Source organism: Lissotriton vulgaris, chromosome 2_2 (genome assembly GCF_964263255.1).
Source record: "Lissotriton vulgaris chromosome 2_2, aLisVul1.2, whole genome shotgun sequence".
In the NCBI taxonomy this organism is placed as follows: Eukaryota; Metazoa; Chordata; class Amphibia; order Caudata; family Salamandridae; genus Lissotriton; species Lissotriton vulgaris.
In genome coordinates this window covers 14,611,354-14,683,442 of record NC_141688.1, presented here as the reverse complement: position 1 = coordinate 14,683,442, position 72,089 = coordinate 14,611,354, and positions in this window count along the sequence as shown.

Below are 72,089 nucleotides of genomic sequence, written 5' to 3'. Positions count from 1 at the left end.
AAGGCGAGTCACACTATAAATACTAGAGGCACATGGGGTCGAGATGGAGAAGAGCTAGGGGCACTTACTTCCGGAAATTTTCCGGTTGGTGAGTACAGGGTTTTCCCAGGGTAGGGAGAGGGGGAGGGGGCATGGGGGGGTTGGGGGGCACAACCACACTTCTAAGAATAAGCTCCAATCTTTTTGTGTAAATAAGTTTTTGAATACTATGTTCCTCACTTATCTTAAGTCAAACAGCAATAATCTACATAAACTGTCACATAATTTTTTCTTTTTATTGCCAGTCCTACCAAATAACCTATACTTACAACACAATGAGTAAACTCAAAATATTATCCTGGAATGTCAATGGTCTCCGCACCAAGCCGCGTGCCAATAAAATCATGCAATACCTTTGAGATGCTGATGCTGGAATCATTATCCTCCAGGAGACACACTTAATTGAAAGTGAGATGCTCGAGTTCGTTCGAAGTAATAGATGGATAGAATCCTCGATTTCAACAACACAAGGTTCTAATACACGGGGGGTCTCGATTCTTTTCAAAAAATCCGTTACCTTTAATATAAAACATCATAAAGTAGACTCTGGAGGGAGATGGGCTATAGTAGCAATAGAATTAGGAGACATCAAGTTAACACTTGTGGGATATTATGGTCCAAATATCGATGATCCCTCAGCACTGAAAACCCTATTCAACCACTTGCTTAGTTTCCCAGACCCGGTGATTATTGCAGGGGACTTTAATATCACTTTGAACCCACTTCTGGACAAATCCCCCAATAGTAGACAAAAAACCGTTTCTAAATCCAGAAATTGTCTTCTGGGTTTAATGAACCAATATGATTACATTGACATCTGGCGGTTTAGAGAGGGTCAAAGGCAAGTTTTTTCATTCAGGAATTCGAAATATAGACACAGATCTAGAATTGACTTTATTCTCACTAGTAGAGCTCTAGCTGAGGACACTACCTCAATTCACTACACTCCAATGCATCTCTCTGACCATTCTGGAGTTCAGCTAGAACTAAAATTGGCTACGACACCTCTTAAAAGAATTTGGTCCTTTGACAGGTCTCCACTCTCATTAATAGAGGATATTGAATTCTTACAATCAGAAACACGCCACTTTTTTAATACTAATAAAGGTACAGCCTCAATAGGAATTATATGGGATGCATTTAAGTGTACACTAAGAGGTCTCATTAAAAATAAAACAGCCTATCGAAGAAGACAGTATACAGAAGAAGTAACTTCCATTGAAAGTAATATTTTGGCAGTTCAGAATGATATTGACAACACCGCTCTAACAGGCAATCACAACCTTGCCGCAAAATACGCTGAGTTAGACAGATTAAAGCTTTCATTATCTGCAACTCTAGAGAAACGTGTTATGCAGAGATGGGAGGCAAGTAAACTCTCGCATTTCCAATATGGGGAGGGGGCAGGGAAATTACTTGCCTGGAAAACAAAATCTGACCGGGTCCGTAATAATATATCTTCTGTTACATCAGCGGGGGCACCTTTTCTAGGGACGATGACATCAGAGTAGCTTTCAGAAATTTTTTTCAATCCATATATCAGGACGACCTTAATCTTACTCAGAAGGACATAATTAGTTGGCTCGAAGGTATCTCTCTTCCTTCTTTAACAACGGAACAGTCCTGCTCTTTGGATGGGGAAATAACTATTGCAGAGGTAGAGGAGGCCATAAGGAAAGCAAAGAGTGGAAAGGCTGCAGGCACAGATGGTTTGCCATGTGAAATTTACAAAAAACTCATCACAGTGGTCTCTCCAATCCTGGTTACTCTTTTTAACCAAATTCTAAGAGAAGGCGAGTTGCCACCCGAATCATGGAATAATGCCTCCATAACCCTCATCTTGAAGTCTGGTAAACCCTCATCAGAGTGTGGTTCATACCGGCCTATCTCTATATTAAACGCCGACTACAAAATCTTTACAACTATATTGGCTAATCGATTGGGCCGGGTAGCTCCTGATATTATAGCTCCAAACCAAAAAGGGTTTATAAAAGGGAGACAGCTTTGTGAGCTTACATATTAATTACTAGGCTCGATAGATATTGCTATAAAGGAGGCAATCCCTCTGGTTGTCCTCACGTTGGATGCCACCAAGGCTTTCGACAGGGTGAATTGGCTGTACCTGTCGGAGGCCTTGAGGAAGTTCAACGTGGGGGACAGATTTCGGAGAACGATAAATCTTCTATATCGAAGCCCATCCGCTTCACTGTTGATAAATGGAGGCTTGACGGAGCCCTTTATGGTCACGAGAGGAACTAGACAGGGTTGTCCCCTGTCCCCCCTCCTCTTTGATGTATATATCGAACCCTTCGCTCAAACCCTAAGAGACAGTATACTCATTAAACCTTTTATTTACGGGGGCTGGGATAAAAAAGTGGCACTTTATGCAGACGATATTATGATTTTTTCTACGAGTTATGACGAAGCATACCCAGAGATAATTGAACAGGCCCTCAAATTTGGCAAAGTGTCAGGGTATGAAATTAACACCCTAAAGACAGAGTCAATGTCCTGGAATATTAATACAACTGATAATGACGGGACATCCAAAACCCAAATTCATTATCTGGGGGTGAACATAGTTAAGGATATCAACTCGATTGCTTCTCTCAACTTCAACAAAGTAGCTGCAGAGTGTCGGAAACTTATGAGAGATTGGTCTCATCTTCCGCTCTCTGTTTTGGGAAAGGTTAATTTGGTGAAGATGAGTATCCTTCCGAAAGTTTCTTTTTTATTTAACTCAATTCCACTTTTTTTTTATCCAAAATTAATCTCTAAACTACAGAGCGCGATTACTAGCTTTATTTGGAACAGTAAAAGTCCTAGAATCTCGTGGAAAAAAATTAGGCGTCGCAGGGAGAAGGGAGGGCTGGCTGGACCAGACCTGCAAATATACGCATGGGCGTTTCAGCTATCGCACACGCGTATGTTGCTTAAAATCCCTACATCAACAGGGATGGGCCTTCTTTTTTCCACATTATTGGAATGCGAAGGAATAAATCAAGCTGGTTTTTTGTTTAAATTTGGTGACCCCAAATTCTTTAAGAAGATAAAATTTGAAGTATTACAAGGGATTGTATCTACTTGGTACAAAGTTAGGCAAGCAATAAAGGTTGGCTACTACTCTGCGAAGGCTCCTATATGGAACCTACCCGCTCCTCCCTTATGGACAACAGATGCCCTTAATAATCCGCTAAAAGAAGCTGGTATTAATTGTTGGGATGACTTGTTTATGGATGGGTCTTTACTTCCTTGGGAATATCTAATTAATAAAGTAGGCCCAAGTCTGTCGAGATTTAAATATATCCAGATCTCCAGCTGGTCACAGTCATACAAAGAGCAGCCAACTCGAGGTAACAAGCAGCCTATAGGTGGTCATAGCGATTTAGTAACTTGCCTTTTAGACAGCCCAGTGGCAAAGAAAGAAATTTCGCGTTATTATAATAAAATAATAGATGAAATAGATGTCAATTTTCAGCTACCGACAACACTGTGGGCCGAGCTAATGCCAGGCTTGGATGTGGAAGAGCTCTGGACTGCTTCTTGTTCAATGCTTTGGGACCTAGTTAAACCCTCGTGGCTTCGTAGGAACCACCTCTTCACCATACATAGGGCATACTATTCCCCCCGTAGGTTAACTAAGTTCTCATTAACAGGCCCAGTCTTATGCCCTAGATGCGGGGAAATCGCAGCCTCGGATACACACATGTTCTTAGAATGTCCAAACCTATCGGATTATTGGGAAGCCATCAGGAATAAACTATCACAATCTTTGGGTGAACTTGTCTCTATAGATCTAGCTCTTGTTATTTTTGGTCTTAAAGGTAAAACCCGTAACGCAGCAACCAACTTGATATTTTATTCAATCTTAGCGGCACGTAGGGAGATATGCAGACACTGGAAAGATGCTCAACCGCCTACAGTACATGAATGGCGAACGTCACTCCTTCAAATCTCTAAACTAGATCTAGCCAGAGTAGGAAATCCCAATAGGAGAGCTTTTTGGGCTATGCTTGGATAACGGTGACAATACCTGGGTTTTTTTTTTTGTTTTTTTTTTCCCCAGGTCCTATGATTATTGTGTGCATTGCCTATCCTAGTTAATGAGGTGGGTCGCAATTTGCAACCACCTAGGAATCGCAAATATCACAGAGATGGTGGTCCGCTGATGTCAGTAGACCACCATGTCAGCGATTGCTTTTAAAAAAAGTTATTATTTGTGTGAAATGCAGCCCGTTTTCCTTAAAGGAAAATGGTCTGCGTTTTAAATAGAAAAATGAAAAGTTTTCTTTGCATGTTTTAAGAGTAGGCAGTGGTCCACTACCTGATCCTAAAAAATGCTGCAACAAACATTCACAAAGGGGAAGGGGTCCCTTGGGAACCCCTTCCTATTTGCGAAGAGGTTACCACCTACTTAAAGTAGGTGGTAAAATGTGACTGTTTTACGACCAAATTTCGGTCACAAAAAATTCCCACATACCAATGCGATTCGGTATTAGGAAGGGACGCCTTAAACATGCCCCTTCTTAATAGCGAACCCCATTTGGTGATTTGGTATCAAGTTACCGAATTGCAAAATAGGGTTTGCTGCATCTGAAAAGCATTTTTTGTGTTCACAATCGGGCTGATTCTGTGAATCTGCCCGTTTGCAAAGACAAAAATGCTTGATGTATGTGCCCTATTGAATCTAGAGGAACATGCAGCCAGATTCATGAAAACCGAATTCTGCAAAATTCTAAATTGCGATTAATACCAAATCGCAATTTAGAATTTGCAGAATGGGATTCATCAAAATCTGCAACAAAATTAAGCGAATCGCAACCTGCCGCAAAACGCGATAGCGATTTTCAAAAATCGCAGAAAATTCGCTAAATCTGTCCAATTCCGTGTAGGAATAGCGATCTCGCAATTTTCGAGATCGCAAAGTGCGATCTCGCTAATTGCGAGATCGCAAAAACGGGAAGTCAAATTTCGAGCACAGTGATGACATCACAACCAGGAAGCAGGCAGTTCCCTCCCCCATTGAGAACAGTGAGGCAGAGATCGAAGCAGCACCAGTCAGAGCTCCTCTCAGAACACCTCCAGACTAGCAAATCTTTTGAAATTGGAGACTGCAGCAATGGCAGAGGATGCAGCAGCAGGGCCCAGTGACACCGGGCGCAAGCGCAAGCTAAAATTCTCGGAGCAGGAGCTGGAGCAACTAAAAGATGGAGTCTGCCAAGACCATACCAAACTTTTCGGCTAGGACTCCAGGAGGGTGCCTGAGGCCGAGAAACGGCGACTGTGGCTGCGGATCCGCGCCAGAGTCAACGCTGTTGGAGTGACACAGAGGTCCATAGACGACCTCAAGAAGAGGTGGTACGACCTCCGAGGTTGTGCCAAGGAGAGGGTGGCAGAGAGGCTGGGTGAGAGCCTAGCAACTGGAGGTGGAGATCCAACAGTCCCTTCAAACACCCCCCTGGAGGATTGTGTGGAGGACACACTGCAGCGAGAGGCATGTGTTGGGGTCATCCCTCTGGACTCATCACGACTCACCCAAGACAGTCAAGGTAAGTGGCATGCGACTGCGTCCCTGTCCCGTAACAATGGCCATGACCCTATAGCCTCCCACAATGTACCACAGTCATGCAACCCATGCACATCAGGACATGCCCAATTGCATTGTGGGACATGTAGTCTGCCCACAATGTACAAAAAAAAAAATGCAGCCAGACATGTCCCAATGTACGCAATGCAACAGGCAGTCAGGGAATGTTAGCCAGCATGCATGTAGCAACTGCACATGTGATAGATACATGCAATTAATGTACGTCCACTTTCCATCACAGGTGGGGCAGACAACAACAGCAGCGACAGCGAGAGGCTGCTGATAGATGAAGCATCAGAGGAGCCTGAGGGTGAGGAGGAGCTAACTACCACACCGCCAGCTCCATCAGGCAGTGCACTATTGCCCGCTGTTAGACCACCAGCAGCAGCGCCAGCACCATCAGGCAGTGCACCATTGCCCGCTGTTAGACCACCAGCAGCAGCGCCAGCTCCATCAGGCAGTGCACCATTGCCCGCTGCTAGACCACCAGCAGCAGCGCCAGCTCCATCAGGCAGTGCACCATTGCCCGCTGCTAGACCACCAGCAGCAGCGCCAGCACCATCAGGCAGTGCACCATTGCCCGCTGTTAGACCACTAGCAGCAGCGCCATCAACATCCGGTGCTGCTAGACCTGCCACACAGCGCACACCCACTGTGGCCAGCCAGCACAGCAGGCATGTCAGGGAGCCGCAGCACAGCACAGCACGCACTGGCAGGAGGGCAACGGCAGTGCGTGTGCCTGGGCTCAGCATTGAGCACCGCATGCTGCGCGTGCACCAGTTGCAGGCACGATGCCAAGGTGCAATTCAACTGCAGCTGAACAACATAGGCAGAAATGTAGCCAATGTGTCCGATCGAATTGATCGGATGACAACTGCCATGGAGGCGAGCACAGCGGCCATCATCAGCCAGCGCAACATCGCCCGCCGCCGCCACCGGCAGCTACTCACGGCCCTCTCTGCCTACACACGTTCCAACTACCTGATAGGGAATGCCACCTCCCACCTGTCACGTCGGTCTATGGCAATGCAGCTGCAGATGGTGCAATGCTGCGAGGACGTGGCGCGTGTCCTTGAGCAGGTGACCAGTGCTGTACTGGCACTTCAACCACCTGTCCCAGCAAATGGTGGTGGGGATGACACCAGTGAGGGGACCTCGAGTGTCATCAGCTTGTCTGCCACACAGGTCGAAGTCCTACGCCGCAGCACCAGGCCCAGTGCTGGTTCACGTGCCCTGCCTGAGGAGGAGCCTGAGAGGCGACTGGGTGCCGCGCGCCGGAGGCGCACATGACTTTTCAACCCATGTCCAGGGACATGCTGAAGACAGAAGCATGTCGTGTTAGTGACATTGAGCAGTATGGCGCAATACCACTCTTATTTGAAGCATTACATTTTTTCCTTATTATTGTGCATTGAACAATAATATTTATTGAAGCATTGAACATCTGCCTCCTGTCATTATTTCCATTGTCATGCATTTGGGAATAGTTGGATGAGGGGAGTGGGTGCACTAGAAACAGTTCATTGTGATGTGGTTGCGCCGTCTGTGTCCTTCAGCAGGATGTTCCCCGCGAGCATGACGCGCATGTGCAGGTGGCCGGTCATCCCCTTCCGACTCACTGCCAGAGATGTCTACAGGTATCCGGCGCTTGGTAGCAATGTTGTGTATTATTGCACACACAGCCACAATGCGGCAGCAGACATCAGGACTGTAGTACATGGCCCCACCAGTCTTGTGCAGTATGCGGAATCTGCTCTTCAGTAGCCCAAATGTCCTCTCAATGCAATTGTAACACCTTTGCTGTGGTGTAGCAGGGTTGAGGTATGGGGCGTGGAGGTATTCACGGAGAGCGTAGCCACTGTCACCTGAATGAGAGGAGCAGAGGGTGAGTGCCTGTGCAGCGCAGCTACTTCATCACAGTGTAACATTGTGGGGCAAGTGTACTTACCAAGTAGGTGTCCTTCACCAAAGTCTCCCCTACCAGTCGTGTGTGGAGGCCACAGTGCCGGAATATGAATGAGTAATGTGTGCTCCCCGGGTACTGTGCCACTATGTCCGTGATGTAATTCTTTGCGTTGCACACCATCTGGATGTTGAGGGAGTAGTAGGACTTGCGGTTGCGGTACATGTATTCCGTTTCTGCTGGTGGGCAGATGTGGATGTGTGTACAGTCAATGCATCCTATCACATGTGGAAATTGGGCCACATTGTAGAATTGATGCTTGGTCTCATCCAAGTCCTGTTGGCTGGTGGGAAATTTTATGTGGTGGTGTAGCTGGGTCAGCATTGCATCTAGGAAACTCCTTAAGCAGCGGGACATGGTGGGCTGGCATATCCCCCCAGCAGCGGCAACTATCCCCTGGAAGCTTCCGGAGGCCAGAAGGTGCAGGCTGCACAATACCTGGACACAGCGACGGCTCGTGGAGGGAGTTACGGTGGGGCAGGAGGGCGGGGAGGGGGAGGGGCAGGGTGGAGGTTGCTAAAAACCGGCATATGGATAATTGCAGGTAAGTAAACAATTTAATTAATAAAACGAATTTCGTAGCTCGCACTGCATTGCATTTTGCGATGCAAGGCGCACTACGAAATTCGTTTTATTAATTAAATTGTTTACTTACCTGCAATTATCCATATGCCGGTTTTTAGCAACCTCCACCCTGCCCCTCCCCCTCCCCACCCTCCTGCCCCACCGTAACTCCCTCCACGAGCCGTCGCTGCCTGGACATGTGTGGGCACGGCATTAGTCCGCTTTGTTGGGTGCTGCATCAGGGGGTCAAAGTCCTGAATTAGCTTGATGATCATTGGCCCATTCAGCCGGTACTTTGCGCATATTTACTCTCTGGTTTGGCCTAGCAGGGTGACCCACTGGCGGAATATCCTCTCCTGGATCCTACGTCTGTTCCGTGCAGCTCGCTGTAGCCTTCGCCGCCTGACCACCATGTATAGTCCTGGCATTGTGAGACTCCTACTGCTGCAGCTGCATCTCCTTAAATGTGTTTGGTCAGGCCAGCACCTGTTTCTGATTGGGAAACGGTTTTTCAAATATATATTTTTTTTACTTTGATGGTTACCACCTGCTTTGGGTTGTCCTTAAATTGCGCCTCGCAAAAAACGATTTTCGGGTTTTTCGCTATTAGCGATTTTTCTTGAATAGCGATTGCGATTGTATTGCGAAATCGCTATTATTTTCGCAGAATCCGTGCTTTCTCGCAATCTCCGATTCGCTATTGGGCTACTACCGGGATTCTGCGAAATCTTTTGCGATTTCGCTAATCTGTCTTTGCGAATTTGCTATCATATTGGGACACATTGGAGCATATTTACTAGAAAATAGTGCAGCATGGCACTGCAAGCCATCTTGCTGCACCAAGCTGCATTATTAGGAAAGTGCAGTGTTGCGTCGGATTTGCAGCAATACGAGGCATCTCTGTACTTTCCTCTGCACCAGCGCACAATTGGATTCCTAGGGCCAATGCAGGCACCCTTGCACCGTGCTGCAAGGGTGCCTGCGTTGTAGGGTTGATTGTATTTGTGCAAGAAGGTGTTCAACCATTGATGGCATTTTCCTCTTTTTTTAGAATGCAGCAACCATAAAAAGAGCAAAAAACGAGGAGAAATAAAGGTATTTCTTCTCATTGCAACACTTTACACCTCCCCTGAGGTATAACGTTAGAATCTGACACATATGAAACCTTGTAAATCTTGGAATACATAAATGGGTGTTGCGTGGGAACACCGACATCAACACACATGGCATGCCCCTTTCACGCAGAGTAATGAGTGACAGGGGGCATATCTACAAGGCTATAAAAACCATGCAGGCTGGCTTTGCATGACCTTGTAAATATGGCTCAGCATTGTGCACCACTGGAGCGTCAAAAAAAGAGACGCTCTGGTGGCGGAGTGGCCTTGTACATATGCCCCATTTTTTTACAAAGAGCTTTCAAGTATTTTCTCAGAGCAGGGAGGGGGTTTAACCTGATCCATCTTTTGGCTGTTGTTGTGGCGCCATCCACAAAGTTATATTGGACTGTCACCACATTTGGGATCTTATAGATTTGTGGAGGTTTAACACTAATGTTGAATGTTTGTATAGCTGTAACCGCCTTATTGTAACCTCATGGTCATTCTGGATGTTGGCATCTTTTTAAATTGAAAGTGGTGGTCAAAGAGCTCATAACAATAACAGGAATCCTCACCAAATAAGTGAACTGAAATTAAATTCTCCTGTGGATAACAGTGTTTGTTAGACATCACTATTCCTAAGTACTGGGTCTTGCTCAGGACATATGTTGAGAACTTGGCGCTCCTTGACATCAGTGTGACAACCGACTTTATATATATATATATATTTTTTTATTTATTTTTTTATTTTATTTTAAATGTTTTGTGAAAATAATTGTTATACCAAGTGTTACAGCACACTGTATATCTAAGCACGATACAACCCAATAATCTTTAACATGTTACACAATAAAGATAGAGAAAACAAAGGAGCCTGAAAGGGAAACTTGGCGAAAGAAAAGAAGTATACATTCACAATTTTAGTTATAAAGTACAACCGTTTGTATTGTCTATCCAAATGTGCTGGACAATCCCCTTTTCCATTGTGCGATGGGACTCTAGATTTTGCTCCCCAGTGCTCTGGCCCTGCAGTGTTTCCTGGCATAGAGTTCTTTTTCGAGGTTGTAAGTGGGATGCTTGTCACGAATGTTGCCTCGGAAGTACCAGGGAGGTGATGCTCTTTCCACTGACTCCCCTCACCGGTTCACCATATGCCAGAGTAGTGTAACTGGACAATAATAGTGATGCCCGTCAGGGGAAACCAGGGAGACAAAACAAGGTAAGTGGGGGGAAAACACTTCATACACAGGAGGAGTAACTGTTGATCCTGGGGAACCACTGAACCTCTGGAAAACTGATTCCTATATGTGAATACAAAGAACAAGGGTTAGTGCAGTTCTTGATGATCTGTAGTAAGGGAGGTAGGAAGTGTGAGAAATCTACGCACTGTTCTGAGTGTAGAGAGCTGTCAACATGTACATAGGGAGTACTGGTCTGGTGATCAGGAATGGGAGTTCTCCATGTACCCTGCAATAGGTTCAGAATGAGTATCCTTACTATTTGTACTACACTGAATGATGAGGAGAATGTAGTATGCAGCCTACCTGTGTATTTAATAATGGAAAACCTAAAGACTGGAACTAGAATCAACACTCCTCTAGTTCCAGGAAAACCATAACATAACGCCGGGACTAGTATCAATGCTCCACTAGTCCCAACAAGCATCAAAGGAAGAACCTCTGTCTTCCGATACAAATATAAGTAGAGCACGCACCGCATGGTAAGTAAGAAGGTAGACACAGGACAAAAATAAACTAACAGCCAATCCCTTGATAAATCAGGGAACGGCTACTGATGCTCAAACGAGAACACAAATCTACGTGTTAGCGTTATATAACATAACCGCACCACACGCTCTAACGAAAGCATCTAATACGATAATAATTCTTCACTGGTTGGTACCTGACTGGTGACAACCCGACGACCGATGTAGACCCGTCGGAACCCGCTAAACGCCACCACCGTGACCCGGACATGAACAACACAGGACCCCGGAACCGGAAAGGAACGCGAAGCCTTCTTGGTAGGGAAGGGAGTGGTTAAATGCCGGGAAAGGTGCTTCAGCGCATGCTCGACTCTTCGCGCAGGCGCCGTGTACTATGCCAACCAACTGGATGCGGATCTTGCCAACCACGACCTCGGATACAAGCACGACAGTAAGTAGCCAACAACCTGGCTAGCCAAGTTTGAAATATTGGGGGGGCCTTGTAAAGCCATGCCTTTGCAATCCATATGCGAATCACTGCTGCAGCCATGAAGAGGAACTCTGTAGCCCGGCCTCCTGTCTCTCCCTCAACCCCTAAAATGATTAATTCTGGTGACAGTATAGTCTTGACCCTCAGTGACGTGTCCAAAATGTCTCAGTTGCCCTGAGAAGGGTATATAATTGTGGGCAGGTGGCAAAGATATGAATTATATCTGCGTCTGTTGAGTCGCATCGTGGACAGGTTGTTCCTGACGTGCCCCCCCACTGTGCTATTCTAGCGGGGTGTAATACAGGGAATACAGGGTTTTGTAGTGTTGTGCTTGTAGGGTGGCTGAGCAAAGTATAGTACGTCCCAGGTCCAGGATCCCTCCTGAGTGGTACCTAGTTTCTCTACCCATTTAGCAGCATATTTATCACAATCATCCGGTTTGAGTATATTCAGCTCTGCATAAAACTGACGGATTGAGCAATCCCCCCTGCCCCCTCCATGATGTCTAGTATGCGATTTTGGCCGAATCCTGAATGCCCCCCCTGCTTAACAGCAAAAAAAATCTCACCTGTACTTAAAAAAAATCCTACTATTTATGGCGAACTTAGACTGTAATTCCTGGAACTGGAGCATTCCACCAGGGCCCAAGAGGTCTCCTACTTTCTGTATGCCACTACTCTTCCAATCCAGCATAACTGAATCTCTAAAGATTTCCCCTGGTAGAGAAGCATTTGTTGTCATGCGGGTGTATCTATTATAGCTGCCAAGCCCAACTTTTTTAGAAAAGGCCATCCAGATTTTGTACGCTGCTTGTAATGTCTTTAACTTAGTGTGTTTATAGTAGCTGAAGTCGATAGTGTTTAAGAAACAATTATCTGCGTCCCCAACCAACAAAGTGAAATATAAATTTGTGCAACTAGGTCTGATTCCGGGTTGCCCCTCCCTCCACCTCCACCACCTATTAACCCCTGGATATATTGCACCACTGCTGCCCAGTAATATAGCCTCAAAATCTGGAGCCCCCCCAGCCGCCTCTTTCTCTTGGTCGGGAGATGTAGCGATATGCCCTCCTTGTTTTCCCTTGTGCCCAGATAAATCTATTCAATATGTGTTCTAATTTATTAAACCAGACGTGTTCAAAAACAGAGGGATCTCCCTAAACATATACAAATGTTTCGGCAGGATAAGTATTTTAATAACATTAGTACGTCCAACGAGGGTTAGATGCAAGTTGTGTATCCTTTCGAGATCCCTTTTAACTTTTGTTATTAATGGGTCCATGTTTAACTCTACTAAGTTATTCAGGTCTGAGGTTATCCTAATCCCTAAATATGTAGCTTCTGGAACCACCCTCTCTTCCTTGCGCACTGCGAATACGTTTTTAATAATTTGTGTTTTGCCTCTGTTAATCGCGTACCCTGAAATTGCTCCAAATCTCCTTGCCTCCGATTCGATTTCTTTAATAACCTTGATTGGGGCTGGGGTAATAATGGCCACATCATCTGCGTAAGCAAATGGCTTGTACGTTATGCCATGCATACTAACGGGGTGAATTTCAATATTAAATTCCAACCTCCGAAGTAACGGGTCCAGATACAAATCAAATAACAGAGGTGAAGAGGGACATCCCTGCAACATGCCTATAAATCCTTTATTAATTTTCACTCTAGCCGAGGGATCCTTGTGTAAGGCCTGCATTGCCCTTATGAATCCTTCCCCAATACCGGACTATTCCATAGCCTTCCAAAGATAGTCCCAGGAGACCCTGTCGAAGGCCTTCTCTGTATCTAAGAATACAGCCCGGGCAGGGTACCCTGAGACTTCATTTGCATCCAATAATGTAATCATCTGCCTTGTGTGCTGTGTAGTGTCTTTCCCGGGAATGAACCCATGTTGCGTGGGACTGACCAGACTCTCAATCACCCTACCTAATCTAGTTGCCAGAATTTTGAAGAAGATTTTGGCATCTGCGTTCATCAATGTCTGTAAGAACCAGGCTCCAGGGGAGGTTTGCCATTTTTTAAAATAACTATTATGTCTGCCCCCCAATGAACGGGGAATTGAATTCCCTTGCTGTGCTTGTATAGGGTCGTGTGTGGATCTCTACTGAGTGATCCCCTGAAAATTATATAAAATTCAGCAGGAATTTGGTCTGGGCCTGCTGCTTTCCCCGAGGGGAGATTCTCCAAGGCTTCAGCTATTTCCTGTAATGTCATTCGGAGATCCAGAGCCTCTTTTTCCTCCTCGGCGAGTGCCGAATGTGGAATACCTTCGAGGTACTCAATAATACAGTTTGTGGGTATTGACTGTTGTTGATCATATAGGGATGCATAGAATCTTCTAAAAACCTCCCTAATATCCTCGGGGTGGTTTACCACCCCCCCCTTGCCATCTGAGATTTCCTTAATTTCCCCCACTGCCAGTTTCTGCCTTGTTCGGATTGCCAGTATATGACCAATACATTCGCTGAACTCATAGCATCTTTCCTTCTTAGTTAAGAAGTCAATGGCTGCCTTACTAGAGATACTTTCACTTGCCTCTGCTTTGTTGAGATCAATTCTTAGGAGAATATCCTCCAACAAATCCTATCTTTCTATGGCCCTAGACAACTGCTCTTTTAATTCTGCTAGGTCTTTTGTAATTTTAACTATTCTAGCCTTCTCCTGCCTATTTCTATGTAGTGTATAACTTAGTGTTTCCACTTTGATACCGGCTTTAAATGCATCCCGGGCAACCTTTGGGGGGGGGGGGAAAGAACTCTCTCTATTAATTTACCAGAATAATACTATCCAATCCTGAATGTGTTTGACGTATTTCTCATCTTTCAAGAGAGCCCTCTCAAATGTACAGCTGGTTTCTTTAATTGGGGTATTTCCTAATCTAAGCATTAGTACTAAAGGGTTGTGGTCGGATATAATTCTGGGTAGCTTATCTAGCTGGGTTCTGCTTACCAGAGAACTGGAGATCAAGAAGTAATTCAGCATAATGATAACCCTATGGGGGGCATAGTAGAACGTGCTTCCGTAGCCGACTGGGTTACAGCGGGCCCACAGATCCACGAGGGCATTATGGTGCCCCTGTTTAAGTATTGCATGGCATGTCTGTTTTTTCCGACCAGAATATACCTGACCGGTCTCCGTGCCCAAACCATCCAGCCCATTGATATTAAAATCCCCACAGCAAATAACTGGTTCTGGCCACAGGGAGAGTTCGGAATCCAAGATTTCAAATATGTCTGGGTCGTCCTCGGAAGACCCATAGACAGAAACTAAAGTAAAAAGTCCCCCCCCAAAATTACCAACCTACAACATTGATCTACTTTTTTCCTTCAACTGTGAAGTCCCCCCTTTTGGAAAGTATGGCTACCCCTCTAGTTTTGGTCCCCTGTTTTGTGAGTGCTAGTACTTCAAAACCTAGTTGTTCCAGCAGGTAGCCTTTGGTTTCCCTCAATATGGGTCTCTTGGAGACAGATTATGTCTAATCGCAATGTTCTCAAAAGTGCTGCCACCCGATGCCTTTTATTCCCATCATCGAGACCACAGACATTGATTGAGGCTATTCTTATACTCATCTATGCTTGATGGAGTTTTCCTCCTCCTCTGCCAATCCTGTGTCGTTTTTGCTCACCCAGTACTTGAGAGTGTAAATCGAGCCTATGTGGTGCTGTGCTGTGCTACAATCTGCTGTACAAACCGACCCTCCAACAACTTTCCCCCCCGCACCCCTCCGCCCTGCCCTCCCCAGCCAGAACCTACCCCCCGAGACCCCCTCTGCCCCCTATAGGTCAGACATGACCTATGTGTGGCTGCTTTTGGATCTCAACTGTCACAACACTCTCCCTCCTAAACCTACACATCACTACTGTGTTGACCCCTTCCATGTTTGAACCCCTCCTGCCCCTGCTAACCACGAGATGGCTTTTCCTACCCGCCCTTCTGCCCTTTTAATTCCTCCAAGAATTGCTTTGCTTTAATCTCCGAGAAGAACATCCTGACATTCGACCTGGTGATAATCTTAAGCCTGGCTGGAAACAAAAGATATGCCTCTGAGCCTAGTGCCTGAAAGGGCGCAATTAGCAGCCTAAGTTTCCATCTCTTTTCCACTGTTACATGGCAGAAATCCGGTCTCGCAAAAAAGGTGGTGCCATTGAATGAACGTTTGGAGTCAGGTCTAGCCTTGTCAATAAGTTCCTGTCTCAGCAGGTAGTTACCTACATACACCAGCATAGCCCTGGGCAAACTTTCTTGACCGCCTCCCCTACTTTTCTTCAATGTAAGGTGAAACCTGTGTGCCCTTTGCACCTCGTTCTCCCATTGCCAATGCGCTTCTGGAAAGGCCCCCTTCAGGAGGTTGATTACAAATCACCTGGCGTCCCGCCCCTCTGCCGCTTCTGCAACACCAAGTAGTCTAACATTGTTCCGCCATTGGCGGTTTTCGAAGTCTTCCATCTTCCACTGCATGTTTTCCGACAATTTTTCCTGGGTTGATTTAAAAGTCTGCCAGCCTGCCATGTCGTCTTCCAATCTTCCTGCTCTTTCCTCAATCTGTGTAACTCTGTCCGCCACCTCCTCATATAGTTTATTCACCTTCCTGAGTGAGTTCTGGATTTTTTTAGTGGCCTGCCTTGCCCTCCGGCTCTCCGTTCTTGCTTCCCCCTGCATTTGTTTTAGGGTGTTGAACACCAGATCCATTGAAGCATGCTGGGGTGGGGTCTTGGCGGGGGCCTCCCCTGATGCTGGTGGCACGGGGTTGCCTTTCTGGTATACTTGGGAAGTGGCTGAATAATCCCAGAGGAGTTTTTTGTTCGTACTTGAGGGGGACTCTGAATCGTGCATCCTTGCCTTAGACCTCCTTTTTTTCTGTGTGCTTTTATTGCCTGAGGTGGTGGAGCCTGTGTCCGAGCTGCCCCTTGAACTTACTTTACTGAAGAGTAGGGACTCAGAGTCCTCATTCAATGAGTAAAAACAGTCCCCCTCAGGTGAGCCTCCCCTCTCTCCAGCCTCCCCTGTATTATGTCCTCTGTCCTTTTGCCAGAAAAAGGAACATAATTAAAAATGGCATTGGTATGTGTTCCTAGCATGGATCATTGAATGCAATTAATTGCAACTGGCGACCAACTGGATTCTGGGCCCAAAGAGAGTTGGTACTTGATTTAGAGGAGAGGGTAGTAAATTAAATATACATAATAACGGGCAGATCAGGTAATTGCACCGGGTGTGCCATTGTTTCCTTTGATAAGAAGTGATGGTAAAACCGGTGTTGTTAAATCCGGTATATTAAATGTGGGAAATGTGCGACCATACTGGTGTATTTCCCTCTTAAATTCTTGCTAGTGACATTTTTTGGCAATGGCAAAAAATAGTAAAAAACATAACTGTGCTTGAAGTAAATTATGCCTCTGACATCGGCCAGTGCCAATCAATCAATGCATTTATATATATAGCGCACTACTCACCCGGAGGGTCTCAAGGCACTAGGGGAGGGGGGGGGGGTCCGCTACTGCTCGAACAGCCAGGTCTTGAGCTGTTTCCAGAAGGCAAGGTGGTCCTGGGTCAGGCGGAGGTGGGTTGGCAGGGAGTTCCAAGTCTTGGCGGCCAGGTAGGAGAAGGACCTTCCTTCTGTGGTGGTTCTTCGGATCCGGGAGACGGCGGCGAGGGCGTGGCTGGACGATCGAAGCTGGCGTGTGGGAGCTTAGAAGTTGAGGCGGCTGTTGAGGTATGCTGGTCCTTGGTTGTGCAGGGCTTTGTCTGCGTGGGTGAGGAGACGGAATGTGATTCTCTTGTTGACCGGGAGCCAGTGCAGATCTCTCAGGTGTCCGGAGATGTGGCTGGGATGGGGGATGTCCAGGATGAGTCGTGCTGAGGCGTTCTGGATCCGCTGGAGTCTCTTCTTGAGTTTGGTGGTGGTTCCGGCGTAGAGGGAGTTGCCGTAGTCCAGACGGCTGGTGACGAGGGCCTGGGTGACCGTCTTCCTGGTCTCGGTGGGGATCCACCGGAAGATCTTACGTAGCATGCGCAGGATGTTGAAGCACGATGAGGAGACAGCGTTGACTTGTCTGGACGTGGAGAGGGAGGAGTCCAGGATGAATCCCAGGTTGCGTGCGTGGTCTGTTGGTTTGGGTGCGCTACCCAGGGCGGGGGGCCACCAGGAGTCGTCCCCGGTGGAGGGTGAGGATCCCAGGATGAGGACTTCTGTCTTGTCCGAGTTCAGTTTCAGGCGGCTGTTCATCATCCACTTGGCTACTTCTGTCATCCCTTCGCGCAGGTTGGCTCTGGCAGTTGCGGGGTCGTGGGTGAGGGAGAGGATCAGCTGGGTGTCGTCGGCGTAGGAGATGATGTTGAGGTTGTGTTGGCGTGCGATGGCCGCAAGGGGGCTCATGTAGACGTTGAAGAGGGATGGGCTGAGCGAGGAGCCTTGAGGAACGCCGCAGATGACTTCGGTGGCTTCTGATCTGAACGGGAGGAGGCGGACTCTCTGTGTCCTTCCGGCGAGGAACGAGATGATCCATTCCAGTGCCTTCTCCTGGATTCCGACGTTGCTGAGGCGCTGCACTAGGGTGCGGTGGCAGACAGTGTCGAAGGCCGCGGAGAGGTCTAGGAGGATGAGGGCCGCTGTTTCTCCGTTGTCGAGCAGGGCTCGGATGTCATCGGTGGCTGCGATCAGGGCGGTCTCGGTGCTGTGGTTGGCCCAGAAGCCAGACTGCAAGAGGTCGAGGGATCCGTTTGTCTCAAGGAAGGCGGCCAGCTGCTTGTTGACGGTCTTCTCGATGACTTTTGCAGGAAACGGGAGCAGCGAGATGGGGCGGTAGTTCTTGAGGTTGGTGGGGTCGGCTGATGGCTTCTTTAGTAGAGCGCTGAGTTCGGCGTGCTTCCAGCTCTCCGGGAAGGTAGCGTTGTCGAAGGAGGTGTTGATTATGTCCCGCCGGTGGGGTGCGATGACAGCGTCGGCTTTGTTGAAGACGTGGTGAGGGCAGGGGTCGGTCGGAGATCCGGAGTGGATGGAGTTCATCGTGCGGATGGTGTCTTCGGTGCTGATCGGGGTCCAGGCGCGGAGGGTGGTGGTGGGGGGCGGTGGTTCAGTCGTGGCGTGCGTTGGTTGGGTGCCGAAGCTGTTGTGTATGTCCGCGATCTTGTTTTGAAAGTAGGAGGCCAGGGAGTTGCAGAGGTCTTGTGAAGGGGTGATGTCGTTGTTTCCGGCGTTGGGGTTGGAGAGCTCTTTGACGATGTTGAAGAGTTCCTTGCTGTTGTGTGCGTTGTTGTCCAGTTGTTCCTTGAATGCAGACTTTTTGGTGGCGTGGATCAGTTGGTGGTGTTTTCGGGTGGCGAGCTTGAGGGCAGCCATGTTGTTCGGTGTTGGGTCTCTGCGCCAGGCTTTCTCGAGGTCTCTGCAGTTCTTCTTGGAGCTCTTGAGTTCGTCGGTGAACCATGGGGCTTTTTTGCTGCAGGGTCTGCTAGGCGGGGTCTTCAGAGGGGCGAGGTCATCTGCGCAGTCGCTGATCCACTTTGCGAGGTTGGTGGCCGCCTGGCTTGGGTTCGTTGTGCTGGTGGGAGGGTTCATGCTCAGGGAAGTCGCGAGCTGCCGGAAAATCTAAATGTAGATTTCCCCTTTCTATAACTTTACCTGTGATAATCGCAATTTTTGGTAGTAATCCGACTAGCTCATTTACAGGAAATCTGCCTCAGTGGAGAACATGTATAAATATTGAAGATTTTCAGTGGCAGAAGTGTGAAAATCTCTAGTGCTGTAAAAAGTATTTTCATCTCCACTGATTATCTCAAAATACATTAATATACCTGTGTGATAAAGGCAATCACTTGGTTACCATCAAAGATGGCTGCTGGTAAGGATCTATAACATTCTCAAATTTAAATATATCTGCTATTTTTTTAGTCCACCTCTGGGGTTGGGTTTAAATAATGTATTTCACGAGCACCACAAGGAAAGTTTTATTGTTTTTACACGTATCTTTATAATATTCATGACTACAATGTCTTGAGAAGTCATAGCATAACTCCAAAGGAGTAAATGAACTTCAAGAATTACATTAGAAAGTGTAAAATGTGTACTTATGTGGCCAACACAAGGACATTGCACCAGTCATTGAGCAACTGTCCATTGTTTAGAGCTTTTCACGCCCTAGAATACCAGCCCCTGATAGGAATGTATTCCTTGAAAACAAGCCCCTTACACAAAAAGGTTTTGAAGGAAGTAGATTATAATATTTTAAAAGAAATACAGAAAAAAGTCTAAAACAACAGTTTTGACCTACACATCTGTCTGTTCGTCATCCACTTACCAGGAACCAACCGACGCCCTGCTTTTCGTAACAAGGTAATTCGACACTGAATGAAACGGAAAGCTATTACTATCATATTGGGACACATTGGAGCATATTTACTAGAAAATAGTGCAGCGTGGCACTGCAAGCCATCTTGCTGCACCAAGCTTCATTATTAGGAAAGTGCAGTGTTGCGTCGGATTTACAGCAATACGAGGCATATCTGTACTTTCCTCTGCACCAGCGCACAATTGGATGCCTAGGGCCAATGCAGGCACCCTTGCACCATGCTGCAAGGGTGCCTGTGTTGTAGGGTTGATTGTTTTTGTGCAAGAAGGTGTTCAACCATTGATGGAATTTTACTCCTTTTTTAGAATGCAGCAACCATAAAAAGAGCAAAAAACGAGGAGAAATAAAGGTATTTCTTCTCATTGCACCACTTTGCACCTCCCCTGAGGTATAACGTTAGAATCTGACATATATGAAACCTTGTAAATCTGGGAATACATAAATGGGTGTTGCATGGGAACACCCACATCAACACACATGGCATGCCCCTTTCACGAAGAGTAATGAGTGAAAGGGGGCCATACTTACAAGGCTATAAAAACCATGCAGGCTGGCTTTGCATGGCCTTGTAAATATGGCTCAGCATTGTGCACCACTGTAGTGTCAAAAAAAGAGACGCTCTGGTGGCGCAGTGCCCTTGTACATATGCCCCATTTTTTTACAAAGAGCTTTCAAGTATTTTCTCGGAGCAGGGAGGGGGTTTAACCTGACACATCTTTTGGCTGTTGTTGTGGCGCCATCCACAAAGTTATATTGGACTGTCACCACATTTGGGATCTTATAGATTTGTGGAGGTTTAATACTAATGTTGAATGTTTTTATAGCTGTAACCGCCTTATAGTAACCTCATGGTCAGTCTGGATGTTGGCATATTTTTAAATTGAAAGTGGTGGTCAAAGAGCTCTAAATACTGGGATTTGATAATAATATTTTACATGTACACTGCATGAATCATAACAATAACAGGAATCCTCACCAAATAAGTAAACTGAAATTAAATTCTCCTGTGGATAACAGTGTTTGTTAAGTACTGGGTCTTGCTCGGGACATATGCTATGAACTTGGTCGCTCCTTGACCTCAGTGTGACAACCAACTTTTTTTAATTTATTTTTTTAAATTTTATTTTAAAAGTTTTCTGAAAATAATTGTTATACCAAGTGTTACAGCACACTGTATATCTAAGCACAATAAAACCCAATAATCTTTAACATGTTACACAATAAAGATAGAGAAAAGAAAGGACCCGAAATGGAAACATGGTGAAACAAAAGAAGTATACATTCACAATTTTAGTTATAAAGTACAACCGTGCGTATTGTCTATCCAAATATGCTGGACAATCCCCTTTTCCATTGTGCGATGGGACTCTAGATTTTTCTACCCAGTGCTCTGGCCCTGCGGCGTTTCCTGGCATAGATTGCTTTTTCCAGGTTGTAAATAGCCAACAACCTGGCAAGCCAAGTTTGAAATGTCGGGGGGGGGCTTGTCAAGCCATGCCTTTGCTATACATATGCAAATCACTGCCGCAGCCATGAAGCGGAACTCTGTAGCTCGGCCTCCTGTCTCTCCCTCAACCCCTAAGATGATTAATTCTGGTGACAGGATAGTCTTGACCCCCAGATACGCATCCAAAAATGTCTCCATTGCCCTGAAAAGAGTAAATAATTGTGGGCAGGTGGCAAAGATATGAATTATATCTTCGTCTGTTGAGTCGCATCGTAGACAGGCTGTTCCTGACGTGCCCCCCCACTGTGCTATTCTAGCGGGGGTGTAATACAAGGAATACAGGGTTTTGTAGTGTTCTGCTTGTAGGGTGGCTGAGCAAAGTATATTACGTCCCAGGTCCAGGATCCCTCCTGAGTGGTACCTAGTTTCTCTACCCATTTAGCGGCATATTTATCACAATCATCCGGTTTGAGTATATTCAGCTCTGCATAAAACTGACGGATTGAGCAATCCCCCCTGCCATCGATGATGTCTAGTATATGATTCTGGCCGAATCCTAAAGGTCCCCACCCCCCGCTTGCCAGCAAAAAATCTTCTCACCTGTACTTAAAAAAACTCCCACTATTTATGACGAACTTAGACTGTAATTCCTGGAACTGGAGCATTCCTCCGGGGCCCAAGAGGTCTCCTACCTTCTGTATGCCACTACTCTTCCAATCCAGCATAACTGAATCTCTAAATATTTCCCCTAGTAGAGAAGCAATTGTTGTCATGCCGGTGTATCTAATATATCTGCCAAGCCCAACTTTTTTAGAAAAGGCCTTCCAGAATTTGTACGCTGCTTGTAATGTCTTGAACTTAGTGTGTTTTTAGTAGCTGAAGTCGATAGTGTTTAAGAAACAATTATCTGCGTCCCTAACCAACAAAGTGAAATATAAATTCGTGCAACTATGTCTGATTCCGGGTTGCCCCCTCCCTCCACCTCCACCACCTATTAACCTCTGGATATATTGCAACACTGCTGCCCAGTAATATAGCCTAAAATCTGGAGCCCCCCAGCCGCCTCTTTCTCTTGGTAGGGCGATGTAGTGATATGCCCTCCTTGTTTTCCCTTGGGCCCAGATAAATCTAATCAATATGTGTTCTAATTTATTAAACCAGAGGTGTTAAAAAAACAAAGGGATCGCCCTAAACATATACAAAAATGTCGGCAGGATAAGCATTTTAATAACATTAGTACGTCCCACGAGGGTTAGATGCAAGTTGTGTATCCTTTCGAGATCCCTTTTAACTTTTGTTATTAATGGCTCCATGTTTAACTCTACTAAGTTATTCAGGTCTGAGGTTATCCTAATCTCTAAATATGTAGCTGCTGGAACCACCCTCTCTTCCTCGCACACTGCGAATACGTTTTTAAAAATTTGTGTTTTGCCTTTGTTAATCGCATACCCTGAAATTGCTCCAAATCTCCTTACCTCCGATTCGATTTCTTTAATAGCTTTGATTGGGGCTGGGGTAATAATGGCCACATCATCTGCGTAAGCATATGTCTTGTACGTTATGCCATGCATACTAACGGGGGAAATTTCGATATTAAATTCCAACCTACAAAGTAACGGGTCCAGATACAAAGCGAATAACAGAGGTGAAGAGGGACATCCCTGCCTAGTCCACCGCTTAATCTGCAACATGCCTGTAAATCCTTTATTAATTTTCTCTCAAGCCGAGGGATCCTTGTATAAGGCCTGCATTGCCCTTATGAATCCTTCCCCAATACCGCACCATTCCATAGCCTTCCAAAGATAGTCCCAGGAGACCCTGTTGAAGGACTTGTCTGCGTCTAAGAATACAGCCGCGGCAGGGTCCCCTGAGACTTCCGTTGCATCCAATAATGTAATCATCTGCCTTGTGTGCTGTGTAGTTCCTTTCCCGGGAATGAACCCATGTTGCGTGGGACTGACCAGACTCTCAATCACCCTCCCTAATCTAGTTGCCAGAATTTTGGAGAAGATTTTGGCATCTGCGTTCATCAACGTAATAGGTCTGTAAGAACCAGGCTCCAGGGGAGGTTTGTCTTTTTTTAAAATAACTATTATGTCCGCCCCGCCTTCCATGAACGGGGAATCAAATTCCCTTGCTGTGCTTGTATTAGGGTCGTGTGTAGATCTCTACTGAGTGACCCCCTGAAAATTATATAAAATTTAGCGGGAATTTGGTCCGGGTCTGCTGCTTTCCCCGAGGGGAGATACTCCAAGGCTTCAGCTATTTCCTGTAATGTGATTAGGAGAGCCAGCGCCTCTTTTTCCTCCTCGGCGAGTACCGAATGTGGAATACCTTTGAGGTACTCAATAATACAGTTTGTGGGTATTGTCTGTTGTTGATCGTATAGGGATGCATAGAATCCCTTAAAAACCTCCCTAATATCCTCGGTGCTGTTTACCACCCCCCCTTGCCATCTGAGATTTCCTTAATTTCCCCCGTTGCCAGTTTCTGCCTTGTTCGGATTGCCAGTATATGACCAATAAGTTAGCTGAACTCATAGCATCTTTCCTTCTTAGTTTAGAAGTCAATGGCTGCCTTACTAGAGATACTTTCACTTGCCTCTGCTTTGTTGAGATCAATTCCTAGGAGAATATCCTCCAACGAACTTAGTGTTTCCCCTCTGATACCGGGTTTAAATGCATCCCAGGCGACCCCTGGGGGGGAGGCACTCTCTCTATTAATTTCTCAGAATAATACTATCCAATCCTGCATGTGTTTGACTTATTTCTCATCTTTCAAGAGAACCCCCTCTCAAATGTCCAGCTGGTTTCTTTAATTGGGGTATTTCCTAATCTAAGCGTTAGTACTAAAGGGTTATGGTCGGAAATAATTTTGGGTTGCTTATCTAGCTGGGTTCTGCTTACCAGAGAACTAGAGATCAAGAAGTAATCCAGCCTACCGATAACCCTATGGGGGGCAGAGTAGAACGTGCTTCCAGAGCCGACTGGGTTACAGCGGGCCCACAGATCCACGAGTGCATTATGGTGTGCCTTTTTAAGTATGGCATGGCCTGACCGGTCTCCATGCCCAAACCATCCAGCCCATTGATATTAAAATCTCCACAGCAAATAACTGGTTCTGGCCACAGGGAGAGTTCGGAATCCAAGAATTCAAATATGTCCGGGTCGTCTTGGAAGGCCTATAGACAGAAACTAAAGTAACAATTTCCCCCCTGATTTTTCCTTCCAAAATTACCCACATACCCCATTGATCTTTTTTCCTTCAACCCTGAAGTCCCCCCTTTTGGCAAGTATGGCTACCCCTCTAGTTTTGGTCCCTTGCTTTGTGAGTGCTAGTACTTCAAAACCTAGTTGTTCCAGCAGGTAGCCTTTGGTTCCCTCAATATGGGTCTCTTGGAGACAGATTATGTCTAATCGCAATGTTCTCTAAAGTGCTGCCACCCGCTGCCTTTTATTCCCATCATTGAGACCACAGACATTGATTGAGGCTATTCTTATACTCATCTATGCTTGATGGAGTTTTCCTCCTCCTCTGCCAATCCTGTGTCGCTTTTGCTCACCCAGAGTGTAAATCGAGCCTATGTGGTGCTGTGCTGTGCTGTGCTACAATGTGCTGTACAAACCGACCCTCCAACAACTTTCCCCCCCCTGCATCCCTCTATTCTATTTCCAATTTTTATTTCGGCCATTTGGGCATAAAAGATAAACAATACACATATACAATCACAAGTAAATCAGTACATAGAAGATAAAACATTGGAAACGCGTATGCTAAAAATGCTATAAAAACTATACATCTAGAATTTTAGGAGGGACCCGACACCTTTAAAATACGGTTACGCGTGTGCCAAACATTAGTAAGAAATTTTGTTAATGCGAAGACAGTTGGGCCAGAGACATCAGATTTTAAAATCCTATACATTGGTGCGTATTCCCTGCAGCCCATATTCCTTATCAGTGGGAGGAGCCAGTATTTTCTCGCTACCATATAGGCTGGGCAGAAGAAAGCCACGTGTAGGTCGGTTTCCTCCATGGTATCACAGGCCGGACACTGCTTTGTAGTGGGAGGCGATGACCAGGTACTTGTAAAGGACCGAAGGGGCAAAGTGCCGTATCTCCATTGGAGAAACAGCTTTCTAGCAAGTACGGGGGAAATAGGATCCAGTACCCTCTCAAACCTATAAAGGTCCTTGCTTTGCAAGAACACAGAGGATAGAGACCCTTGTGCCAGGGCAGCTCGGGCCCTAGCTAATTTCTGTTCATGGTATACATTAGCCAGGGACTTTTTGGAGATGATTAGTGCGGCATTCGCTGGCTCAGTCCATAAATCAGGGAGCCCTAGTTCCATACAAGAGGATTGGATATTTTTGACCCAGGGAATACGGAGCGCTTTTGGGTGGTTCAATAATTCGACCAATTCCGCCCTGTATTCTGCAAGGTCATTACTGCTCCACAGCCTACGCCAGAAGGCTATGGGTCTGAGACTTATTTCATCAGCTAATGGTCGTAGACCCAAGTCAAGCCTGAGGGGGAGGAGCGGGGTGCTGGGCGGAAGTGCGGCTATCTGTCTTATAAACTTGTTTTCCGTTAGTGACAGACTCCTGCAGGGTGTGTGTCCCCACAATTCCGCCCCATACATGATCGCTCCCCTAGCCTGGGCCTTATATATCTGGATTAGTGCCCCCAACGGGCGGTATGAGGAGCCGGTCATCATCCGGGCGATACCCCCAGTAGTTTGTGTAAGTTTGAGGTTCGCCCTACTCTGGTGGGATCCCCAAGACATGGTTTCGTTAAGAGTCACACCAAGGTATTCAAAGGTAGCTACTCTCTCGAGCCGTACAGGTCCCAATTGCGGATTCGGCTGCAATTTTTGGCTCGGGTTCAAAACCATGAATTTGGTTTTTGCCGCATTAATTTCTAGCCCCCTGTCAGTACAGAAGGCTACAAATGAATCAAGGATCCTCTGTATCCCCATAGGGGTTTTGGATAGCAGCAGGGTGTCGTCCGCAAACATGATTGCGGGCACCCTGCTGCCATTCAGTTTGGGGGCGTCAGTATAGTCGGTGGCATTCAGGTGGGCGATTACCCCGTTGACGAAGAGGCAAAACAGGGTCGGTGCCAACACACAACCCTGTCTTACCCCTCGGTCAACGGGGAATCTATCGGCCAGTTCCCCCGACCTCCCACACCTCACTCGGGCGAAATTATTATGATGCAGCCTCTGTAAGATTAATAGGATGTCCTGCCCACCCCCAGACAGAACCTTCCCCTCGAGACCGCCCCTGCCCCCCTTAAAGGCAAATAGGTCCGACATGACCTATGTGTGGCTGCTTTTGGATCTCAACTGTCGAATCCCTCTCCCTCCTAAACCTACACATCACTACTGTATTGACCCCCTTCCTACCCGCCCTTCTGCCCTTTTAATTCCTCCAAGAATTGCTTTGCTTTAATCTCCGAGAAGAACATCCTGACATTCCCACTGGTGATAATCTTAAGCCTGGCTGGAAACAAAAGATATGCCTCTAAGCCTAGTGCATGAAAGGGTGCAATTAGCTGCCTAAGTTTCCATCTCCTTTCCACTGTTACATGGCAGAAATCCGGTCTCACAAAAAAGGTGGTGCCATTGAATGAACATTTGGAGTCAGGTCTAGCCTTGTCAATAAGTTCCTGTCTTAGCAGGTAGTTACCTACATACACCAGCATTGCCCTGGGCAAACTTTCCTGACCGCCTCTTGAATGTAAGGGGGAACCTGTGTGCCCTCTGCACCTCATTCTCCCATTGCCAATGCGCTTCTGGGAAGGCCCCCTTTAGGAGGTTGATCACAAACCACCTGGCGTCCTGCCTCTTTGCCCCTTCTGCAACACCAAGTAGTCCAACATTGTTCCGCCATTGGCGGTTTTCGAAGTCCTCCATCTTCCACTGCATGTCCTCCGCCAATTTTTCCTGGGTTGATTTAAAAGTCTGCCAGCCTGCCATGTCGTCTTCCAATCTTCCCACTCTTTCCTTTACCTGTGTAACTCTGTCCGCCACCGCCACCTCCACATATAGTTTATTCACCTTCCTGAGTGAGTTCTGGACTTTTTTAGTGGCCTGCCTTGCCCTCCGGCTCCCCGGGTGTTGAACAGCAGATCCATTGAAGCATGCTGGGTGGGGTCTTGGCGGGGGCCTCCCCTGTTGCTGGTGGCAAGGGGTTGTCTTTCTGGTATACTTGGGATGTGGCTGAATAATCCCAGAGGAGTTTTTTGTTCGTACTTGAGGGGGACTCTGAATCGTGCATCCTTGCATTAGATCTCCTTTTTTTCATTTATTGCCTTAGGTGGTGGAGCCTGTATCCGAGCTGCCCCCCGAACTTACTTCACTGGAGAGTAGGGACTCAGAGTCCTCATTCAATGAGTAAAAACAGTCCCCCTCAGGTGAGCCTCCCCTCTCTCTAGCCTCCCCTGTATAATGTCCTCTGTAAAACTCTGTGCTGCCAGGCTTGCTACACTCCCCCATTTACTTACAGTTGGCTGTGGGGTATTCAGGCCTGCCTCCACCAGTAGCAGGGCATTCATCATATCCAAATTGCCTGTGTTTGTCTCCTCCAACGCTATGGCAGCCCCCGCGATCGCCTCTTGGCTCCTGCTGACCCTTGCTGCCTTGGCCAGCTGTGTATCCGCCACTTTTCCTGCAGCTGGGACCGGGCCAGGCTGTTGCTTAGCAACCACGCTGATAGCGTCCTCGAGGACGGCTCCACCGCTGCTTGTGCTTACATACGGCTGAACTTCTCCTATCTCTGAGAGCAAAGGGACATCGTGAAGGCCGCCTTGTATTGGGTAAAGTACATGAACAGGCTATGCAGGCTTGATTTCAATGTAGCGAGGCCTGCTAAGATATCGAAGTGGGAGCTCCGTACAGTATCCAGGCTGTAGACCCCCTTGCCTGTTTTCACTAGGTTTCCCGGGCTTCTGGGGGAACACAGCAGACTGTTTTAAGCTTCCATCAGCATCCTAGTCAGGAGAGGGATTGGGTGCGACTGCCCTCTACGATCCAGGCGCGGCCATCTTGCTGTGACAACCAACTTTTGACTAAGTATAATTGCAAGTTTTTTACGAAAGCAGCATTCAACGGTTTGTGCTGGCTAGTCTTTGCAGTACTCTCTAATTGTAAAGTAAATTCCAGCATACCTTGTAGAGAAATTGTGAACATGCTGGCCTACTTAATGCCAATGACTGGGTCCAGGTTGTTGAGGGTTTCATTTATGGGCTATAGTACATCAGCTGCTTTGGAATTATACATTTCTTGCACTCAAGATTCCATTTACTCCTGCTAGCCGAGATAAGTCTTGGAAAGTTGGATTTCTGTAAACCCTTTGTTCTGATCCTAATTGCTGAAGGCATGCACGTATGTATATTCATGGTATTTATACAGTTCATATTTAGCCAAAAGGCAGAAGAAAACTGTATACAGTTAAAGGCAAGCTTAAAGTGAATGAATATTAGGAGAGGAAGCTGAATTGTGTCAGGTTAATCAATTGGAAGCAGCATTCTTTAAAGAGGTTAGTCTTCAACACTTTCCTAACTGAATCAACTTAGGGTCACTCCTGATGAATGCAAGGAAGATTTGATTGAATCTCTCCTGATTGCTAATTTAAAATATTCAGTGTGGGAGTGGAACTCGGTTTCATTTGAATGTGTGAATTTATAATGAGCAACACAGGAATGGTATGATTAGATGTGAGTTTGAGCAAGTATAGATATAGGTAATGGGCGCTTGAGCGCTATTTGGGTTTCAGTTTGCAAATTAGTTTTTTTTGCAGGTACCACAGTGATTATGAGTGTTTCCTCTATAGTCTGATTTTGCGTGTTTGATACGACTCTTGTGTACAGCATCTCACCACTGTTATTTTTGGTGCCTGAGGGTCTGCTGCTATAGTGGGCCTGTGGAAGAAAGAAATACTCTTTTATGTGGTAGCAGTGTGGTAGCAGTGTGTGGTCTACATTTCAAAACTGTTAGACCTTTTAGTCTTAGGGTGGTATTCCCCCACAATGTTTGCATTACTCGTCCACTTTTGTTGTTGGCCTTAGGCTGACTCCGTTTTCTTTACTACTGCTAACTAGCACAAATGTGCTTGTGCTCACTTGCTAAAACATGGTATAATTATCTTCCATTTTGACCTGGCAAAATAATATCGGCATTTTCTGGTTCTAAACATTTGTTGCCTACAGCATGTATCCTGGGTCAAATTACTAGGTTTAGCTGGCAGTTGGTCTTTGTGTAGACAGTGAGACAAAAGGGGAATAGGTGTGTGCAGGATGGACCATCTTAAGCTTGATGTAATGGAGGAGCTATCACCTATCACACTTGTACATCACAAAGGCTCTGCCTGAGCACACCAACAAATTGCTTGACACAAGTTCTTTGTGACCCCAGACAATCTGGTGCCAGGGTGAGAGGGCAAGACATTCCAAGCACATCTGGGGGTGGAAGCCTCTAGAAACTTTTGTTACTTCAAAGTGGGCACCTGGAATAAATAATAGACGTTCAGACTTAAGTGTAACTCTCTCTACAGTTTAGCCACCAATGGCCACCCAGGTCTAACTCCTGAGCTACTTCAGCGGCCCCCCAGACCCGCCACTCTCTAAATGGGAATCAACCCCCTGTCCAATATAGACAATATGCCTTCTGTCACGCCACACCAGCACATACCGATCGCTTCAAACTACCTAAAGCCGCATGGCCTGAACTCCTACTCGATCAGCTTCCCCCCCAACCTCTCGCCCAAAGCGCAAAAAAAAACTTAAACACAAACTGATTAGACATAACCCTGAACTACTAATTGCTGACATATATAACTTATCTTTCACACTGAAAGACTAAAAGAGTGGAACTCGATCATCAGATCACAATTTCACATTTCCAAAACGACGAATACACCTCTCAGCCGCAAACTACCAATCTATATCTCCAACTGCTTAAAGTGAAGGGGGAATACTTATATGACTATCTCCCAGGACGGCACAGTTCTAATTCAAGCTAACAACGAGAACCTTGAGGCTTTTGTCGCACTCTTCCTCTCACTTCAGTCTACCTCCTTTCACGCCCCCCTACCCTGCCCCACCCAGCCCATCTCCCCAGACAATCGGACCTTCCAGCAGAGCACCCAATCTACACATACCCCTCTATTCAAAACACCAGCCTGCCGGCATGTGATAACACCCTCACAGCTGCCACCTTGAACAAGGCCCCCCTCTCATATCTGATAATCTCCTCGTCCTACCCCCGCCTACTCCCCTCCTCTTACTACTACCACAACACACAGTCCTCGACCCCCCACCTACTTCCCTATACCCACAATCATTAGAATGCGGCAGCCACAACATGGCCCTCCACTCGCTGCGCCCTCAGCCCCGTTCAATGACCACACAGACTACTCACTCTTAAGAACATGGCTGCCACAACAATAGATAGTGTGTTCTCCATGTGGTCATTGGGTGGGCCCTCCACTCACTGTGCCGTCGGCCCCGCCCATTGACCAAATGGGCAACACACTATCTATTAGACGACAAGACAGCAGTGCTAGGACTCTCCTCTCCCGGGAGTTCTCATTCAGAAATACCCTACCCCAACCCTTGAAGAGACGGGTCAGCGTCTCACCTTGCTTGAAAGCCAGCTAACCATTGCAATCCAGGGTTTCAATGAAATCCTAACCAACCTCGCCTTGCTCTGTAAACCATACAAAAAAACCACATAACACCCCCACCGTCAACAACCCCACTCACCAATGGCTGCCCATGTCTCCCCGCTACTGGGGGATCCCATCCCCCCTGAATCATATTCGGAACCCAGAACGCACCAGTAGAACTAGATCAGCCATGTTCCCGATTGAAGCAGCAGATCTTGCCTCCTCATACGACACCTCAGCTACTGCCACCACTCTATCCAAAATCCAGGTGATCACAGGATTCAGAAGGGACCTCTCCCCTGCTAAACACCACAGACTCCAGCCTCCCTTTCCAACATCCTCAGGGCCCCTCTTTAGAAGAACCCCACTAAAGAGGCACTGCCCCCAACTGCATGCTCAAAAACTGCAGATCAGCCTCTCAACATGCAACTGAGCTAGCAGAATCCATCCTTACCCATGACATAGACATAGGCTTCATCACCGAGACATGGCTAAACGAATGCTCAACACCATTCTTGGACATTCTTGTGCCACCAGGCTTTGCAATCATCAACAAAGAAAGAAAAGACACAAAAGGAGGAGGTATAGCAATCATTCATAACAACAATATATCGGTGACAGAAATGGACACCTTTAACTATAACACTTGCAAGTGCCTTTCCGCCAATATCAACACAAGTGACAACAAGATATTCCAGTGCCATCTCCTATATCATTCCCCAGGAAACATCATTGTATTCACCAATCACTTGTCCGACCTCTTTGTTCATTCCTCACTTCGAGACGCAAACAACCTAATTCTGGGAGACCTGAACCTACACTGGAACGAAAACAACAACCCGGTAATCCAGAACCTAAATGAGCTACTACACAGCAACAACATCACCCAGCACTGCTCAGAAGGTACCCACAACAAAGGACCAACCCTTGATGCCATCATCTCCTGACAGGACACCATCACGATCAATCAGATCCTACCTGTGGACTGGTCTGACCATCACCTTATCCTACTCCACATCACTCAACCAATCACACATCAACCACCCACCCAAGACCCCCTCAAATGGATCAGAAATCTTAGACAGATCTCCATGGCCGACTTTGAGGAAAGGGTAGGCTCACTACTGCCTACGTCCATGGATCATCTCTCTACAACAGAACTCACCACTTAGTATAACTCTACTATGGCTCCCATCCTAGATCAATTAGCCCCCCTGAATCTTAAAAAAAAACAGGAACACTCTGTCTAGATCCTGGTTCAACTCAGACATCAATGCTTGAAAATAGACAACTAAGAGCTGCAGAACGACGATGGAGGAACAACACATCTAAAGGCCTCAGCAAGCAACTCAAAGCAACCCGAAGGAATACAAAAAACACATCAACAATGAAAAATCCACATTCTTCTGCACCGCCCTGGACAAGGCGAAAAACAGACCCAAAGAACTATTCAACATCATCAGATAACAAACATCCAAACCCTCTGCTGGCCCAGGCCAGGCCTCCAAAGACTTGTGCAACAACTTTGTCAACTTCTTCATAGATAAAATCACCAAGATTGAGCTCTCAATAGACTTCAACCCCAACACCTCTTGCACAATCTCACAACCAGAAACCGAAGCCAATGCATGCAAGCACCCCATGAAAGTCTGGAAATCCTTCAACCCCATTCCGGAAACCGAGATTTTTAAACTGATCACCATATCCACACCCGCAGCTCATGCTTTAGATCCTTTACCCACTCAATTGGCTAAAAAGCTGAAACTCTTCATAGCTCCATACTGGTGCAAGATCATAAACAGCTCCTTGAGAACTGGCGTTATACCTGAGTGTCTCAAAGTCGGCCAAGTCATTCCACTCCCAAAAAACCTGGCCTTGACACCAATGATCTGAATAACTTCAGACCCATTTCCAATCTCCCCCTACTTGCCAAGATCCTTGAAAAGCGCGTTCTTTCAAAATTGACTCAGCACATGGACAGCATAAACCTTCTAGGTCCCCACCAATCAGGCTTCAGAAAGAGCTGTAGCACAGAGACCGCGATCCTTGAAATCGTGGATGACATTCACAAATCTCTAGATACCGACGAATACTCCCTACTCATTCTCCTCGACCTATCGGCAGCCTTTGACACAGGGGATCCCAATCTTCTCATTAAGGCTCTCCAAGACAGGGTAGGAGCAGACGAGGGGGTCATACAATGGTTCTCTTCCTTCTTACACAACCGCTCCCAAAGGATAAAAATCAAAACCTTCACGTCCGACTCAAACCCTGTCAACAGAGGTGTGCCACAAGGATCAGTGCTCTCCCCTCAACTATTCAACATTCATATGGAACCCCTCACCTCCCTACTCAAAAAAGCCAACATCACCTTTCACCTTTATGCAGAAGGCACCCAGATCTATCTGGAAGCCTTCTACTTAGAAGATTCTGAGAGACTAAACAAAACTCTTAAAGAAGTCTAGCATTGGCTATCCATGAACCACCTCACACTCAACCAGGACAAAACTAAAATTCTCCTCATCTCCAACAAAGAAGAAAACCCCCAAATCATGGAATGGCTTAAAGAAATCAATGCTCTCAACTGTAACCTCACTCTGGCTAACTCCATTAAATCATTAGGAATCAACCTAGACCCCAAACTGGACATGGTCAGTCACATCAAGAACTCTGCGAAGAGTGCCTTCCTCAATCTGAAGCTTCTCAGCAAAATAAAACCCTTCATCCCGCCCAACAACCTCAAGCAAGCCGTCCAATCTCAGGTGTTCTCTAGACTCAACTATGGAAATGCAATCCTCACCAGTACAGTGAAATCCCACCTAGTCCCCCTCAAAACAACTCTAAACGCAGCAGCCAGAATGGTCACTGGAGTCAGGAAATTTGAGCACATTGCTTCCGCACTCAAAGATCTCAAACTTGGCTCCCAATAGAGATGCGTGCCAGCTTCAGAATTGCCTGCCTCACGCACAAAGCCCTCCACAGAGGGAAACCCGAATACCTGGCATCCAAGCTCAAAAAGGCCGGCCAGACTAGGAACGTCAGGAGTTCCAACTCCCTTCTGCTCATTCCTATGAAAGCATGCAAACAGAAAACCATTGCGCGATCCTTCACCGGAAACGCTCCCAAAATCTGGAACTCCATCCAAACAGACATTAGGACTATCCCGTCCTTTGTAAAATTAAAAAAACTCCAAAAAGACCTCTACCTCAACCGTGCCTTCCCGGACAGGTAACCAGCACTGAAGGGCGCATACCTGGATTACGCAGCACCATGACACTTTGTGACCATAATCTACCTTCTCCTAGCACCCTTTCGCCCCTCCAAGCTCCCACCTCCCTGAAAATGGTTCTGTACAAGACAATTGTGCACTCTGCGAGGCTCTCAGGACTGCTCTGCTCCAATGTTGCACTACACGCCGGGACTTCCGAACCAATTTATATACCTGTGATTATTTAGAATTCTTGTACTATAACTGTTGTAAAGCGCTCCGATACCCTCGGGTCTGGCTAGCGCTATATAAAACTCCTTAAATAAATAAAAATAAATGAAGTCTTCATTCACTACACCTCTGGGCTATGGAATACTCAAAATGTAAACACCCATTACAAGGTGGCTGTTTCCACGCATGCATTACAATGCATACTCCTTTACAACGCGTAGCCTTTACTACAATTTATTTTTACAAAGCACATACTTTTATCGCACATGACTATACAACACATTTTGTTGTAAATGTATGTGTAGTAGTAAGGGCATATGCATGTAAACAACCACAATCCATGTCGTTAGAGGAAACAGAGAGACTCTTCTGCTTCCTCACAATGCCATGTACTGCCCCTCAGATGAGCTGCTTGCATGAGGAGAGAGGTTGGGGAGATTGGGCCTGGGGTTACTACTTTAGGGGTTTGGGTTGAAGTAGGGCTGGGAGAGGGAGCGCAGTGGTAGTGTTTAGGGTTAAGAGTAGTGTAAGGGCTGAGGGACAGGGGGAGAGTTGGCATAGTGATTTAGGTAAGTACCAGGGGACAAGGTGGGGTCGTGCACAGGTAGGGTTTTGGGGTTTAGGGGAGGGCTGGGGGCCAGGGTGGGGTTGCATAGGGGTAGAGTTTTAGGGTTTGGGCAGGGAGCCAGGAGGGTGTCACGCAGGAGTAGGTTTCCAGGTTTAGGGTAAGGGAAGGGTATTTTTTTAGAAGGGTTGGGGGCTGGAGGGTGGGGTGCGCCAGGGACTGGGATTAGGGTAGGGATCAGGGAAACATGCCTTTACTCCAAAATGGGGTGTACAGAAATTGTCCACCCCTCAAGGTGCGCACATTTTAAACGAATGTAATCAACATATATCACAATAAACATTTATTTCCCTTACTTAATAAAAATTGTGGAGTCAGCGTTGTCATGTTATGGCTGGGTAGGACCGGTTTTCATTTTAATGGGCTACTTTTATATGTGCACAAGTATGCATTTAGGTCCCATAGTGATGGTTGGTTTGTTGTGATGATATCACATGTGTAATATAGATACTGGGGGCAATCAGGACGGTTTTAGTGAATACAATTATTATTTACACAGACTGTTTGCAACATTTGGCAGTAGCAGACACAAATATGAGGGTGAGAACATTTTTGAGTACTAGCATGTAAGGACATAACAAATTGACGAGTCACAGGGAGGCCGGTTCTGTTTCTATGTTTCTTGTTTTTCTGTTTTATTATCTTTAAATATACTTGTTATTTGTAGAGTTCCCCTGACGAAGGGATTTCCTGAAATGCATTGAGAGCACAGCATTGGACACAAAACAATGAATGTTACACTGTCAAGTAATAAATGCGAAGTTTCTAACATGAGCATTACATTAGAAGCATCATAAATATTGATGTTTGATCGTTCCTGTATGAGCCATCATTAATTTACAGTTCATGTGTATTAAGTAAGAGAAATATATTTCTCAAATAATATTTTGTAAATTGATGTATGTTGATTAGATTAGTTTATTAACTTAATTAAGTTGAGTTAAAAGGACTGGACCTGCACCCTGAACCCAGGATCACCAGAGTGATTCCAAGGGCGTGTTAGCTGGCCTCCTGATCAGAGCCTCAAAGACACAAAAAGGCTTCACCTGGACTGGGTCTGCTGTGAATTCTATCCCCAAGTGGTGTCACCCCAGAAAGTGGACCTGAAGGTGCTCTGCCAGCCTAGTTGTGGACAGAAAAGATGTAGCACAATAAATATCCTCGCAGCTCAGCTTGGAACCACAGCAGCGTGATGCATACCTGATGCTGGACCGCTCATTGCAGCCCTTAGTCACATCTGAACCGCAGCTGTCCAACACATTCTCAATGCCATAATTTGTTGGGCACGCCCCTCATCAACAGCATCCTTGATGACAACACAGGACTTTGAATCGCTGCCCCGCAGCTCCTCAGAATTGCGGCTGAGCAACGCATCCTCACCGGAATCTCGCAACGCTCCGCAAACTAAGATTTAAGCTACTTTGTTCAGTGGGCCTAACTGTATCCCTGTATCCAGCCCGCGCTCCATCGTGGTTGGCCTAAACTTGTGATTTCGTCCCAGTCCAGCACAACCAGATGCCCACAGTTGGTGATTTGTGCTCTTAGGCACTGTTTTCACTTAAACCTTTAAAATTGCACATACCTAGTTCTACTGATTGGATGTTTGTTGTTTGGTCTCAAATAACTTATAAAGTTGTACTCTATTTTTCAAATTTGATGTGTGATTCTTCTTGTGTTTTGTTTACATTTTATTATTGTTTGAAGTGCTGCATAAATACTTTACACATTGCTTCCGAGCTAAGCCTGACTACTTTTGTACCAAGCTACCAGAGGGATGAGGACAGGTTAATTTGGGGTTTGCTGGTGTTACACCCTGACAAGAACTGTGGTTGAAGATTGAGTAGGGTTTTACTCACGTCAACCAGAAGCCCAATTTCCTACATTGGTGTTCTGAGGTGCGATTAGCGCTTGTCTTTTTGCAGTTCCATTCAATGATTCTGTGTTACACTAAAATCCCAGTTAATAATTTGGTACCAATTCAAGTTTTTTTAAATTCTTCTTGATTGGCTCTCTTGCTTTTTCCAAATCTACTCTCATTCTCCCTGACTGTCTGTGCCCATACCTGCAGGAATGAATTTGAGCTCATGGACCTGAGAGCAACTCTGTGGTTGAGCTAACCAGGTTTGTAGAAAAGGGAACTTTCAACCAAGACCAGCACTAAGACGCCAGAGCTTCAGGAAGCTCAGAGGGCCTGGGCAGAGGCTCACCAGCTGCTGGCAGCAACAGAGGATGGGGATGAGGAGGTTGATATGGAGGAGCAGGAGTAGGGCCAGGATACAGGCCCTGAGATGCAGCGTTCAGTAGAGGTTGATGACATGTCTCCTGAATTTGAACTCCTTGACAGAGCAGAGAGTGTGTCTTCAGATGCCTGGCCCCAAAGGAGCTGGTGGACAGGAAGGCAGAGATGGACTTTGAGCTGTAGAGGCCAAACTCAAAATGGAGGGAAATCTAGCCTTAGAGTGACCAGTTATTGAAAGGAGACTAAGAGAGCTCGGCATCAGAGCTAGGCAAGCAGAGTCCAGCAATAATATGGCAGCATGCCTGCATTAGCGTCTGGAGACAAGAAGATGCACATCCCCAAGGATCTGGGGCCTAACATTGCTGTGGGAGATGACTTTGTCAATCAGTTTGAATCCTATGAGATTGATCTGGACATATGTAGGGTTCCTGAGGAGAATTGTGGGGGCCAGTCTGTGAAGACATACTAAGTGAAGGAAGGGATGCCCCACTCACCCTTGAGTAGGGGAACAGGGTGAGGTACCCAGTAAAAATGTAATTAGTTGCAACTGGATACCAACTGGATCCTGAGCACTAGGAGACTGGGGACTTGATTTAGAATAGGGCATTAAATGAATTATACATAGTAATTGGCAGATTAGGCAATTTCATTGGGTTTGCCACTGTTTCCTTTAATAAGAAGTGATTGTAAAACAGGTGTTGTTAAATCCGAAAAATGAAATATGGCATATTGAAAATGGGAAATGTGAGATGATACGGATGTATTTCCCTCTTTAATGGCAAAAAATTGTATCCAAAATATCTGCCCCTGAACATTGTGAAGTAAATTATGCCTCTGACAGCGGCCAGTGCCAAAAAAGACAAATGCGGATTTGCCCTTATCTATAACTTTATCAGTGCTAATTGCAATGTTGGTACTAATTGAACCAGCTCATTTACATCCCTGGAGAGTATAAATATAGTAAATGTTCATACACTAGAGGGGCAGAAGTGCTTAATTCTCTAGTGCTGTGAAAAGTATTTCCATCTGATTAACTCAAAATACATTAATACACCTGTCCAATTAAGGCAATCACTTGGTTAACCAACAAAGATGGCTGCTGATCAGGATTGAACATTGTCATAAAATTCTCCCGTTAAAATATTTCAGTTATTTTTTTTAATGCCCCGCTGGGGTTGGGTTCAAATATAACAGAAGAAAAATATTAATTTGTTTCATGAGCACGCCAAAGGAAGTATTATTCTTTTTTGTACACATCTTCATAATATTCATGACTACAATGTCTTGAGAAATCATAACATAACATAACTCCAAAGGAGTAACTGGACTTCAAGAATTACTGTAGAAAGTGTAAAATGTCTACTTATGTGGGCCAAAACAAGGACACTGCACCAGTCATTGAGCAACTGTCCATTGTTTAGAGCTTTTCACGCCCTAGAATAACAGCCCCTGATAGGAATGTATTCTTGGAAACAAATCCCTTACAAAAAAGTAGAAGTAGGAAGTAGATTATAATATTTAAAAAGAAACGAGTAAATAAAGATTAAAATAACAGTATTGCACCTACACACCTTTCTATTCGTCATCCACTTACTGGAAACCGATACCCAGCTTTTCGTAACAAGGCGATCTAACTCTGAATGAAACAGAAAGATATTACTTTCATGTTGGGAAACATTGTCGCATACTTACTAGAAAATGGCGCAGCGTGGCACTATAAGCCATCTTGCTGCAACAAGCTGCATTATTAGAAAAGTGCAGGGATGCGTCGTACTTTCCTCTGTTCTGGTGCACAATTTGCTGCTTAGCGCCAATATAGGCACTCTTGCACCATGGTGTAAGGGTGCCTGCATTGCAGGGATGATTGTTTTTGTGGAGGAAGGGACACCTTCCTTCACAAATTTTAATCATTGATGGTATTTTCCTCCTTTCCAGAATGCAGCACACACAGAAAGAGCAAAAAATGAGGAGAAATAAAGGTATTTCGCCTCATTGCGCCAATCTAACACGTCCCCTGAGGAGGCGATAGAATCTGACACATTCCGAGGTTTACGAAACCTTGTAAATCTGGGACTGCGACGGAATCCATGGGTGTTGTGCTGGCTAGTATTTGCGGTACTCTCTAACTGTAAAGTGAATTCTAGCATACCTTGAATCTAAATTGTAGACATGCTGGCCTACATATCGCCACTCACTGGGCACTGGTTGTTGAGGGTTTCATTTCTGTTTCATTTCTGTTGGAAAGGCAATAGCTCTGGTTAACACGTCGGGGCAAGGTGGCCGCTGATCGGCCGTAACAAGCAGCCGCAACTTTTCTCTCCCCTTCCTCCATGAACATTGCAGAGATATAGAATGCTGGTATGCTGGATATCGTACTTTTGATAAAGCGCTGGTTTAGCGGAGCTCTGGGGCACGAACTACATCAGTACTAGTTATCCCGGCAATCGGTATCCAGGTTGTGCTGGTGGGCGTGCAGGAGCAGAATGGCGCAGAGAGGACCGAAATCCCAGAAGGAGCAGAATGAGTCCCCAGGGACGCGCAAAAACAAACAGCACCATCGGTACCGGCTTCCTCCTTGCGAAGTGCGGGACAATTACGACGGTTGGCCGCTAAGAATCTTGAGGGGCCTGATGATGCAGTGAGCAGCAACATTGTATCTAATGCTTCCAATGGCGGTGATAAAGTTACGACAGCTCCTGGACTCACTCAGAAAGGTGCTAAAAATCGGCCGGAGGTTGGCAGCAAAATGAGACAGCCTACCTTGTTTGAGTCCTTTGCTGCAGTACCTGTGGAGACGCTGGGAGGTCTTTCGGCGTGCAAGGATGGGAACACTGAGGCTCACGATGCTTTGGTGCAATTGCAGGCAGAGACGGTGGAAAGCCAAAGGAAGCAGAGTAGCGAGCTCATGGATGAGCGAGAGGAACAGAGCGCTAAGTTGGGTTAGGAGACAGTGTTACAGTCAGAGGTACGACCCACAGCTTCTAACATTCTAGCTGATATGAGGAGTAATGGCGGGGGGACTGTGCTGATTAGATCTGGGGAGCCATCTTGAGACCCTGCTAAACATAAAACTCATAACATAGAACCCCCAGGATCACACCCAGCAATCCTCGGGGCTACAGCTCTAAGGCAGCTGCAAGATCCAGTGCAGGGCCCAGGGCAGTCCGGGGCAATTCCTGGTTCACCCGAAGGGGAATGTTTCTTTTCCCTTAATGAAGATACAGGATCATCACTTTCTAGAGAGGGTAGTTTGTCCGACACAGACTCATATTCAGAAGAATCAATTGAAAACTCTTCGGTGCAAAGGGCATCTGCTCCCCATAAGCTTAATCATCAGAAAAATAAGCACAGATCTCGTTCTAAATCTATACTGACGGTGAACCCATCTCAGTCTGATGATGCTAAAAAAGTATTTCGGGACTATTCGGCCATGTCTAAGGTGTACCCGGAAGAGGGCATAACGAACACGCAACAACAGCAGAATAATCCTATTAGCCCGCCACAGACCCACACAATGGACTTGATATACAACACTTTGAAAAAGATGCAGGGGGGAGCCAGGTCAAAGAGCCGAAGGGCGAAGCAGGAAACAAAAAAAAATCCAGGGTTCTCTCAGAAAAATTCATAAATTATATGAAGAAATGGCAGACAGAGTAACTCATGTGGAGGAAAGGACTGGGAGACTCGAGGATGATGTGAATAAATGGCAGGCATTCAAGGAAGCACAAGAAAAGGCAGTGGAGGACGTCCAGTGGAAGCTGGAGGATTTTGAGAACTGCCAAAGGCGAAACAATATTAGACTGTTAGGCATGGTGGAAGGGGTTGAAGCACAGGATGTACGGGCTTTTCTTGTCACCTTGTTGAAGGGGGCCTTTTCTGAATTGGGTGCATGGGATTGGAAGAAGGAGGTGCAGCGGGCACATCAATTCCCCTTGACCCAAAAGAAAGCTTACGTAGCATCTCAATCTGACAGACCTAGAGCCATTCTTGTTTATGTTGGCAATTATCTCCTTAGGCAGGAGGTCATTAATAAGGCAAGACCTGAGGCCAGATGCTCGTTTGACGGTACTACATTTTTTGCTCGCCCAGACTTCTGCCACATTACTGAGGAAAGGAGATGGCGACTAAGGCAGTTGATTGCCTCATTTCAGGGTCTGGGATGTGAGGCCTATTTGCTGTACTCAGCGTGCTCAAAGTGCTAGTAAATGGTAAAGCTAGAATGTTCCTCTCCGAGATTAAAGCCCAAGTGTATCTAACAGACTTGAGGGAACAGAAGGGGAAATGAGTATCTAGCTCTCCGATATAACTAAGATTTGTGTGATTATTGCAAGGGGGTATTGTATTATTTTAGTATAAATATCTTATAACGCACTAGCACAGTATAAGCACTGAATTGGATATGTCGGGAGGGGGTGTTGCGGCGAGTTGCGGGCTCATGCTATCACACATAGGTCATGACTGATTTATTTGCCTGTAAGGGGGGGAGGATCCTGAAGGCGGGCATTCCGGGGGGGCTTCAGGGGGTGTGAGGCACAGCACAATTTGGGTTTTTGGAAGTGGTGGTGAATGTGAGAGGTGGAGCAAGTCAAGTAAACTGATTCAAAATAAAAAACCTGGGAAACTAGGAGGCATAAAGAGGAACTTAAATAGAAATGTGTTGGGTATTTGGTTGGGGCAGTAATTTGATGTATTTCAATGAGTATAAAAATAGTTTCATTGAATGTATGTGGACTAAATGATCGTCTTAAAAGACAATGAGTCTCAGCAATCCTAAGAGCAATGAGCGTAGATTTTGTATGTGTTGTAACTTGTCCCATGGTTACACCCACCCCTCCATCTCCCCCTTCGCTTCCCCTACCCTTGGTACGGCCGTGCTGTCACCTGTCGGCAGCGATAGAATGTTGGTGTTAGACAAAGCCGTCAAGCTGGGAGCACCTGTGTTTATGGAACTCAATAAACGTGCTGGAACTTATCTATGTGTAGTGCGTCTTTACTACACATTTGGCGACGTTGGACAAGGAGCTGAGCTAGGGTTAGCGTGGTGCATCTCCCCTGGAGTTGTTTGGTGCTTGGACGGAGGAAAAAAATTAGCTGTTGACTTACCCTCCCTGCGGGCCAAATCCCTGCTGTTATCTACAGACGTTTGAAGGGAGAGCAGCTCACCGCAGTGACCTCCTTCGGGACGCAGCAATCAGCGTGGTGTGCCGCTTGGTGGAAGGTGAGCTGGTGCTGTGTGGGGGAGAAGACCCGAGGTGCCTGGCGACTGATGGTGAGCTGTTCTGGAGTTTCTTCTCATCGGTATCTCCTGAGGCGTGCCCAGCGCTTGAGTTTGCAGCAGGTTTCAGGGAGCAGGGGAGCCTGTTCGGATGCTGACGAGGACCGAGGGAGCGTTCGTTGAAAGTGCCTGGTGAACGCGACGCGGCATTTGTTTTCGGTTGACATTGCTTTGTCCTTGTCGTCGAGCGTGAACTGGGTGAAGAAACTGCTTTGTTCCATTCTTCGTTTCGGCGGTTTGGTGTGCACGGCGTGTGAGGCATCGGACTCGCGTGAGGAAGTCAACGAAGTCGGATTGTTTCTGACGAAGCGTCGACGCTCTCCACAGGGAGTTCCCGCCCAGAGCAATTGACTGAGGGAAATCTAAGGAAAAAAAAAGAGGACTCGATTAGTCTCTCCAGCCTTAGTTTCTATTAATGAAATGTTTTGTTGAAAAGTGGTTAAAAGAAAGTTAATTTCACCTTACTGTTGGGGAAAAAATACAGGTACATGTATGTCACATTTCTCAGGAAGGGAAAATTAAGTAAGGAAAGTTTAAAATAGCTGATAATTCGCCCTGCCATTGGAGAAGCATTTAGGGATAGTTACCAGAGCAATCTAGAGGGAATCCTAGTTTCCCAAGAATCTCCAACAACTTGGGTTCACATGTGCAGCCTACTGATCCTAGGTCACTGTCATGGTCTCACACCACTCCTAGACCTGGCCTGCTCTCTTGTGTGTTTCTTCGTGTTTCCAATCCTAGTTTATGGCCATGGCAGGGGCAGGAATGAGCCAGCCTCCACCCTTTTTAAATGAACTTGGTGAGCCGGATAGTCCATGGAAAAGATGGGAAGGTATATTCAAGTCCTACCTCATAGCAATTGGGGGTGGTAATTACAACAACGTGAGAAAGCAACATATTTTACTACATAATTTGGGCATTCATGGAAGGAAAGTGTTTGAGGACATAACTGGCAGGCAGGTAGATGAAGAACAAGAAGAGGTAGAAGGGACCAATGTTTATGAGTATACGTTAATGAAATTGGAGGAACATTTTAAAATTAAACTGAATGTGGTACTTGAGAGGCACAAATTTTACAAAAGGGCGCAGAAGAAAGATGAAAAGGTCACTAACTACGTGGCTGTCCTGAGGGGCCTATCTGCCACGTGTGAATTTGGGGCTTTGACTGACTCAATGATAAGAGACCAGATTGTTAGGTGCACTAATGACCCTAGGATACAGGAGGAACTCCTTACAAGGAACCCTGACCTAGAGGAGGCTTTGAGTATAGCTAAAGGTTTAGAGCACACTGCGTTGTGCATGAAGGAGATGAAAATACATGATGGGGCAACAAGAGAGAAAAATGAGAGCAAAGGGGCACAAGTAGGGGAGACTGTTTGTAAATTGTGGGGGAGAAGGCAAGGAGCAGTCAGCGCAGCAATCCTCAAGGGTTATTATGTTACAAATGTGGTAGTCCTAATCACCTGGCAAACAACTGGAAGTGTCCTGCAAGAGATGTGTTATGTAGAAAATGCAACAAAAGGGGGCATTTTTCAAAAGTATGTAAGAATTTCAATCCTAAAGTACACATGGTGGAAAATGTTGAAATTGAGGAAGGGGAGAGAAAACCTTTATATTTCAGATGGGAGATGGTGAAGGAAATGAATGTAATGAATATCCCAAATGTGAAATTACCTTGGATGGATAGAGAGTTGAAGTTTTTGCAGATTCTTGCTCCCCTTATACGCTAATAGACAAAAGTGTGTTTGAAGAAAAGTTTGTAAAACATGGGGTGGAACTAGAGAAGGCTGACATAAGTCCAGTAGGCTACTACAAGGAACGAATACCATTAGAGGGTATGGCTAAAATGAGGATAACCTTAAAGGATAGGCACACGGTGGGAAAAGTGTATGTCACCACAAGGGGTTCTAACTAGGCGTGGGCGGAAAATCCGTTCCGCTCGCGGATTTTGCGGATTTTCGGGAAATCCGCAATCCGCGAGATTTGCGAATTTCCCGCAAAATCCGCAAATCCGCGAGCAGCGGATTTTGCTCGCACTGCTCGCACTGTTCGCGTGAGTTCGCGCCCCGCGAATAAGTGCAAAATTGCAGAAATACGATTTTAGCAAAACTGAAAGTAACTACTTACCAGGTTCAAAAGTTCAGGCTCATCATTAGTAGCCATTTCCTGGAGTGCTTCCTGAGGGGCCCCTCCAGAGTTCAGTTGCCAGTTGAAACTAGTATGTGACCCTGCTCTGAACCTCAGAATAGTTACACATATGCCACAAAGGTCCTGAATTACAGCTAAGGGAGACAAGCAGGAGCCAGGCTGGAAGTTAAAATCCATTAATCAGCCCCTAATTCATTATTGTCAGTTGGGGCAGGGCAGGTGTTGTAACTAATTTTGCAACAATGAAAGCACTTAGCAAGTGCAAAAGATCACTAATCAGGGCGCACTAAGGAAGCAGGTGCCAGCTAAAAAAATATTCTGTGACACATGAATCAGCCCCAAATTAATTCAGGTCACTTGAGGCAGGGAAGGTGTGCTTTGCTTTGCCGAAAATAATGTACACTGGACAACCAGAGGGTGTGGTGATGAAACAGAGGGTGGCATGGGTGGGCCAGAGGGTGGCATGAGTAGTCAGAGAGTGGCAGTGGTGACAGAGAGTGGCAGTGATGAAGAAGAGTGTCCCAAACAGGCTGGACACGTAGAAACAACAAGTTCGCGAAACTTGCGACCCGACAGGTAAGTTCGCAATTTGCGAAAGTGTACAAAACCCTCGCGAACTGGCAGAAACACGGGCGAACACAAAAAAAAAAAAAATCCGCAAATTCGCGGGAATTCGCGGATTTTGCGGATTGCGAATCCGCAAATCCGCAAAATTCGCGAACGCGAGATCCGCAAAATTCGCTCATGCTTAGTTCTAACCTCCTGGGGTGGAAGCATCAGAAGGAACTAGGGATTAAGCTAGATCCCAACAATAGAGAGCAAGTGCTTTTAGTGGAACCACCCAGTATTGCTGAAAACCTGACCCGGGAATTTAAGGAGGTATTTAATGAAAAGCTTTGTGTGTTAAAGAACTATATGCACAAAATTACGCTTAAGGAAGGAGCAGTACCGGTAGTACATAAAACGTGTTCCATTCCTCTGCGTATAAAGGAGCCATTGAAAAATGAGTTGGACAAACTGGTCAGCCAAGGGGTTATCAAGGAGATAGAGAAATCAGCATGGTTGGCTCCGGTTGTTATCACGACCAAGGATGGAGGAAAGAACATTAGGCTGTGTGTAGACCTGAGAGACCTGAATGCAAACATTCAGATAGACCGATACCCCCTCCCGAGAATCGGAGAGATGTTGAGCACTATACAAGGGGCCAGATTCTTTAGTGTGTTGGACTTGTCCTCAGTCTACTATCAGATAGAGCTACATCCGGAGTCACAGTCTCTGACAGCATTCACGACTCCTTTTGGAAACTTCAAATTTCTACGGATGCCTTTTGGGTTGGCGTGTATGGCCTTCCAACGTGTGATGCAGCACATTCTCAAAGACTGCAGAAAAACAATGTGCTTCCAGGATGACATTCTGATTTATGGCTCAAATGAAGAGGAACACAGTGAGAACATAAAAGGAGTGCTAAGGAGATTGAAGGAGGTAGGGTTCACCACCAGAGTGAGCAAGTGCAAGTTGGGGGTGAGCTTAGTGGATTACTTGGGCCACACAATTTCAGAAGAAGGTATCAAACCTAAATGTGACCTGGTCAAAGCCGGTAGAGATGCTCCAACGCCAACAAGCAGAGAGGAGGTGGTGTCATTTCTTGGTCTGGCGGAGTACATGGCGAAATTCATTAAAGATTTTGCCACCAGATCCTTTTCTTTGAGGGAATTGGTAAAGAAAGACAGCATTTTCAACTGGGGAGAAAAACAAGAGACGGCATTCAGAGATATAAAAAATGCAATCATACGGGCACCCTTCATAGGAAAATTTGATCCTGAAAGAGACATAATAATTACTACAGATGCAAGTAACCGTGGAATAGGCGCAACCTTATCTCAACGAGGGGAGAAGCAGTTAAAGGTGGTGGCTTTCGCTTCCAGAACCCTCACCTCTCCGGAAGCAAACTATTCCACGGTGGAAAAAGAGGCTCTAGCTGTTTATTGGGCAATCAAACATTTCAAGTTCTACGTATGGGGAGTACAATTCAAGGTGCATACGGACCACAAGCCGCTGGTGCCTTTGTTCACCAAGAAAAACATGGAGGAAATGACCCAGCGCATAGCGAAGTGGGTGTTGGGCCTGCAAGGATATAATTGCAGAGCAATATACATACCGGGCCAACAAAACAGAGTGGCAGATTTTCTTTCAAGGTCTCCCATCCGCTGTGAGGCTGAGGAAGAAAAGGTGGAGGACATCATTTTGGAAATAAGTGTAGCAGCAGTGGCAAAAGAAGAATGGGAAAAGCAAATGGAAAAGGATGAGACATTTATGAAGGTAAAGAAGTACATTGTGTCAGGGTGGCCCCAGAAGTGCAAGGAGCTGAGTACTGAAATTCAACCGTATTGGAATGTAAAAGATGACCTTTCGGTGGACGCGAATTTCATCATGAAGTCGGGGAAACTTGTTCCACCAGAGGGAATGAGGCATCAAGTGATCACCTTGGCCCAAGAAGGTCATTTGGGCAGAAGCCTTTGCAAGTCAAGGTTAAGAGCAGACTACTGGTTCCCAGAGATGGATCGAGAGATGGAGGAGAAGGTTCGAGATTGTTACGCATGTAGCATAAGCGACAAATCAAAAGTATCTAAGCATTCTCCTTTGATTCCAGTGGATTCCTATGGCACCTTGGAAAAAACTGGGCTTCGACATTACGGGACCCATTCATGGAAGGGGCTCACAGGACTGGTACCTATTGGTAATGATTGACTATTACTCAAACTGGATAACTCACAAGGTGGTAGTTAATATAAACACAAAGTCATTGATACGATTCCTCAGAGAAGTGTTCACTAAAGAGGGTATTCCCTTAACGTTGATAACGGACAATGGGGTCCAACTGATCTTGGAAGAAATGAAAGAGTTTCTAAAAGACTGCTCGATAACTCATATCTGCACTCCGTTGTATTGTCCTAAGGCGAACGGCAAAGTGGAAAGGGCAAACCGCTTGTTGAAGGAATGTATCAATCTTGCCAGCAAGTCGGGGAAAAACGTGGAGGATGCCATAATGGAAACTCTGTGGGCCTATCATACCACCCCCAACTCCATTACTGGACACACACCGTTCGAGCTGATGAGAGGGAGAAAGGCTGGATCAAAGCTGTCCCCGCATTGGATGGGGAAAGGGGGTCATCTGGAGGTGGATCAGGAGGAAATGAGAGAGAGAATTGAAGACAAGCAAAGCAAATACAAAGATTGGTACAACAGAAAGTGGGGTGCAAAGGAGAAGAACCTCAAAGAAGGACAGATGGTGTACATCAGAAAGCCGGACAGAATGGGGAAAAGAGAGGACAGATTCTACGCCCCAGGGAAAATAAAAGAAGTCAAGTCAAGAGCAATGTGGTAGTCATGGAGGACGGAAAAATGTGGAGTCAAGACCAAGTAGTCCCTGTTACCATTAAGAGAGATCAGATAGGTGATGGGATTTCAGAGTCAGGGGACAGATGGCAGGAAATTGGGCAGAGAAGGGAAAGTCACAGGAAAAGAACCACCCCGTCCTGGCACAGGCAGTATAGCATGAGGTAAAGGCTTCAGCTGCCACCCAGATAGGGGGCACATGAGAACTTTATTCAGGTTAATCTAGGCTTAGACCTAGGATGGAGTCTTCTGCGCAAGACTCAATGTTATGGTGTTTGGTACCTTTCATTTTAGTTCTTTTCGCCCTATGCTTCGCTCACCTGTTTTACCCTGACCCTCTCTCTCTACCTCACCCTCTTTCTCGCACTCTCTCTCTCTCTCTCTCTTTCCTTTCCTCACTGTGTCTCACTTCCTCTCCTTCTTGCCCATTCCATCCCTCCTGTTGTTTACCCCGTTCGTTCACCCCTTTGTGGTCTCCCTAGGGAGGATGATGTATTGTAACTTGTCCCATGGTTGCACCCACCTTCCATCTCCCCCTTCGCTTCCCCTACCCTTGGTACGGCCCGTGCTGTCACCTGAAGGCAGCGATAGAATGTTGGTGTTAGACAAAGCCGTCAAGCTGGGAGCACCTGTGTTTATGGAACTCAATAAACGTGCTGGAACTTATCTATGTGTAGTACGTCTTTACTACAGTATGTTTACAAGAGACGCATATTGAGCGGGGAAAGGGGTATCTGCTGGAGAAACTGGGGTTTCATCTTATAGCTTACTGTAGACAGGGCACCAAAACTATAGGGGTGGTGAGACTCTCTAGGAGAAAGGATGTTTTAGTTAGGAAAAGGTTGGAAGATCAATGGGGTAGGTGGGTTCTGGCAGAGTGTATGATTGGTGGTGAGTGGGTTATGTTGGCTTCAATCTATGGATCAACTGAGGATAACCCAGACATATTTTTAATTTTTAGATTTAGAGCTAGATTTATGGCCTGTACCCATCATCCTCTGCAGGGATTTTAAAAAAATGGTGCAGAGGGACTGGGCTTGGATTCAGGAGATCGATACCTGGGCAGGAAAAAAGAACGTGCAGAGCGATTCTTAGTCTGGCTCGGAATAATTTCTTAGTAGATGCTTGGGCAAAGCTGAAACCCAATGACCCTGGTAACACCTATTACTCCACCCCACATAAGATTTGCGTTAGGCTGGATTACTTTTTTATTTCTAATTGTTTACTGTCAAGAAGTCGGATGGAGAAACTACCTCAAATTATTTCCGAACATAGCCCGATAATTTTAACTTTAGAAGCTACAAAAATGACTAGACAGGAGCGCACATGGACATTTGAGCGGGGGTTATTAAAAGATGAAGATTATATCCAACATATGAAGGAATGGATAAAGGGGTACTGGGAAACTAATAGAGGTAGCACCTCTTCAAGGCGGGTATCCGTGGTGAGACACTGAGCTTTAGTTTATATAGACAAAGGCAGGAGCAATTGAGATCTAAGAAACTGGCTAAAGCAGTAGTAGAAGCAGAGGAGGAATATATCCAAGCAACTACATTGAGGGCACCTCTGGATCAGGTTCTTCTTAAAGTTGTACGTGCAAAAGCAGAAGCTGAGGAGAGTGTAGCCAGTAAGGCAGCATCGACTTTCTTCGCAAAAAGGAGCAATGCCATGAATTAAGTGAGCAAGTCGGGCACATATTAACGGGCCGAACAAGGCAGAAAGTGGCTCTAGGGGAGGTTAAAGAGATTTTGGATGGTAAGGGAGGGATATTCACAGATCCAGTTGGGATCCAGGAGGTTTTCAGGCAGTTCTATGCTATGTTATGCAATGAAGATCAATCAAAGGACCTCTCAGAGATTCAAGAGTGTATTAGGGATGTCCCAGCTTCACCCCAATCTGAGGAAGATAGGGAGGAGTTGGACGCGCCATTGGCTCCTGAAGAGATTTTGGCAGCTCTGAATAGTCTCCCTTCTGCTAAAGCTGCGGGACCGGATCAGATCCCTGTTGAATTTTATAAAATCTTTCAGGGCATCTCTCCAGATTTAATAGATACAGTACAGCAGGCTCAGACAGGAACTTCTGTTCCAAACTCTTGGGCTGGCGCATACATAGTAGTTATTCTGAAAACGGGGAAACAACTAGAGAACCGGGGTCCTATAGACCAATAACCTTGATGAACTCTGAAGCCAACATTTTCTCCAAGGCGATGGCTCTAAGGCTTTGTAGAGTTATAAGCAGACTTGTTAGCCCCACTCAGCATGGGTTTATTCCGGGAAGAGGCACTACGCAACATGTGAGGAGGGTTATTACTCTTTTTGATGCCATGGAAGTCCCAGGAGACCCTATGGCAGTTATGTTATTTGACACAGAAAAGGCATTTGATCGGGTCTCTTGTGACTATCTTTGGTGGACTTTAGCATTGTCTGGCATCGGAGAGGGATTTATTAAGGCTATCCAGGCTTTATACATAGCTCCCACAGCTTGAATCCGCATAAATGGGAGATATACAGCGTCTTTGCAAATTAAACAGGGCACGAGGCAGGGCTGCCCATGCTCGCAATTGCTTTTTGCGCTTTACATCGACTCATTATTGGGTAGGTTGGAAGCAAATAAGAAGATACTTCCTATAAAAGCTCAAGGTGTAGAGTGTAAAATATTGGCGTACGCCGATGATGTCGCCATTGTTACCCCGAGGCCTGCTGACGCTATAGCTGAGGTGGAAGCTTTGTCTTTTGGTGTGTTAGGATATGCCCTAAATGGACCTAAGACACAGATAGTTAAGAACGAGGGGGTGTGTGTAACGATACGCGAGTGGTGGACTCTGGGGTGTACCTTGGAATTAATATCTCGGCGGACTTGGACAGAATTGTGTACAAGAATATTTTTTATTTTATTTTATTTATTTTATGTGCTTGTATAGCGCCTGAATAGACCCCCTAAGGGGTATCTCCGCGCTTTTGCTAGCTGAAGGAAAAGTAGAATATACCAGGTCTTTCCAGACATAACCAAGGCAGAATGAAGATTAACCACTGGTAAAAAGGTAGGTCTTAAGAGTTTTACGGAATACTAGATGGTTTGTAATACCTTTTAATGTAGGGGGAAGTGAATTCCAGAGAGTGGGTCCAGTATGTGCCAGAGCACGCCCTCCCTGGCGGGACCTTTTTATTATAGGGACCTGTAGTAGATGGAGATTACTGGACCGTAGAGAGCGGGCTGGGACATAGGGTTGAAAGGCATTTGTAAGATATTTGGGGCCCTTACCTATCAGGCATTTATGAATGGTGCACAGAATTTTAAACTTAGAGCGTTGCCGCACTGGCAGCCAGTGGAGTTCCGCCAGTAAGGGTCGGGAGGGGGTCTTAGATGGAGCATTAAGGACTAACCTCGCCGCCGTATTTTGGACTACTTGCAGTTTGTTCATTTGGCCTTCATTGGTTGACAAAAGAAGGCCATTGCAGTAGTCCAATCTACTGATCACTAGTGCCTGGACTAGTGTCTTCCTGTGATTGTCTGGTAGATAGGGGAACACCCTTTTTAGCAGACCAATAGCCCTGAAACATGTGACAGCGACTTGGTTGACGTGATGTTTAAATGTCAGTGCTTGGTCGAACAATACTCCCAAGTTTTTCACAGTCTGCTTAGGAATGGGAACTGGGCCCAGTTCTACAGGCCACCATTCACCAGACCACAGTGTCACTGCCTCTCCAAACAGTAAGACCTCTGTTTTTCCCACATTGCATTGTAGCCAGTTCTCGGCCATCCATCTTGAGACTACCCTCATGCCTTCTGCAAAAGATTCTTGCAGATCTGGTGTGAAGGTTTTGAAAGGGAACAGAAGTTGGGTGTCATCGGCGTAGGACACAGGGGTAAACCTATAGGACCTCACTAAGTCGGCCAGGGGGGCCACATACACATTAAATAATGTGGGGCTTAGGCATGAGCCCTGTGGCACCCCCCTGGTGAGCTCCCTGGAGATGGATTTATGGGAGCCCAGCCTGACTTCTTGAGAGCGGCAGGAGAGGAAACTTTCCATCCAGGACAGAGCTGCACCTCCCAGCCCTACATCCCTCAGGCGGCAGAGAAGCATTTTGTGAGACACCGTATCGAAGGCAGCGGATAAATCTAACAGCACCAGAATCATAGACCCCCCCTTCATCCAGTGTCATCCTGATGTTGTTGGTCACTGCCAGAAGGGCCGATTCGGTGCTGTGATTCGGCCTGAACCCTGATTGAGAGGGGTCCAGGCCTTCCGCTGCCTCGATAAAGTTAGATAGATGGGTGTTCACGTGCTTCTCTGTCATTTTACCGATGCAGGGAAGGAGGGAGATGGGCCGGAGGTTAGAAAGATCTGTCCAGGGGGAGGCCGCTTTTTTCCTAATAGGGTTTACCACCGCTATCTTCCATTCCTTTGGAACTTGCCCCTTAGCCAGTGAGAGATTCATTACTGACTGGATGGATGGGGCCAAGATGGAGGTCAATGGGGCCACCATTTTTTCAGGGAGGAGGTCGTTGGGAGAGCCAGATTTTACATTGTTAATAAGGAGTGAAAAATCTGAATCACTAACTGGAGGGATAATAAGAAAAGAGTTTTTATTCTGTATGGGCAAGTCATTAGCAGAGTCATTAGCAGAGGAGGCCATGGTTCCTGCGTCTTGTGATGCTAGGATTTTATTATAAATGAGATTGATTTTGTCCTCAAAGAACATAGAGATCTCATCACAGAGTTCTTGTGAGGCATCATCAGTGCTCTCACTTGCTATAGGTTTTACGAAAGTTTGTAGGATTTTAAATAATTCCCTTCCCTCGGGCAGTTGCCTGCCTCTGCAAGTTGTAATGAGATATTATTTTTCCTTGCTAGCTTTATATTCTTGTAATATATTGCCTGGGCCTTTAGAAAAAGTTCCCTATCCTCTTCATTTTTCGACCTCCTCCATGTTTTTTCTAACCGCCTACATTTCTGTTTTTCTTTCCTAAGATCTAAGGAATACAATTTTTCTTGTTTGGTAGGGGGGTACTGCTTGTGGAGTTTTAAAGGGGCCAAGGTGTCAATGGCTATTTTGAGAGAGTTGTTAAATTTATCCAATGCCAACTCAGCTGAATCTGCATCTGTAAATATTGGTTCTTGCCAACATTCCTGCAGCTTTTCAGCAGATATTTTGTGCCATTGGCGACGAAAAATTGGCGGGGTGGCGATCTATGCAGTCGTTTAGTGGGACCGGGCAGATAAAACTCAATCAAAAAGTGGTCTGTCCAATAAATTTCTTTAGCGGGTAGGCATCTGATTTTAGTACAGGTGGAGAATATTGAGTCCAGGGTGTGACCACCCGTATGTGTAGCACCACTGTTTATTACTTTCAGTCCAAGATTGGATAAGTCAGCTATTAGTTGAGTTGTTTCTGGGAGTGAGAGATTGTCCATGTGTATATTAAAATCCCCCAATAGGAGAAAGTCCTCCTTTGCCCTAATATGCGGGGCCAGTAGTTCTAAGAGGGACAAAGCGAAATCTGGGTTAGAGCCTGGAGGGCGATATACCAATGCCCCTTTCCATGAGATCATACTTGCTAGATTGATTTTAAAGCAAATGATTTCCGATAGGGGAGTGAATTTTTGTTCTAAAATTGCAACCTTGTAGATGTCTTTAAATAAAATAGCTAATCCACCCCCAGTTTTGACTGGGCGATCCACATGTATGATCCTATAGCCTGCTGGGACCCCTAGTGTAACAGCCGAAGTCGTGTGGGGTTTCATCCATGTTTCTGTGAAGAAACATATATCAGGCTGCTGGGTGAAAATCAGGTCCCAAATCTGCGATTGGTGTTTGGGGAGGGACCTTACATTTAAAAGAAAGCATTTAAGTTCTTTGGAAGAAGTTAGTGTAGGTACCTTGGTATATGTGTTATTTATAGCCACATCTGATTGATATTGACATTGTAAGCACGAAAAACGGCCCTCGAGCAGATTACACGGTAAGCGGGTTTCACATATCCTCATAGGTTGTAGCTGTCTGAGTGTATCCGCGGAATATGTTATAAGTGGGGTACCTGAAATACAAGGGTTCATGGTACCTGGGTCCTCGCCCCTACGCCGCGTAATGTCGCGGACGGGCGCAGACGGGCAGCTCTTAGGCTGGTCTTCGGCGTTGCTTCGGCGACGCTGCGCGCTTCTAGGGGGCGATGGCTAAATAGGCCCTCAAGCAGCATCTACTAGAGCGCTAACCGCTCTGTAAGTGTCCCCGCAGGAAGTCACTGGCTCTCCCTGCCCCGCCCTCCGCGCAACGGTACTGGCTACCGCGTCGGACCGGGGCGGGCAGGGGTGATGACGAGCACAGGCTTCAAAGTTTACTTTAAGTGTTCCCTCCCCCTTGTAATCAGGGTGGGGGCGAAGATGAAAATCGCACCAAGCAGTGGGTTTGGCAATAATGCAATGCGTGTAATTTTGCAAGAGTAAGTGTTGTTTTTAAAATTGGTTAAACAAGCTAAAACATCGTTTGTACATCAACAATGATTTTAAAAGATTAAGTAGGCAAATCACATTTCTTACATGCATCAGTACTTGGAGTGGAGCGAGGCACATTCGTGTATTCCTACAGCAAGCTAAGCGGAATTGAGGCTCTGCCACTGTCTCTCATCCGCATATTGAACCCATAGTGGCTAAAGCTAAAAAAGACTTGGATAGGATGCATAATCTTCACTTATCAATTGTAGGGTGCTGCAACATAGTTAAAATGCTTTTACTACCTAAGTTCCTCTACCTCTTCAGAGCTATTCCACTAACATTCAAGGCAAAATGGTTTACGTTGCTAGACCAGATGATTAATAGGTTCATATGGGCTCATGGGAAAACTAGAAGGGCCCTACGCTATATGACACTGCCTAGGGATAGAGGGGGTTGGGCCGTCCCTGATTTTAAACTGTATTATTGGGCGGCAGCCCTTCAGTATCTGACTGGGTTGCTAGGAGGAGTGTTGTCTGGCCCCAAGGTCAAACTAGGCTCTATAGATATTTACTCGTTATTGCTTGGTGGGGAGGCAGAGAACTTTTTTAAAGTATACAGATCCTAGTTACTTTAAAAGAACTAAGTTTAAGACACTGTTGGCTGCTTATAAGATCTGGACTTCATTTCAGAGAAAAACCAGACTGGGTAGGTTTAATGCTTATACTCGATTTTGTGGTAATCACACTCTCCCAGGGGAAATATTTGCGGATACTGTCTTTGCTGAATGGGGGCGATGTGGAGTTAGGAATTTAGGGGATCTGATGGGTTTGAATGGGATTTGTTTGTCTTCAGATATACTGGGGGCTTTTGGTATTGACACAAGGATTTTTTTTAAATACTTACAAGTTAGGAGGTTATTGGCAAATAAAAAAGGTGGGCCTGGTGGGTTTCAGAAAAATAAGATTTTGGATGTTATTAAGGGCAGTGCAGATTGCACTATTCACAGGTTCTATGCTGAGCTGATTGCAATGAGAGAGGATGACTTAGGTAAATATGAAAATAAGTGGGCTGAGAAACTTGGGATAGGTCAAGACTGCTTTCAATTGTCATTAGAGCTAGTACGAACTACATTACGCTCTGCAGGGCTATAGGCTCAGCACTACAAAACAATGTATTCTTGCGCATTGGAGAGGTACAATGGGCACTACATGCCCCCGCTGTGATAGTTCAGATGCCGAAATAGTTCACATTTTTGCTATTTGTCCTCATCTAAAGTTATTGCATAGGGCTATAGAATCTTTTTTAGAGAAATCTCTGGGAATTAAGATTTCTCTATGGCTATGTCGGTTCTTCGTATATGTATTGCATCAACATGGCTAGATAAAATCCCACCAACATTTCACCAGTTGTTGGCTAGATTGCTCTCTGTATACAATTTAGAGAGGTGGGTATATGCAAGGAAGGGCAAAAGGGGGAAAAGATTGGGGTTACGTATATGGGAACTCATATCTATCTGGAAGGAAAAACAATAGTAGGTCTTTTCTTGTTCATCTCCCTGTTATTTTCCTTCTTTTTTTCTGTTCTAGGCGATGTTTTATTATAGTTTATGCACATTTTGCTTATGTATGTTTCTCAGTTGATCTACTGTTTTCCTTTTATGTTTATTTTTGTATATTGCTGTGCCCGGTAAAATGTAAAATCTAATAAAAATATATTTTTTTAAAACAAAAAGGAAAGGCAATAGCACATCAGCTGCTTGGCAGTTATACATTTCCTGCACTCAAGACTCCATTGACTCCTACTGGCCTAGTTAGGTTTTGACAAAGATTGATTCGTGTAAACCCTTTGTTCAGCTGCAGAGGCCAAAATCAAAATCGAGGCAAATCTAGCCTTAGAGTGACTGGCTTATTAAAGGAGCCTAAGAGAGCTAGACACATGATCTACGCAAGCAAACAGTCCAGCAATAATAGTGGTAGCATACCCACAGTACTTTCTTGAGACGACTGGGTTTACATTCCCACAGATTTGGTGCCTAACATTGCTGTGCAAGATGACATCGACAAGCTGTTTGAAGCCTATGAGATTGATCTGGAGATGTGATGTGTAGGGTTCCTGAGGAAGACTATGGTGGCTTGTGTCTGAAGACACATACCAAGTGTGGGGAGGGATGCCTTACTCGCCCTGGAGAAGGGGAACTAGTTGAGGTACAGAGCATGAAGAACACCCTTGTCAGAAAGTACAGCTTCACCACAGCGAAGTCTGGAGCCTAGAAAAATGGCCCGGGCATTTGCCAAAAAGAAGAGGGGCGGGGGTATGGGAAACCAACTTCTGAAGTTCATAGTCCAGTTTGACGAGGCGCCTGAGGAATCCGTCCCTGAGCCTACCAGGGAGGACACTGCCACACTATGAGACCCACCTCAGCTTGCTGAATGGTAAATTGAGGGTGTGCCCATCAGGCAGAGAGAGAGCCCAACTCTAGAGGGCTTGAGGTGGCAAACTGGGGCCCAGGCAGCAGGTGATACCTTTGGAGATCACCTTATTTATTGGGAGAATGACCTTCTATGTAGTGAGCCTATGGTTCTTGGGAGAGCCTGTATGCTTTTCATCCCTCAGTGTTAGAGGGCCTTCCTACTGGGGTAGGCTCAAGATTTACTTCTGGCAGGAAACCTGGAGTAGGACAATACCTTTGTCAGGCTTGCCCCACACTTCTATTGGTTCCAGATGAAGACCGCCTCAGATACCTTCTGCAGCTCTTGTCCTACCTGCCAGGACAGTGGGAAAGCAGGGATAAAGTTGAAGGCTCCCGTGGTTCCTCTGCCTGTCATTGGCACTCCCTTTGAAAGGGTGGTCATTTACATTGTTGGTCCTTTGAACCCTAACCCTTCATCCTGGTTTTGGTGGACCACACCACTGCGTACGCCATCCCTCCGAGGGGCGTGACTGCAAGAAGTGGTATCTGACAGATGCACTAACTTTATGTCAGCGTACGTGAAGTCCATGTGGGATGTGTTTGGAATTACATGTTATTCCTCCACCTGCTACCCCCCTCAAACAAACTGGCTTTCTTGAGAGATTCAACAAGGCCCTCAAGGGCATGATTATGGCCCTGCCTAAGCCCATGAGGTGGCAGTGGGACTCCAACAACAATGCCTCCTGTTGGCCTACAGGGAGGTACCACAGCAGGGGGCTGAGTTTAGCCCAATTGAGCTCATCTATGGGCACTCTACTAGGAGTTCTCTTAGCCTTGCGAGAGAGGGGAAGGGGCAAGCTCCCTGGAAACCCCTTCAGGATGTAGTCAGCGACATGCTTGCTCTCCGTAATCACAGGCAGCAGGTCTGGAAAAAGGTGAAAGTCAACCTTGAGGCCAATCAAGAGGTAATGAAACTCAGGCACAATCAGAAGGCCACTCTGGTGGAGTTTCAGTATGGCCAGAATTTGTGAGTGATGGAACCTGTGGATCCCAGAGCTCTCTAAGACTGTTGTTTGGGTCCATATAAGGTGAAGGAGTGGAAGGGCTAGACAACTACAAAATTTACAGGCTGCTGCATAAGGTGAGGGCTAGTATCATGTAGGAGGAAGTCACAAAGATGCTGACAATCCAATTGAGTTGGTATCTAAGGCTGAATCACAGGGCACCACCCCAGAACGTAGGTTTTGTGTGGATACAAAGGACTCAATTCCATCACTAAGACTGATGCTCATGCCATCCCTTGAGTGGATGAGCTCATTGACAGGCTGAGCATTGTCAAATTCCACAGTACCTTTGATCTCAAATCAGGGTACTGGCAGATTGCTCTAACTGGTGGGTTGGTTGGTGGTCAGCAACCTCGACTGAAAGCCACTGAAAGCTACTTTCATTTCTGGGTTATGCTCTTTGGATTAAATAATGCCATTTCCACATTCCAGAGGTTGGCGAGCAGGGTACTGGCTGGGAGGTAGGCTTTCTATGCCACTTACCTGAATGATAGTGCTATTTTTAGTTCCAGTTGGGATGGACATCTACACCACCACCAGGCAGTGCTTCAGGCCCTGTAGCAGGCGGGTCTGTCTAACAAGGCCAGTAAGTACCAGAAAGTGACAGGGTACCGTGGTGTAACTGGGTCACATGGTGGGCGGGGTAAGGTAGAGCTCATCCAGGCCAAGACTGAGACTATTCTGGCTTGGCGACCCCAAAAAACACTGACTGAGGTGAGGTAAGTCTCAACGCGTTTTGCAATAAATTAAGGTTTAGGAGACCATTATTGCTCCCTTGACTGTGCTGACTTCAAAGAAGCAGCCCAAAAAGGTGATCTGGACAGAGTCCTTTCAGAAAGCCTTTGACAACCTCAAGGAAGGAGGCCATGTGTACAACACCAGTACCCAAGGCTTCTGACTTCTCCAAGGAGTTAATTGTGAAGACAGATGCTACAAAGCATGATATAGAGGCTGTCCTAGCACAGTTAAATGAGGAGGAACTACATCAACCTGTAGCCCAATACATATCTCACTACATTGGAGCCGCCCTCAGGGTATACTGAACAATTTCAGAGTGGCACATTTTCTTCAGGCAGGATAAATGACAAATTCCTAAAAGTATGATTTTCAACATAGTAATGTAAAATTCTACTTGGCCATTAAGTCGGATTTGAGATTACTATTAAAATAAGACATTGAGTCCTTTTTCTAGCAATTCTCAAACAGAAGTTAAAGGTGTTGTAAGGTAACCCAACATTTTTCTATAGGAGAGACAACCTTACCATATTGATGATTCGCTTTAGAGATGTTTCACTGTCAGGACTGGTTAAACATAAGTACACATGCCCTCATTTTTTTTTTTTTTTTAATTTTTGAAAACCTTTATTGGTGCATCTAGAAAAGTACAAATAGTGGCCTACAACCTTCAGGCCGGCCACAAATACGATTGAGCACATTTGCATGCAAGACGGTGACGCAACAACACAGCAGGATAAGTAATAAGCACTCAGCAGGTACACTATGGAGCCCTTCCTGTCACGTCTCAGGAGTTCTGAAGGTTAATTTTCAAAGTTTTCATAGCAAACGATGATGTCCAACTATTCCGTTTCAATAAATCGAACATAAACAAAAGAAAGAACAGGGTCCATGAAGACGTAAGATGGTGATATCAACACAGGCATACACAGCCCAGCAACCCAGGGGACAAATCCACCAGGTAGAATGGTGGCCAGGATGTACGTTACCAGGATATTAAACTCAAGGCCCTATCAGCATTCGCCGCCACCCACCCGGCAGTAACGTCAGCACGCACCCAAGACAGAAAGAAGAAGAAATGAATTAGAAGAAATAACAAGGCTCCATAGGAACAAAAAAGAAACAAAATACCCATCCCACAACCCCCACCCTACACGCATGCAAAGGCTACGGCCTACCCCCCCCCAGCAGCGCGTCTGTCGCCCCATAAACCCGAAATATAGCAGAGGAAGTAGGGAAAGAAAAAGAAGAAAATATAAAGTCACCTTTGATATAGGGAGCCAGAAAAGACAAGTCTAATCTAAACCTCCCAAAAAAAAAACCCTAACCCCGGGGGAGGGCCATAATTTCCTTCCAAAAGCAGGTCTCCCGAACTCGCACAGCCCTGTGCAACTCCCACACCGTGTATCACTAAATACAAAAGACATTACAGCCAAGAAAAATTCTAATCACCCATCTCCAGGGTCACAGGTCAGTTCAGCAATCAAAATCCCCACTGCAGAATAAAGACAGGACATAGGAATTATAAATCGAAGTGGGGAAAAAGGAGAACATTCTACGCAGTCAGCTAATCAAGGTACAGATCAGTCCGGGTCTCCGCCATCAGAGCAAATCACAAGAAAGAAACTCAGCCCTGTCCTGAACGGCAAATTCCGGCCCGGGCTGGCCATCGCTGCGAGCATTCCCCGGGTAGAACAAAGGGGCAAAATGGCCGCTCCAGGCAAGGAAGGAAAACAGGAGACGAAGAGGAGCGTCCCCGAACACCACCAGATCCAGCAACAAGTCTGTAAAACACCCCCTCCGCCGCCGGACAGCATCGTCTCCGCAACTGTAGAAAAACGGCTCCAGAGGCAAAGACTCTAGGGGGGGTCAGGCACTGGAAGGTCGATGGACAGAGCCGTTGTGGAGACAGAGTCACAGTTCCCAGAGTGGGGGGTAACATTGTATCAAGAGCCTCACCAAGGAGAAGATCACCAACACTGTAGCCAGGGACACTGCACACCTCTTCCCTCTCAGATTGCAACTTTGTAGTCTTTCCAGACAATATTAAGGGTGGCGGGGGGACAGCCAGTCCCGGTTGGGATACACAGGATGAAGCTCCCTCGATCTTCTCTGTCAGCTCCTGAATGTTCCGCCGCCATGTTGTCCCCAAGTCCGCAAGGGCGCGCAGAATGTCCCCATAAGTCAGGGAGCCCTGGGATATTAATCGATCCGTAGCGGGCGGCGATGTCCCGGGGTCCGCCTCTAGTCCGGGATCAGGCAGGGCAGCGCGCAACAGGGATGGCGGAGCAGTCTGACCCCCGTCATGAAAGGCAAGCGCCATTGCTGCCACTCCGGTAATCCGCGGTGATGAAAGGGGAGGCAAGCACACCATCCGGGAGGCAGGCGTTGAAATCGCCGGTGGAAGTGCAGCCCACAGCAAGGGGTTCGCGCAGTACGAGAGTCTCCCTGCCTCTCTCACCAATGCAAGTGTTCTACAGCTGGAATTCGCCTCAAGACGGGGAAGGTCCAGACAAGAAGCAGCAGAGCGGGGGGAAGCGCCGCGTTGGAGGCAACACTCGCATATAGACGTACCTCAGCCAAGGCGAGTCACTCTGCATCGGGAGAGAGCTAACCAGTCCATTGCCGAGATCGCCATACTCCCGTAGGCAGCGGCACCACCCCCGCTCGTCCCACCAGCTTGGTCTCGTAATGGCCGGCAGTAGCGATCAGCATAGCTGCCCGGGCAGCTCCGGAGGTCGAAGAAATCAGTGAGTCCTGCACCAATTCAGGCGGCGGAGATCTCAACGGGAAGCAAGCAGCTTCTGCGCGTTCGTCTCGGCATTTTGACACGGTGTGAGCCAGGATTAAAGACAGGATATCGTGGCAAAAGCAGATGGCTTACGGAGCCGGGAGCTCAGACGTCCGTCCCGTCCGCCATCTTGGCTCCTCCCCCCCCATGCCCTCATTTTTAATTACCATACATCCTACGATATTGGCATTTAGGGACACATTTAGGAGTGACATAAGTATTGAAAAGGAAGGTTTAGGCCTGGCAAATGTTTATATTGCCAAGTCGAATTGGCAGTTTTAAAAATGCATGCCCAAGCATCATGCCACTGGAGTCAAACTATCCTGGCTGATAAGGGGTGAAACCCCGAAACTGGTCCTAGGATGTTTGTTTCAAGTCCAGGGAGGACCTGGCCTGGCAGTTCGAGCTAGACTGTTCCCATTGGGTGCAGGGTCAAGACATATGGCTGGGTCCAAACTGAAAGGGCACAGGGAGCAATAAAACAATTGATTTAGGTCTGGATCACCACTGGGGTGAATGTATGATATTGTTCTGTATTTTGTCCATCAATTATTGTTTTTGCATTTGTCACCCCGAGTGGAATGGATATGTCCTGACGTGGGTCCCCTGCCACTAGAATAAAGCTATCCTGGCTGATGAGGGGTGAAACCCCGAAACCGGTCCTAGGATGCTTGTTTCCAGTCTAGGGAGGACCTGGCTTGGCAGTTCAGGCTGGACTGTTCCCATTGGGTGCAGGGTCAAGACTGATTTGCATATGGCTGGGTTCGAACTGGAATGGCACGGGGAGCCAAAAAACTATGGATTTAGACCAGATCTCTATACTGGGGTGAACGTATGACATTGTTCTGCATTCTGTCCATCAATTCTTGTTTTAGCCTTTGTCACCCTGAGTGGGACGGTATGCCCTGATGTGAATCCCATGCTTTCCATGCCACTGGAATCAAGCTACCCTGACTCATGAGGGGTGAAATCTCGACAGCAGTCCTAGGATGCTTGTTTACAGTCCAGGAGGACCTGGCCTGGCAGTTCGGGCTGGACTGTTCCCATGGGGCGCAGGGTCAAGAATGATTTACATATGGCTGGGTTCAAACTGGGTTGGCATGGGGAGCAAAAAAATGGCTTTGGGCACAGATCTCTGTACTGGGGTGAATGTCTGTCATTGTTCTGCATTCTGACCAAATATGTGCTGTGGTCCATGGTCCACTAGTGACATTTAACTTGCAGGCCCTGGGTATACGTTTGTACCATAAACTAGAAATTTATAGGTAATTTAAATATGCCAATCTGGAATGTAGCTTATTTCAACATTTAATGGTCGGAGCACATGAATTGGGCCTGGTTAGCAGTGTCCCAGTGCATAGAGTAAAGAAAACAGCTGTATCAATCCAACAAAAGTATGGGTGAGCATACAAAAAGAGGCATTTGCTACACCCACGTAGATCCCAATTGCCATGCATATATCACAGCTAATTGCAATGCTTAATCTAGGCATGTGTTGAGAAAGTATCAGATAGCTTCCAGAGAGACCGAATGCTGTCTGCAATCTGTGCCCACTCATGTGCTCCCTGTCTCTCAGAAACTGCTCATGTCCGTGTCCCTCGCGGTTCTCATGACCGCTATGCCACCACATCATAAGGATGCCATATAATGTCTTAGAGCAGAAAGGATGGAAAACAGTGAATGTGCAGACAGCAGACACTCTTGTCCGTGGTGCTTCCCTGCATACAACAGTGTCATATAAACCTGTCACTAATGTTCTGTTTAATTGTTTTGGCTTTTTCCGGACTTAAAATTGATTAAAACGTAGCTATATTCGCAGTGGTTTTTTTCAATCCTTATGAAGGCACTCACTGGGAGCAGGTAGGGAGTACAGACCTATTCCGTTCTCCTGGATTAATTCCTTTTTTTGCCTCTTCTTTCCACTCTATCCCCCTTTCCAGGGCTTTGAGTGGGCCGGGTCTCACTGGTGCTGAGCATCGGCAGTTTTTTAAAGGGGGCCTCAAAACAAGTCTCTATCGGGCTCTGTTTTGTGCCCTGGCACAGGCGGTCCATTTTTTTCCAGACTGCAGTGACAGCAGGCAGATCGAGGTACGTGTGCTCACACTACTTACTTCTTACTAGTGGAGGTTACGGCATGACGTCATGCCAGGTGAGCATTGTAGGGGAAGGGAAATCCTCTAAAGAGAGTCATTTTTTTCTCTGGATTTCCCTTCTCTTTTTGAAACTCAGGAGCAGCGCCATTGTCGTGGTGCCACCAGGGCTTTAAGTGGAAGCCTTTTCAATATTATATACGAGCCATAGTTGTTGCTTATTTATCTTATGCAACTAATGTTGACAAAGCCAATAGTCGTGACTGGTTGTAGGTATGATGCTACTTGTTGTATCATATATCTGGATGCAATGAAAGAAACAGCACACTATGCTAAGCATAGATTTTCAGCTTACATGTTTTAAGCCACGCCCTTAATTACATTGGCCACACCCCTTTGAGAGAACCCACAGTTTTTTCATACCACTTAAATGCCTGGCGTTTTTACTCCTGCTTTGCTCCTCTTCTGCGAAGGTTACCATGATTCCTTCATCCTTTTCTCCCTTCTGCACCTGTATAATTCAGGCATTTTTCCTTAGCCCCTCGTCCCACCACTACCACCACAGTTACTCTTTTATCCACTGCTTCTGTCCTGTAAGTTACCCGGCAGCCTAAGTTACCTCACCATCCCTGTGGCAAGTCACCCCATGTCTAGTGTGGCACTTTTAGTCCAGTGCTGTGTTTTGTGAGCCCACGTTTCCAATTTTGAAAGAGAGACTACAATTCCCAGCATGCAACTCCATAATAGAACTGGTTGAAGGTGTCACAGGTGACACGGGCCCCTAGCAGCTGTGGTCTGCTATGCTCTCTTCTTCCCCACTTCAGCATTTCTCCACTACAATGAAAGCCTGCAACATCTCTGGAGACATGCCTCCCTGCTTTGGCCATGTTTGGAGACATGGCCAAAGGGGAGAGGAGTCTGGCAGTCGCATACTTGAGCGTTACCCGGGCCATTACTTCGCCGACATTATCTAGGATTCTAGACACAGTAATATAAGTATGAATATTCAGAGTGAATCTGATTATCACAGATACATTTGCTGTGCTTGAACGTATTGGTGTATATTCTGGATCCGACATCAGCGGTGGGGAGAAGTTCTAATGAGGGATGTGCCCATTGGCTGTATCATGACCACTGTAATTGGCAAGTTGGTGGTAGTCTGACCAGCGCATCTACGGGCAATCGGCCTCACTGGAGACATGTACAGATATCGAAATTGTTCATGCGCCGTCCTGGTGCAGGAGATTAAATACCCAGTGTTGGATAGACTATGTCTGTCAACTAAACTCTAAATCAGGAACGCTTCTCTATTATTAAATCTATTACTTGGTTCACCAATAAAGGCAGCCCCTGCTAAGGCCAGGGCACCAGGGCACTGCCGCAGAATTCCCAAGCTTACTCTTTTTCAGCTTTTCCAGTGAGCCACCTCTGGGTTTAAATGTAATAGCTGATATTATTAATTTGTTCCAAAAACATCTAAAATAACGTACTGTTTATTTTCAACTATATATCTTTGTAATATTAACTATCAAATTGTCAAGATAAATCTTAACAGGACATACCGTGACATGCCATGGCATAACTCAACGGAACATAAAATAACATATTAGCAAATATTTCCTAAAAAGTCACTTGAAAGTATTCTTACAGTGTAAACATAAATGTACTTGTGTAGACAAAGACAGGGCATTGCATCGGTTAATGAACAACTGTGCACTGTATGGAGCTGCTCATGCTCTCCTGCCTTTGAATACCAGCTGTGAGAGTTATATTTGCCTTCAAAATGAGACATGACACGGAAAGGTTTTGTATTCATACCTTGGAGGAAGTAAAAAATAATATTCTAGAAGGACAGGAAAAGATTTAAACAAAAGCTTAGCAGCTATCCTCCTCTCTACTCCTCACCCCTGTGCCGGGAACCTACACTCGGCTTCTCGTAGAAAGGCAAGCCTACTCTGAATCATCACCAAGCTATTATTTTTATTTAGAGAAATATTGTTCATTTAGCCCAGGGCGAGGTTCACCCTTACATCTATTGTGACTTTATTCTATGGCCGCTGTCGTGGGGCCATCCACATATCGTACATTTGACAAGCCCTGCATTAGGAATTTTATAGATTTGTGAAGGTTCAACAAGTCAGGCAATCATGCTGGGTTTTTGGGCACCTGAAACTATATCATATTACACGTAGAGTCAATCTAGATATGGTGGCCAACGTTTTAAATTGAAAAATGACATGCTAATGTATAACGTGCAATCATTGCACCGCTAAATTGAGGACGCTGCAAGCCACGCTATCTATCGGTCTCGGTAGACCGCAATGCCTACCTGTGGGTTCCTGCTGCTCTCGCTCCCGATCCTTCACCACCTTTAGCGTGGGAACAAAGTACTTGAAGTCCCAGCATCCCCTCTGGGATGCTTCCCATCGAGGTCATCATCAAGCACCAGGAGGCGCTTGATAAGCAGTGTAGGGCTCTCGCACCGCGGGACGCACGCTTGCGTGTGCCGGGCGAAGCCAAGGGCGGGCCCGTCTGAGCCTGCAGAGACTGGATGGGACTGGACTGGGCCATCGCTCTGACAAGTGAGTTCCTATGTGACTATTTGACTATTGTTCCACTGGTGATGTGCCCTATTGATTGTTGAGGGGCCTAGAAAGTGCCTAGATGCTGATTATTGAAGTACTATAAGGGGTGTGTATATTTTTGTTTGTACCCCATATCCCTTACCCCCCTTGAGCAATCTTACTAATCTATTAGCATGGAGGAGAGTTCATCCCCGATTGCAAGGCCAAATACCCGATTCAAACCTCTAACACGTACACCTACAAATAAACCAACAGCCATTGATAAAATGCTAAGACAGGCGATAGGTGCTGTCGCTAAGGAGATAGAACACACAGAGAGTAGGCTATCCCTGATGTCAATATTTCCATGCCCATCTATGGTCCAGGAATCAGGAATCTCCAATCTATCTCAGACAGAAAACCTAACGAATATACCCGACTTATTGCCAGCTTTGGAAAGGGCAACTCCTGTAATAAGTAATAAACCTGACACGGGGGGGACCGATTTAGAAGGGCGGACAAAGGAAACAGAAAACACAGAAGGGGGGAAACCAGCTAATTCTTCACTGAGATCAGCACCTAAAGCCCAGATTGAGATTAATATATCTGGTCTAATCACCCCATCAGTATTGGACCCCCCATCCTGGGTCGCAAATATGGTAGGAGAAATCAAAACGCATATGGAAATTTATATTCTTAGTGAACCCTTAAAAAACATCTAGAGAAGTTAACCCTGTTGATCGATTCATGGGGGACTAAAATTGATATCCTCTCTAAAACTTGGGTCAACTCCAAAAGTTCTGAGAAGGTGCCCACACATCAGAGTAACCGAGAGACCATACCCCCCACACTGCTCCTATAGAACTGAATGCGGTAACGGGGCCCCTCTCCATAGTCAATCACACTATAGGCCTGGGTGGGTCACAACTTGGGGCTCCAAAGAAGGGGGACAATGGCCAAGGCCCGTTAGTAATGACAACTACTTCGGGCCCTCAAGTGGACCCCAAATTTCCCAGTAAAAGCAGAGAAGAACACAGGATTAATGGCCGTTACACCAGAGCCATACCGAAAGCCAACCTGCAATGTATAAATCTACCTCCTACCTCGACTCCTTACATTGTTATTCTAACAGGAGTTCCTGAGCTGGAATCAGATAGAGGGGAGTCATATTTTGATTTAAAAAACAAAGTCATGTTTTGGTTAAACAAACATAGTCCACTCCCCCCTTCTATTCAGAGTGAAATTCTTTTTGCTAGGCAGGTTAGCTGGCTTGGACATAGGAAGAAAGACATCTAGGGGGACTGCGTATTGATTAATTTTAGGGACGCCAGGGCGGTTCAATATATTTTAAATTGGGAGACTAATGGTATAATGACGTGTCCCCTTGGCTACTTCTATCCACCTACTCCCTTGATAGAAAGAATGGGTGATGTATGTGAAAAATGGGAAAAGAGAGCCCAGACTCCACCCATCCTAAATTTGGGACAGGGCTCCGAACTTACCCCGCATTTTGACATTCCAGTCAGTAATAGATTTAGCTGCTTAGATCTAGTGGATTGACTGGATCCCGTAGTAGAAACAGTAGAAGGCATCATTAGTCAGCCATCATTGTAACAACATTGTGAAAGATTAGAAGCCGAGGTTTGCCCCCTGGGGAAATGCACAAGGTTATAATAGCCCCGGGTGGACGAGGGGCCCTGTTGAACATACTGGCCGACTTTTCGGGAAAAACTCTTGACTGTGAAGAGATGCATGGTCAAATACTCCAAAAGTAGGTGGAAACGGCTGACCTCCCGATTGTAGAACCACTAGACCCACCTAATACAAAGTTTCTTTCATGGAACAGATCTGGTCTTAGCTCCAAGTTGGAAGATCTGGATAAGCATCAGCGGTGCCTCTTTCAAGAGACATGGTCTGTTGCTCCATCTTATAGGCAGGGATATGCAACCTACTCAATCCCAGCCCTTAAAGGCCCTAGGGGGAGACCGTCAGGGGGCCTATGTACGTGGGTTGCTACCCATTTGGGATGCTCAATTAAAGTTCTTGATACTGGATCTTTGGACATACTTTGTATTCTCCTCTCGTTTGACGATAAGTCTAACCTGGCAGTCATAAACCTATATTCCCGTCCAGTGAAGCCAGGGCAAACCTCACAGACTTTAGATTCCCTGTCTAATTCTTGCCGACTCTGCCAAAGTCTGCTCACATAGTTCTTGGGGTGATTTTAATTGTCACTTTGAACCTCTTAATGGTATTAGTTCCAATCTCACAAGCGAAGAAGATTATGTTTGGTCAATTCCAGTTTGTAATGCCTACCCAACCAGGGGGTGGACCCCCCTGGTTCTTCAGTTGACCTCACTTATATTTACTTATTCTCTTAGGGCCTGTAATGGTCGTTTCCCTTCAGACAGTCCGGAATACCAACTTTTAACAAAATGGGGCAGGCATCTATAATTGATTACATTTTCATAGATGTTGAGAATTTGTCCAAAATTAGCGATTTTACTGTTCAAACATAATATGAAAGTGATCACAACCCACTAATACTTGAGTTGTGTATCCCCCAACTCAGGAAAGATCAAGGTCAGTTAATTCAATCTCCTCCAAACCTAATCTTAAGAGAATGTGGCAGAAGAGTTTGTTGGGGAACATTGCTGCATCAGATGAAAAAAGGCCTCCCTCTACTCTGAGATTATACCTTATCTAGAGTTTGCTTTTTATTTGTCTGAAAATCATCAAGGCCAAGAATTTATGTCATTAATGAAAATTATCCACTAGGAGATGTTTTTAAAGTTGGTTGACTTCTTTTATAAACCAGAAAATAAGAATAAGCCCAACCATAAACCAAAACAACAATGGTTTAATAAGGCGTGCAGGGATGCCAAAACCTCACTGGTACATGAAGTTAGGAATAAAGATACCCAAGCTACAAGAGCAGCCAGGTCGCACTATAAAGATATCCTGGCCGAAACCAAAGTAGCTTGGGAGAATGAAAAATGGGAAGCGATCAGGAAAGCCTTGGAAACTAGAGATATTAGATGCTTTTGGAATCTAGTGAAGACTGGCCATTCCGAAAGCAACCCAGCTATTGCCCCAAATCTAACGGAAGAAGTCTGGAGATCGCATTTTTAAATTTTATATTCTTGGTCTCTGGAAGATACCATGATACAATGCCTAGTGGATGTCTTCTATATCCTCTTTAATATCAACCCGCCTCCGTGCACCCTGTTGGAAGTTACTTTAGCATTGGGTAAGATACTTCCCAATAAGGCACCGGGTTTGGACAGGATCCCTGGTGACCTGTACAGAACAGAACAGACTGTTTGGGCACCCTATTTGCAGTCCCTATTTAATGCTATCATCCAAGGCATGGAGTTCCCCGCAACATGGGCTGGTGCAGAGATCATTCCGAATTTTAAAAAAGGCTCCCCATTAGACCGGGCAAATTACCAGCCTATTAGTCTCCTTGATGTCACACAAAAGATATTTGCGCGGGTCCTTCTAGGTCGACTCCAATCATGGATGTTTTAACCCCCTTACAGGTAGGATTTAGGTCTAAAGTCTCAACTATAGGCCAAATCTTTAGGTTGCAATTCATTTATTGGAATACAGTAATCTTGGGAGGGGTAGTCTTTATCTGACTTTTGTGGACCTTAAGTCCGCCTTCGATATGGTCCACCGAGAGCAGTTATGGGGACTCTTATATGATTTGGGGGTGCACGTCTACCTTTGCCAGATTTTAAAACGCCTTCATCAAGGGTAAGATTTGGCAAGCATGGAGAACTGCCGAGTCCTTTTCCTGTGGAGAAAGGGGTGAGGAAGGGATGTGTGTTAGCCCCCACCCTTTTCTCTCTTTTCCTGCATGGCCTAATTGATACCATTTTAGCTGTGATGGATATAGACTCACTCACTGGAGAAGTGTGGCTCAATGCTTAGAGCAGCAGACCTTGATGCAGAATACTGGCCAGGGACCACGGTTCGATTCCCGCCTCTGCGGGTTTCGGGCTTAAATTCCTCTGACCGGATATTCTCGCCTCAGTGCCGATTCTAAGCATGGGTCCCACGCTGCAACTCTGGGCAATAGCTTGCTTAGTCTCCACAAAGGCCCCCTGATACACAAGGGATGCCTGGTTTCACCATGGGATGCCCAGGAGTGGACACCCCACAAGGAAAAGCCAGGAGGGGTTCCCTTGTGGTAGGAGTACAAGCGCCGGGATGCCTCCGGGTCACTGTTCGCGCTATACAAATACTTTACATTAGGCTAGCAAATAGGAAAATACCAGCTTTAATGTTTGCTGACGACACGCTGATCCTGTCTAAATCATCTATGGGGGTGCAGCATGTTCTGGATGAGTTTAGTGCATTTTGTAGGAAAAGGAATTTGGTGATAAATGTTACAAAAACTAAATATATGGTTTTCCACGCCAAAACTACCAACTGCCTACATCCCCAAATAGATGGTAGGTTCTTGAAGAGAGTGCCCTTTTTTGATAATTTCGCATCACTTTGAATGATAAAATGGATTGGAAGTCACAAATAATGAAGGCTAATTTGAAATTAACACAATCAATGGGAGGGATCCTCAAAGTCCATAAGAACTGCTCTCATAAAGTGGTTGGTCCCCCGGCCAACATTTTTAAAATTCAAGCAAGGGGTGCATCACTCTATGGTGCCGAATTTTGGGGCGATTGTCCTTCCCATTCCTTATCGGTGACTGAGAATTCATTCATTAGATAATTGTTGGGTCTCCCAAAAAGTACGCTCCTAACCCTGCTTAGGATGGACTTAGATATTGGCCCCATCTCAGACTTAATCGTCTCTCGCCCCCTTTCATTCTGGCGTTGTATTTGGAGCACACCAGAGTTAACACCATTGGTGCGGTGCAGATTTACCCTGTGCGCTGAATATCATTATTTCCCATTGTTCATGACGAGCTCAGCTCGTCATGAGTGTACCAGAGGTGTACCTCATGAAGAGCTGAGCTCGCCATGAGCATCAAAGGGGTTAATTAATTACAGGGAGGAATTGAGGGATGTTATGAGTAAACTGGGAGCCAATAACCTTCCATGGCTGTCCTATGTTAAGAATGTTCTCTTCTCACTGGGGTGTGGTAACTTGTGGCTAAACCAGGAGGAGACCTGTTCCAGCACCTCTAAAAAGACTCTAGCTTTAGCCTTCAAGAAATTTAAACTGGCCCAACTAATCCGAAGTATGTCTTCATGTTCCTTGGCATCTAGGTTTGTGGATGTCAAGCAACAGTACAAACTCGAAGAGACCTTGGACACTATTCAACCTTTCATGGCAAAAAAATTGTTCTTACAATTTAGGCACGTCACACTCCCGTTACGTGCATTTACGAACAAATGGAAGGATGCAGCAAAATTAGATTGTCCTGGCTGCTCTGCTTCGGAAGAAACAGAACACCATGTAATGTTTTTCTGTCCTGCATGTCATAGGCCTAGATCAAAGTGGGTCTTCCAGTTATGTAGAAACCTAGGGCTCAAGAATTATATCGAGGTTTTTAGGCTACTTAAATTTGAAACACTACCAATATTTGTAGTTGCCACCTCGAAATTCCTTTTGGCAATGTGGTGCACGTGTAGAGGAATTTTAAAAGGGAATAGAGATGGGCAACAGCTGATGCTGCTCTGTATATGATATCTTTACTGCCCTTAGCTCTTAAATTGTATTGCCCAGAGATATGATGAAATTCATTGTGCTTATCTAATCTATGTAGGAATGTAATTTTTTAAATGTTTTTTCTTTTAAATTATTTTTTAAGTTCAAAAAAGTTTTATTTGATAATAAAATGAGAAAACAAAGGTGTCAATACAAAATACAATAGAATATAAAACATTGAGAGTTATAATAAATAAACCAAGCATGAGGTTGCAGATAATGTCAAAAAGGAAAAAAGGAAATAGGGAAGGCTGGGCGCTGGAATGAAAGGAGAAAAAGGCATATAAACATTA